Here is a 72,089-nt window from a genome sequence, read left to right as displayed (position 1 = left end):
TCCACCCTTGTCACACCCAGTGCAAATCTTAACATCTTTAACTCTGCCATGTCCAGTTCTGACTCCTGTCTTTTTGTCAATGTCAATGTCTTCAACCCATATAACATAGCTGGTCTCACTACCTTCTTGTAGACCTTCCCTTTCACTCTTACTGGTACTCGTCTGTCACAAATCACTCCTGACACTCTTCTACACCCACTCCATCCTGCCTGTACTCTCCTCTTCACCTCTCTTCCACACTCACCATTACTCTGAACTGTTGATCCCAAGTATTTAATCTCATCCACCTTCGCCACCTCTACTCCCTGCATCCTCACCATTCCTCTGTCCTCCCTCATTCACACACATATATTCTGTCTTAGTCCTGCTGACCTTCATTCCTCTTCTCTCTAGAGCATATCTCCACCTCTCCAGGGTCACCTCCACCTGTTCTCTACTCTCACTACAGATCACAATGTCATCTGCAAACATCATAGTCCACAGGGACTCCTGTCTGATCTTGTCTGTCAACCTGTCCATCACCATTGCAAATGAGAAAGGGCTCAGAGCTGATCCTTGCTATAATCCCACCTCCAGCTTAAACACATCCATCACTCCCACTGCAGAGCTCACCGCTGTCACACTACCTGTGTACATATCCTGTACCACTCTTACATACTTCTCTGACACTCCCGACTTCCTCATATAATACCACAGCTCCTCTCTAATCACCTTGTCATATGCTTTCTCTAAGTCCACAAAGATGCAACGCAACTCCTTCTGACCTTCTCTGTACTTCTCCATCAACACTCTCAGAGCAAACATCGCATCTGTAGTGCTCTTTCCTGGCATGAAACCATACTGCTGATCACTAATCATCACCTCCCTTCTTAACCTAGCTTCCACTACTCTTTCCCATAACTTCATGCTGTGACTGATCAAGTTAATCCTTCTGTAGTTACTACAGCTCTGCACATCACCCTTATTCTTAAAAATCGATACCATAACACTTTTTCTCCATTTCTCAGGCATCCTCTCACTTTCCAAGATTTCATTAAACAATCTAGTTAAAAATTCCATTGCCATTTCACCTAAATACCTCCATGCTTCCACAGACGTCATCTGGACCAACAGCCTTTCCATTCTTCATCCTCTTCATAGCTATCCTTACTTCCTCCTTGCTAATCCACTGCACTTCATGATTCACTATCCGCACATCATCCAACCTTCTCTCCCTCTCATTCTCTTCATTCATCAACCCCTCAAAGTACTCTTTCCATCTGCTCAACACACTCTCCTCACTTGTGAGTATGTTTTCCTCATTATCCTTTATCACCTTTACCTGCTGCACATCTTTACTAGCTCGGTCCCTCTGTCTAGCCAATTGGTACAGGTCCTTTTCTCCCTCCTTAGTGTTCAACCTTTCATACAACTCTTCATATGCCTTATCCTTAGCCTTCGCCACATCTCTCTTTACCATGCACCTCATCTCCTTATACTCCTGTCTACTTTCTTCAGCTCTCTGACAATCCCACTTCTTCTTTGCCAACCTCTTTCTCTGTATACTCTTCTATACTTCCTCATTTCACCACCAGGTCTCCTTGTCCTCCTTCCTCTGTCCAGATGTCACACCAAGCACCTTTCTAGCCATCTCCCTTACTAGCTCTGCTGTAGTTACCCAGCTATTTGGTAACTCTTCACTGCCACCCAGTGCCTGTCTTAACTCTTCCCTGAACTTCACCTCACAATTACCCTTTTTCAATTTCCACCATTTGATCTTTGGTGCTGAACTCACACTCTTCCTCCTCTTCTTGATCACCAATGTCATCCTACAAACCACCATCCTATGCTGCCTAACTACACTTTCCCCTGCCACCACTTTACAGTCTCCAATCTCCTTCTGACTGGCCCTTCTACTTAAGATATAATCCACCTGTGTGCATCTTCCTCCACTATGTCACCCTACTCCTCCCTCTTGTTAAAATACATATTCACCACAGCCATGTCCATCCTTTTCGCAAAATCCACTACCATCTGACCTTCTGCATTCCTTTGCTTAACACCATACCTACCCATTACTTCCTCATCCCCTCTGTTCCCTTCACCAACATGCCCATTGAAATCTGCTCCAATCACCACTCTCTCACCCTTGGGTACAGTCATCACCACTTCATCCAACTCACTCCAAAATTTTTCTTTCTCATCCATCGCACACTCAACTTGTGGAGCATATGCACTAACAACATTCATCATTACATCATCAGTTTCCAGCTTCATAAACATCACTCTATCCGGCACTCTTTTCACCTCCAAAACACTCTTAGCAAACTGTTCCTTCAGAATAACCCCTATGCCATTTCTCCTCCCATCCACACCATGATAAAACAATTTGAACCCGCCTCCGATACACTTAGCCTTGCTCCCCTTCCATCTGGTCTCTTGCATACACAATATACCAGCCTTCCTTCTGTCCATCATATCAGCTAGCTATAATAATAATAATATACTTTTGAACTAGCCCCAGTTTTGCAGAATGTCCCTGACTTACCTCATGTACTTGGTCTTTAATTCAATAATTTTGAGTTTTTTTTTTTTTTCTGGGAAAATGTTGTGAATTGCAAACACTAAATGATAGCAAACATTTTTTTGATTTTCTCCCTAAAACTTTAGTACCTGTAAGGTGTGTGAATGTTTGAAGCAATACATCAGCTAAATTGCTTCACTTTACATGTGCTAGAAATGCTTTATTCATTTCTCTTCCCATAGCTGTTATTGAGGCTTTTCTTCAATAAAGTTTCTTCACTTATCTCTGAATGCTAATGGTAAATTCACTTCTTTAATTTTCCTCTTTTTCATACCCAGAATCGACCGGTCTTATGTCACTGAATGGACAGATAGGGATCTTATATCATGAAAAAAGTGCCTAAATTTTATATGATGAGGTGCAGGAAATACTACCAAATACTCATAAGATATTATCTGTATCATCTCAATATGTTGTTCTAGCCAGATAAAATGCTATCATTTGCAATGAGAACCCATGTTGCTTATTGTAAACTGCAATGCCACTAAGATCTAATATTCATATTATAAAATATTCATTTTATTGCAGAGGTGCAGTCACTACCCACATGAAGATGAATCTGAAAACATACCACTTTTTACAGTTGTTTTATTTACTTACTTTAACCGGGGAGTACATTTACAGCACATTCTGATTTAATATTGGTTTAACTTGGGAAATTCAGTTTATCTTGATTTGCATTTGAATTGATTAATACAAGAAAGCAAACTTTATTATTATTTGTTGTTATTGCATTAATTCTTAGACTACCTTGGTTGTAAATTGCTGGCCTGCTACCTTATTGTCTGTGAATTGGTTGAGGGTAGGGTGGTAGGTCTCTAAACCTGAGGACTCAAGAACCTCAGAAACCTAGAATTCCTTTTCATTCTCAAGACAGGGCCAGCTGCAAACTAAGTGTGGACCATGGCTAAAGTTGAGAATGGTCCCTCTAATAAGCCAAGGTCAAAATCCACATACAGAGGGGGTCATCAAGCTACCAGAAGTTCTGAGGGTACAGATGTTCTGTGAATGATTTAATTCCTTATTTTTGAAATAAAATTACTTGTTAACTGATTTTGTTATGCAGCTACCCAAAACAATTATGTGTGTGATCCCCAAAACTGCATATGTGCATACAGATATAATCTGTGATACTGTTTTTTCTCAAGTGCAAACATATATTGATATTGACAGATCAGAACATATGGAAACACACACACACACACACACACACACACACACACACACACACACACACACACACACACACACACACACACACACACACACATATAATTTCTCATACAAAATTGACAAATGCCAGTTCACCTTTGGCATGCATTTGAGGTGTTAGAAAAATCCAGAGCACCTGGAAGGGACCCACATAGAGTAGGGGTGGGCATGTAGAATATACAGAAGAGACCTCAGCCAAGAACTCAACCACAGTACCAAAGGCTATGAGATTATCAGTTGCTTTTATCCACATCCTGCCCAGACCTCCAAAGATAACTTCTTGCTGCACAAAATGTTGATGTTTGGCTGTGATATCAAATGAAAGAAATTATGACCAGCTTGTTCGTAGATAAACTACAATAACTCTCACACATACGTACAAAGAAATCCCATGTACCTAGCAATTATAGTGAAGTTTTTTGACTGTGTACAACTCAGCTGTCTGATTGTAATAAAATAAAATAATAACCATGGCACTGCATTCTAATTCTGTTTCATACAAACACACAGTAGCTCCTACTAGGTATTATACATATTGCTTCACACAAATGTCCATGAGTCATGCAAAGTCAGACTAATGACTCCATATTTTGTTGAAACAACAGGTGGGTAAGTCATTTTTTTCCATAGGCAGCCCTGTATGGAACAATTACAGCCAGAGTGTTTACTCTGCACCCATCAAATGTCTGATTATAATAAAATAGCCACAGACATCCAATAGTCACATTAAATTATGCCAGCTTTCTTCACAGAAATGCACACTAGCCCTAAAAAGCCAGATTAATGACTGTTTAATGTGATTGAATGACATCATGCTCATTTATTTCCTTGACAGATAGCAGCCAGGCCCAGCAAGGATAGCCTTATTATTGACAGTGTATACTGCAAATCTATGATTGCGATAAAAAATAATATCCACACTAATGCAGTGCAACTTTGTTGCACACAAGCAGAGGATAGCCCTGCTAACCCTAGCACTATTTAACGGTGTCTCCAGTAATGTGTTTTAACCTTGTTTCATAAACATGCAATATTCCTTGCAATCACAACATAACCTAGAAGCACATGTGTAGGATTAGCCAATTATAATTTTCTCTTTTATTGCCTCATCAAGTTACCTGCTCTATTTTTTGCAGAATCACAACCAAATCTTATTCTAGCACTTAAGTCCAGAACTATGACAACAGGGTAAACTAATTAGATCTTGGGGATCATTGGACTGGAGTTTCTTAAGTTACTGCAAGCTCAGGCAGCTGGAAAAAAAAGGCTATTTCTGTAATTATTTTTCCATCATATCTAGTTGCTTGATTTATGCTTCAGTACGAAGTGTGATCTTTGTCCTCTAATGCATTTTTTCTAGTAAATAAGGCTCCCAAGAGGGTTGATGCCATGAACAGTTGCACAATTTGCACTCTTTAAAATGCCAGCTCTGAATGGAGACTTTTTGTTTGTTGATCCCTTATACAAATTATATTAAGTAAACATCGACCATGCTTTTTTCCTGTGTGATTCATGGTTATTAGATGCTCAGTCCAAATTATTAAGTTTCAAGTAAAAGTGCTGAAGCAAGTTGGACAATTTGGTTAATAATACAGTAAAGGTGTAAGAATTAACACTAAAACTAAGCTTAGCAAATAAGGTATAAACCTGATAAATATCTGATCAGGTCTGTGAGAAGATAAAGGAGTTGAAATGAAACAGAGGTGAAGAAGTTCCATTTCAAGGGGTGTAGTTGTGCAGCTGGATGTAAAACAAGTAGGATGATAAGGAAGCTAAATACAGAAGTGAATGAATGCAGGGGGCTGCTATGGGAAATGGGGTAGAGGCCTACATAGATGAAAGAAGGCAAAAAGGGCCAAGGCAGTCAGTGAAAGTAAAGTATGGAATGGGAGTCAGACACTGGACAGAGTAACACACATAAAAGAAGGCAGGAATCAGAACCACAAATCAAATGAGGAATCAGGAAAAAAACAGAACTAATAAACAAAAAAAAAAATATTCCCAGGTGATGCAGACTGCTCAGGAGCCACAGACCAATAATGAAGGCAGGAATCAGGCCTGGTTGAAATAGACAGGAGACTGATGAAAAGGGCTGACAGGAAACAGGACTGGGGCATCAGATATGGGACTGTGGGGACTGAAAACAGGGAGTAAGGATGGGAGTAGTAAGAAAAGGAGGCAAGAAAATAGTATCTACTTGGTAGCAGAGCATAGCAAAGAAAGAACCAACATAATGATATAGAGACATAAGAGATGATGGGAGAGAAAGAGATAAGGAGAAGATTTAGCGGAAATCAATGTAGATAGAATTGGGCATGGACAACATGAGGGAACTCATATGAAGAGTTAAGAGTAATGATAAGGGGGGACTTATTCACCACAATTAGTGAAGCAACTGGGAAGGACAATAGGAAAAGCTTGGTTACTGCACTTACATTAGGAAGAGACTGAGACATGGGAAGGAAGTGATGCAGTATATAGAAGCCAAAGTTGGTAAATATATGAGCAATTAGAGGATTGAAAACTACATTAAAAATAGATTAAGAACATTGTCAAATATAAGAGATACCAATTTAGAAAATCAAGCTTTGGGATATACATTTGATAGAAGATGGCTGGAGTTAAAAACATTGGGCACTGAAGGGGAGGATGGGGCAAAGATGATGGCAGTAATCATCAGTAACTTCTCAAAGGAGCACTTGGGGTAAAAGCAAGCAGAGCTGGGAAACTAGCAAAGACATGCTGGGATAAAAGATTAAAAATTGTTTTCTCAAACTTGTCACCTGTGTTAGCAGCCAGCAAACCAAATAAAGAGATGATTAGGAGCTATAATGACTTGCCATAACCATGGAAAAGGAAAATGGACTTTGTGCTCATAAGATGTTGGTGGGTGACAAGGCAGAAAGGATCAATTCTATGTCAAAGTCAGTTTTCATTTCGTAAGTAGGAAGCACGAGGTAGAGTATATAGATAACATAAAACATAAGAGAAGACTATCAAGGCTGACTAGTAGCATGGCTGCTTACCAATAATGCACAATGCAAATTCGGGGAAGTAAGCTCTAGCAGTGCCATTAATGATGCAGACAGAGGCAGTTGCTTGTGTCACATATACATGGGTCAGTAAACAGAAGGTATAAGGCACTGAGTTGCCAGGATGCCGTAGTATAGCAGTATAAAATTATGTTCTCGATATGTAATTTTAGAGTGGAGAGGAGAGGAGAGGAGAGGAACATCACCCTATGATGGAAGTAGAGCAGAAATGAGAGCCAGAACAAAATGGAAGCACAACTGTTGTTATGTTATGACAGATGAAGAAGGGTGACGTTTGATGGAGTTATACAATCCATTGCTTCCTGGGTGAATTAAGGGAGTATATTGAGAGCCTGGCAGAAGGAATAAATGTGATAGGTAAGACAGTAAGGTTGTAAGCAGAGAAAATGTGAAACTGCAAGTGTCGGACTGCTAGATCCCAAGCTAGACAGTGGAGAAGGAGCACAAGGCAGTTGATGAATGAGGACTTCAACTATTTGATGTAGGGCTGTACTAGAAAATATAGAAAAAAAATGGAGCAGGGTTTTAACCAAGAAGAATCAGCTCAAGATAGGCCACCATCTAACAGTGATCATGCCATTGTATGCTTTGTATTGAGGGGAAAGACAAGAGACAAGACACAAAGTTTGGTGACAACTTTCATGGTCCTGGCTTATGCTTCTCTGACGGACAGGATCAGTCATTATTTAAAAGACTGGAGGCAAAGCAAGAAGGTGTATAAACTATGGGAGCTGGTAAAGGGTAGAGCATTCAGGGCTATAAACAAGGGTATGAGGAAGAGGCAAAAGAGATGTGCAGGTCAATGTGGATACTTATAGATGTGAAACGACTGATTATGAAAAAAAGATCAAGAAGTGGAACGGAAGTATTGTAAGATAAGAGGCAAGAGGGTACAAGAAGGGAAGCAAGTATGGGGCAAAAGAGATGGGGAAATTAAAGGTCAGGATGTCAGTAGAGGAATTCAATAAAGTAACTTATCTAAACTTAACTCCTCAGACTTACACCCACCACCTTAGTTAAGGATAACTTACCAGGCAACTATCTCAAAATTGCTGCTGAAGTTATAGCCTATCCTGTCTTTAGTCTTATAAGTAGATTTATCCAAGAATTTTATGTTTCCTCCCTCTGGAAGAAGTCTTAAATCCTGCTCTTCACAAAGGAGGCAATATTAATGAATCAATGAATTATCCAACTATACGCCCATAGCCATACTTCTCCTATGTCTAAAATCCTGGAGAAATGCAACCTCATTCGACTACTTAAACATTGACAAACATCTATTCTGTCCAGCCCAGCATGATTTCAGACCAAACAACAGCATTAATACTGCATTACCCAACTTTATGAACACTTTCAGTCAAAAAGGCAGCATCATCAACATTGTATCTGCACTATTCTTAGTTACGGTCCAATATGCTAATGTTTCTACTCCTATATTCTCAACTCAGAGTACTGCTTACCTTCAACAACTCATTTAAGGCTCCTTCACCTCCATTAAAACTTGTCTGGCCAAATCTAGCCTTATTCTGAACCCAAAGAAAACAAAATGACTGTTTTTCACCCCAAGTCCAATACTGATTGTAAAACAAGCTTAAAAAAAATCCCTCCTCCAAAAATACAATACAATACAATATTTGAAGTAGACTAACTAGTAGGTGTCACTAGTGATGATAACTTGAAGTTTGACTTATGCATTCAACAAGATATCAAACACACACACACACACACACACACCAAAAGTTCAGTCTGCTAAAAAGAGTTAAACACTACATCAGTGAAAGCATCTCCTTCTATTTCTTCCCAACTCATGCATGACTCACCAATTTTCATCATCCTCCAGACTGTTCACAAGAGCAAACTTAAGCAGTGTTACAGTAAAATAGCCAATTTTCATCCATTAATTCTTACTCTTTCTCATCACTGTATTCTCTATTCTCCTTAAGGACTTCAACTTTCTAGAGCAGCCCTACAACATCACTTTCTCTTAGCTACAAATAGCTCACAGTGCAGTGCATCACACTGAAAAGTGCCTGGCCTAGACCCTTTGCTTCACAGGCACACCCCCAACAGACAACTCTGCTCTAGTGATAAACATCTCATCATTCAAAAGTCCAGCAACATAGCTGGAAATATCCTGTATTCTATCCATGTCTCCAAGGTTGGAAACTCTACCTCAATATTTATTAGATTCACTGAAAACATGCACATCTTCAAAACTAAACTAAAACAATTTCTTCTGAACTCTTGGGCATTTCACTGTTATACTCCAGGATATGATTATTAACTAGCACTTGCACTTAAAATTCTGTTAACCACCTCATTGCTGAAATTGTAGCACTGTACTACAATGTACTATCCCTAATATTTATCAAGTGTACTCAAACCTTTTTGGATTACAATGTCTTCCTATTATGTAAAAATGTGTAGTGGATTATATAAATCATTATGCACACATAATGTATTAGTATTTTCATAAAATGTGAAATTGTGATAGTTTAATGTGTTGTTCTTTACCTTCATGTATATTTAACATTTCTTCCCAGAGCTCCACTGAAAAAGGGCCTTGTTAACCAACTGGACTTTCCTAGTAAACAAAACAAAACAAAACAAAACAAAATAAAATAAAAATAAATAAATAAATAAATAAATGTGTTAAAGACAGATGGCAGAAGGATTCAAAAAAGAAAGTTACTTCTAAAACTATATTGTGGAAGGGAGAAAGGGAAAGATATCCCTGGCCAGGATGAGGAACAATGGCAGATAGACTCCTGAAAACAAGGATCAGGTAGAGTTGTTGAATAAATGCTTCATTTCAGTCATCAGGAAAAAAAAGGGGAGGTAAGATGCCATGCTGGGACTGAAATAGAGTAGTATCGGCAGAGCAACTTATAGACACCAGAATATGAAGAGAATATATGAAAAAGGACAGGCTGTATAAGGGAGGATAAAGTACAGATAATCATATTGGCTGCCTCCAACAATCGCAGGAAATCTGTATAGTGTGCCAGGGGACTGCCTGACATTAAAGGTCTGTAACATATGACAGGTCAGAGCAGGAGCATCTAAAGTCTGGAAAATGGCAAGAACAATGTCCATATATAGGAAAGGAAGTAACAAATCTTGGGATTGTTGTAAGGATAAAGGCAAAAAAAAAAGCGATGGCAAACTTCATTGTCCTGGCTTATGCTGTTGAAGATGAACAGAAATATAGGTAAACAAGCATATCATTAATGACAGAGACCTTTGTGGAAAAATTCTGATGAATAGGTTTGTTGCTTTTGTAGAATTTTACAGTTGCTTGGACAACAACTGACACAAACTCAGGATTTTGACCACTTTTTTGACCAAGATGGAAAAGAGTTTGACAAAGGACTACCAGTAGATTACGTTCAAAAGGACTTTTTTTCCCAAACACATGGCTGTCAAGAAAGCTGCAAAGCCTAGGTTTAGTATCCAGACAAGATTGTTATGCAGAAAGAATGTAGTACGTATACAGTTGTGAAGAGAGTCAGATGAAAAGGCGAAACCAAAGCTTTCATAGCATTACATCTGTCCCACTCAAGTACTCTTCATTTCAGACATATCTAAGGAAAGACAGAACAAGATCAAACTGTTTGTGATATAGACAAAGAGTGGTATAGCCATGGAGGATGCAGGGAAGATTGTAAGGAAGGGCATAGCAATATTCCCCCAGAGGGTCGAAATATTGCAATCAAGGCTCATTTCAGATACAAAACAGTACACTTTGGTCAAAGCAATCCTGAAGTATCATCTGGTGCAAACACAATAATGACAGAGGAGCAGGAGAAGGGCCTGGGAGTATTTATCAGAGCTGGACAGGACCTCCGGGAACAGAATGAAAGGGATGTCGTTTCTGCAAAGTGATTACAAATGTATATACTTAAAAGGCTGGATTCTTGAAAGAAACAATGATCATGTTCTCTTAGACCCAAATCAAAATATGCATTGTGTACTGGTACATACATACATACATACATACATACATACATACATGCAAATATTTCAAGCACAGGCATTAATGCACTTCTAGTCTGCCGATATAGCAGAACAGTTGTTCCCATAAGTGTGCAGGTTTTTTTTAAAAATATGAAAACTAGTGCTTGCGTTAATGTAATTTGGTAGTCTATTCCATGAGCTGCTCTCTCACAGAACCAATCAGTACACTTTTTATTGACATAGAATTTTTACACAGGTTGTCTAATGATTCTCTTTTAATTTTTCATAACCCGAAACATTCCCAGAGGTAGTTGTTTCTAAATGCCCTATATACCTGAATAAGATCTCCTCATGGATATTTATAAGGGATACTGTACAAGTTTATATATTTTAGTCATTCATAATAATTAAATGTTCACATCCATGGATGCCCTTGGTATATTTCCGTTGTACTCTTTCCAGTTTACTCATGCTTGTTTTCTTATAAGGTTTCCATATTATTATTTCATACTCAAGTTTGGGTCTAATGTAATTAACAAACAATGACTCTGATTTGCTAGACTTTATAAACCTTTTTAAACAACCTATAGTTCTATAACTATCATTAACCAGTTGGTTGGTACGATTAGAAAAACTCAAAGTTTGATCTACCCATACACCCAGGTCCTTAAGTGAATCTACAGTTTCAATGACAGTGTGCTGCATTAAATCTTCAAAAAAATAATAAAACCAGGTGACACAACTAAGTGCTTTTGGCTTATATCATATAACAAGATTTCATCAGAGTTTTGTTATACGATATAAGATGAAAGCACTTACTTCTGTTACCTGGTTTTATTATTTTTTCGATCTAATAAAGTGTTTTAGTTCTGCGTCTGCTCTTTTTTGTTTGCAAGTTTCGAGTTTGTGGTTTGTCATTGTATTAAATGTTCACCTTTCAATTTATGTCCCCCAAATCTTATATGCTTAGTTTTTGATGTATTTATTAGCATATTATTCTTCTGTGCCCAAGCGTTCTTTTGCAGACATGCCCTATCTGTAGCACATGTAATCAGTTTAGCCAATTTCAGGTTATCTGCTCACAGACCGTAGAACACCTCAGATGTAAAAGATAGGTCTGAAAGATACAATCTAACCAAGTAGGGGCCTAGATCAGGACAGTGTGGGACAAATTTCAAATATTCATCTTATAAACTTAGAAAATTGCTAGAATGAAAAGTTTTGTGTTACTATGTACTTTCTGAAGAATATGAAGTCTGAAATTCAAATGCCTTTCAATTTTATTTATTTAACATTTGTTAACCAGGAAAGTCTGACTTGGAACAAAAGCCAATTTTCAGCAGAGGCCCATGGAGAAATACTGCAGTTACATGTCTTTGTAACATGGGAGGACACCAGAGCAAACCCTCACACACACACAGGGAAAACATGCAGACTCCACACAGAAGGCACCCCAGCCAAGAATGAAACCAGAGAACCTCTAGCTGTGAGGCAGCAATGCTACTACTGCACCACTGCACCATTGACTATCTAAGCAATTAAAAATTCAGAAACACAGATTTTATGATGAACAGAACAGAACAAAATATGAGGCAAAAATTTGCAAAAGTTTCACAGATGGTGGTGGGTATGGAATTCAGGGTCTTATTACCTGAACCCAGGGTACAGGGTTCAAGCCTGAAGTATTCTCTAACCAGCAGGTATCCTGAGTTCTCTATAGCCACCAGTATAAATCAACTGGGGCAACTTACACACACAGCTTCATCCTCGTCTGTGTTTGTGCCAGAATGCACACTTTTGGTTTCCTGTTTGGGAATGTTCCAGGACTGCTGACCTTGCAGTCCAATCACCTTCCAGTCTATGTGGTTATGGGGAATCAGCAGTCTGCTGTTTTCTTCCTGAATCTGGACTGGTAAGGCAGCAGTCTGGATTCACTTTCTATGTGAGGTTAGGAGGAGTTATTGGATTGTACCATTGTGGTTCACAACTGGGGGTGCTGCAGTCCTGCAGTCCGATATCACGAGCCGCCACTGCCTGGATGTCACTAGAACAACTTATCAACCCCTTTGTGGAGCCAAATTGTTTTGCAAGTGATTTTATAAGTATATCTAAAATCTGTTGTGTTTGAGAATAAATTTTAAAATCTACACAGTTTATCAGTTTGTATGTCTTTACTCCTTCCACATCTTATGTATCTTTAAAATGGTTTCCTGTCAAGCTCAATTTATAGAAATTTTCTTCATTTTGTTTCCTGATCTTGTCTCTTACTATGTTTAATTTGTTTGCCCAGCTTGCTTATTTCAGTTTTCAAAGTTGTAATTTAACCTCTTTTCTATTCCTTATATTTTTTGTCTTTCACCTTAATCGGGTATCTTGTTCTTATGAAAAGATATCCCCCTGATGTTGCATGCCTAGATGCTTATGTTAAACATTTCTTTTTATTTTCTGCACAAAACAACTAATATTTCAAAACTTTTCATTTTCCTTCTGCAGTTCCTCCACTAAACACATAATTCCAATCAGTTTTACATAGTGAGTATGCCTTGATTTAGATTTCCGTTTGACAGAATTATCTTGCAAGAAATTAACCTTAATAACTCCCATGATCACTGCATATCAACAGTGGTAAAACTTGACACAAAGTAATAGTAATTTCTTTAGCAGCACATGCCATGTCTAGTATGTTCCATTCCCTGGTAGTTTTTTTTTGTAATAGTCTTAAGCAATTGTTCTTGAACATGATGTTGTTGAATAAATAGTATTCCAATCTGTTTCTGGTAAGTTTAAGTCCCCAGACACACTACTATTCTTCCCTCCTGTGTTTCATGTAAGAAATGTATGAATTCCCCTAGGTCATCAGCACTTTACTTTGGTGGTCTATACAATCCAACAATTGTAATATGTTCCAATGTTACTTTAGGTGTGGCCACGGTGTTGCAGTGGTTAGTGTTGCCACCTCACAGCAAGAGGTTCTCTGGTTTGATCCTCGGCTGGGGTGCCTTCTGTGTGGAGTCTGCATGTCCTCGCTGTGGTCGCATTGGTTCCCTCCAGGTGCTCCAGTTTCCTCCCACATCCCAAAGACATGCTGTAGGTGGATTGGACACACTAAACTGGTCCTAGTTGTGAGTATGTGTGTGCCTTCTGTGGAAGGTTGGGTGCCAGTCTGGTAACTCGACACTGTAAAATTCCACTGCCAATCATGAGTGGACAGGTGATCCACTGTGGCGACCCCTAACGGGAGAAGCCGAAAGAAGAAGAAGATCATGAGTCCAAAGTAACACCACCAAAAAAGGTGTGTGGTATAAAGGAGAAGTGGTTTTAGCACAGAGGAAATGGACATTGTCTAACTACAGACCATAAGGTAGGTGGGCAATCATGTGAGTATACAAGGCTGTGTCATGAAAATGTGAAGGTATCAGTCTGAACGATAAGGACCTAATGGGGAGGTGTTAAAGTAGCAGATTGTAAGGCCTTCTAATCTCCCTCTCACAATCTTGTGAAAGTGTTTCTTTGTAAAAAGAGCTGTGGAGCTGTGAATGAACTGCCAGCATGGGGAGTGCAGAGGGAGTATATTGGGACATTCAGATGGGTAAGTAACAGGGAGAGGGAGGAATGACTGAATATACTCCAAGTTTTCATTTTATGTAAAGGGCAAACTGGATAGGCTAATAGTCTGCTTTCCTTATAAAGAAATGTAATGCTACTAAAAGCATGACTAAACCCATATGCATTATAGGGACAAACTGCAAGCACAACCTAAATGAGTGCTGAGTGTATGTTTCACTGGCTAAATGTGTTAGGCATATTGAAATAGTATTGCATTATCTCAGCATGATAATGGCGGTTAAGCCCTTTTTCTTAAAGTTTTGTCTCTTACTTATTTTTATGGTTTGTCTTCCAAAACACAGACTTTGACATAAACCTGATACCAGATTGTTCTTTTCTCATGGGAGGTATTTAGCTTTCTATTTATGAACAAAGAAGATACCAGATGCAGCCTGCATACAACTCACTCACCCTGAAGATTTGTGTTTAGGTTATGCTTCTATTTGTCCTATGCTCATTATTAAACCAATCCACTGTGATTCTCTGTGGTCATGAGGAGAGTTGTTTGTGCACTCATCCCAGTGAATATCACAATGTCATTGGTAAGAAGTAGTCATAGTCATGGTGACAGTGTCATAAATTGCTTACCCAATGTCTCCAGCAGGTTCATAAGGCTCTTTCACAGCAAGTATCTTCTCTCTCACAGATCCACTGACATTCTTAACCTCAGATCCTTCCTTTTTATTTTGCTTTATTTATTTGATAACATGACCAATCTTTTAGACAAAAATGCACCTTTGCAAGGGTGATTCTCAAGTTTCAAATATTTATGTAACTGACTCAGAATCAAACAATAGACAGATGGGCACTGAGGTAGGCAAACCCAGAATTGCTTATTAGAAACTCATAGCCTTGATATTCTGCAACAAATGGACAGAAAAGAATGGCATGTTCTATCTTAGGAAAAACATATTTCTCTAATAGCCTGTGAGGTATTGGACTTTTTTTTGAGATTTAACATGTATGATGTCTAGGTTCATGTGTCATAATTAGGCTTATTTGTACTGTTATCAGATAGCTATATTATGTGTTTAAAGTATTAACTCCTGCAAACCTGCAGTTTCCCTAATGCCTCAAATTTGCTTCTCAGTGGATTAGAAATGTGGTATTTTAAGTTTTTACTAAGATCATAAAAAGTTACTTTAATGGCAGAATGCTTGACCCATGCAACATGATCATTCCAAATCTGTAAGACAGACTACAGCCATCATCTGGTCTGCCTCTACGCTACATGCATTACATAGCCATAGGAGGCTGTGGCTACATGGATGTATATCATCAGTTAAGTACAATAATTCATGTTACTCCACAGAAACCCCTTTCATTTTGCTCATTGAGTTTTTAAAGATATTTTCAGATGATGCTAGAAATACCTAGAAAGTATCACTTTCCCTGAAATCAACAACAGCCATTCCTAAGTCAATGTTCTAAAGTGTCTCATTCTGGCTATGATGTCTTTGATTCATATAGTGAACCAGCTTACTGTCCTGACATCCCAGTTTGTATAATGCCAGTCCCAAATCCATAGTCCTTAACCCTGCACGTTGTCCACCACAAGCTGCTTTAATTTATTTATTTATTTATAAGATTGTTGGTTATGTGTGAAAAACATGTTATAGTTTAAAATGTACAAAAAGACAACTTAGCAGTGAAATGAAAACTCCTTTACTGGATGAGAAACAAGGTTTCAGCTTTGCAGTTTGACCATGATGTAGGCAGGCAGAGTTGCAATGTTAAAGTGAAAATAGTTTCCATGTCAAGCTCACCTGATTTTTGGAGCTTTCTTTTTATTATGTATATTGATTACTGTAGCTGATGGAATATGCAGACTACACTGTTTATCACTTCAAGTAAAACATTTAAAATCAAAGTCTCTTCTGAAGTTATTTTTTTGTATAAAGGTTACTTGGGGAAACTGGGAGCCCAGAACATGAGGCTTCCCATCCATGTGAAGCATAGTTCTTCCCTAACCCAATTCAAGTGTGACTTGGACAATTGGATGGAGAAGGACCTTTATCCCTGGTTTGGCATCTATGTCTCTAATGGACATAAGCAGCCTGTAAGTGGTTCATCTCCCAGTCCCCTGCTTGCAAATGTCTCATCTCCCAAGCCCCTGGTTAGGCTTAAAATGGCACTTGTCTGTGAACCTACAAAGCTATACTGGTTAAACATGATTCAAGTGGAGGCATATGGTTGTGTAATGAACACTTGGTTTGGGTGAAATTTGAAGTAAAAAGTAACAAAGAAATCTGGTTTAAAATCGTGCTGTATTTCTAGATGGGCTATTACATTTTTTAGCACACTGGAATGTGGCAACTTCACTGGAATGATATGTGGAATCCATTTCCGAAGCTCAAGATGAGTACAATGTACTGCAAAATGAAGCATCCATCCTTGTTTTTTTAAAGGTCTTTTATTTGCAAATAAATAACACCTAGCATTAGTTTTGTTTTATATGCCATTTAATTTGCTTCATATCTGTGTTGCTGTGTGCATGGCATATAGAGCATCATGAAGTATGTTCACGTTTATAAAAATCAGCTAATTATTTTATGCTGCACAGAGCAGGAGTAAGGACATTTTGATGATTTGTTTTGCAGATTTCTTTTTGGATGTACCACAAAGTGAAGGTTGCATGTTAAATGCTCTCTGATAGGATTAATGTGGAGAATTGCCGTATGTGACATTTTTAACTGAACTATATTTCTGCTATTAATTGGCTGTTCTAGTCATCTAGTGTGTCATTATTATTATTATTGCTGTGATTAATATTAGTAGCAGTGGTAACAGAAGTATTTTACAAATGGAATGCAACAGGATGCGAAATACTAATTAATGCAAAAAAGTAACAATGATACTGATAATAATAAAACTTACTATTGTAGTGCTGGTTTGGTTCTTAAGTGCAGTAGCATGGTGTTCCAGTGTCTGAAATAAACAAGTATGTAACATCGGTAATAGGACTTCAGAGAACACAATGAGCAGGCATGACCAGTATTAGAACTGATGTCAAGGGATAGTCTGGGCTAACATCTGTCATTGGAATGAGAGGCTAGATATGCAGTCATGTTGGTATGTCACAGCCTATTCCCTTTATCCTGTGGTGAGTATGTGCAGATTAAAAAAACTGTGTGAATCCCAGCGGATGACTGGGCTGGCGAATCATGAAGGGCTTAGTCAGGTGGGCCACCCTGGATTAATGATGTTGTGGTTTCAGCCTGTGCCACCATAAGGGCCTGTGATGTTCATGTGGGTAAACGTTCACATAGTAGCAATGTGTACTGCCTTTCTATTTGCTGCAGTATCATTGGACTGTGTGGAATGCATGATGCCATCATTGTCAACTAGACGAATCATGTTAACATCTGAAATGTGCTGTTCTCATTCTTCTACCCATAGAAATTGTGAAATCATGAACACACAAAACCTTTGGAAGAATTCAGATATATGTCTGTAACACCCCCACACCATGAATAGTGGCAGACAACTCTGTATATGTTTAGCATATGGATAGATACATACCTCGAAATATGATTTATTGTATATCATATGGATGCATACATACCTTGAAATATGGCTTGTTACAGTTAAATCCCAGAAATATGTATAAGGGCTGATGTACAGCATGTCCGTAACAAATCAGTCTCTTCACACACACTGCACTGTACCATACAGATGTAGATCAGGTAGTACTAGTCTGGTGCATCCCTTACTGTGAGTCACATGATCAGTGATAGACCAGTTCTCATAGCCAGGCCACCCTGAGTATGAAAGTTTCTTCTCTCTCCTCAGACAGGAACATGAGGACCTCCTCCATCTCACTGGTCCACTCCTTGTGATGGGAATGTCTTTAGGAATGTCACATGCCTTGTCCTTTGCACTGAGTATCATATAAGTTACCCTTCACTGCACTTCTTACATAGACCTATTATGGTCATCCACAGCATTCACATCTTACATCATTCCCTGCCAGACATGGCTAAGGTACATGTTGCCCATGGCATCTTTGTCTAGGACGTACATGTCATTCATGTAGAGGACCTGCAGTAACATATTGCTGTCTTGGTTTATGAAGTTTTCCAGCCTTGTCTCTCTTTGGCCACATCAAGTCCTCTTCACCTGTGGATTGCACATCATCATCTGAGTGTATCATGTAGTCTATGGAAGTCATCTACCTATGGTCAGTGGCTTGCTTCTCTGCAACCCCACAAGTACATTTTGTTGTTACGACCATAGGCTTTCTATATCTCATTCTCCATCTGCATGTTGGTCTCATGTAGTGGTATTCATTTCCTGTTAAATCAATCCCCTTGCAATGTATAATCATACCTACAATTTTGTGCAGGTGTCTTCATGTCATTTGTGTCCTGTCCTTCCCTGTGTGCCCAGTTCCATCACGTTATGTCATTGTCTTGTGTTCCCCTTCACACTTACCACAGGTGATGAGTACACTGATGTGGCATCCTCACATGTTCACTACTCTGTGCTGTATACCTGGTGATCCTTATAATGGATGTTACGTGGTTTCAGATGGTGTAGAGCTCTGTAGTGAAGACCCTGATCTCATTTGTCTTCTTTATTATAACAATATTAGCACAATGTTGCAGCTGTTACACACACTGCACTGCACTGCTTTTCAGTTACATCATGGGTAAGATACAAGGTGTTAGTATAACATTTACTAACTCCTTCAAAATATGGACTCTACCTGTTTTTTTAGAAACAATAAATATTTCCCTACCAGTGAGTACAGTCTCTGCACTGTTGAGGAGTTGTTGATAATTCCAAGATTGGGAGTTCTGCTGTAAAGTTTTTTTCTTAACCGACATCGCAAATGTGACATTCACTATCTTGTCATCTCCATGCAGTAACAAGGTCTTCTAAGATGCTCTAAAAGGCTTTTGTTATTCTATAAGCCCAACTTATACGCTAATTTTGATGAATGAACTGGAAATGCTTGTTAGTACACAGGTATATGTTCAGCCTCTGAAAATGAACAAACTAATTATGTTGCACTTTTGTGTCAGCAAAAAAAATGAATCCCAAGCACTTGCTGTGGAAGTAGTATCCTCTGCCTTTTGATCTTTATGCACTAAGGTGAGTATGCCACCTGTTAAACCACTGACATTGTCTGATCTGTGAGGTGATTGTAAGACATGCCATACATTGCAACTATTGAAATATAAAAGTTGATGTATTTTATTTTTAAACAAAAAGAAAAAAACCTTTTGAAACTTTAATCCACATTTTTATATGACTTCATAATATATATTTACTGATTTGCTATTACATATTTGTTGACTAAGCCAGGTCTTTATCGGATTCAGCTCAGAGAAATATTTGATTAAATGGCGTAGTGAGGGTAACACAAATGGAGGCTGAAGGAATCAAAACCGACATCACACTAAGGGCCTCGATAATGTGAATAAATTTGAGTTTCTAGTGTTTGTTTCACTGAGAGTAAAGCATCCTTAATTTGTGCTATAATCACAATTTCTGCTTTGTTTTATTTATTGTAATACAAACTTCATAATATATTTAATTTTGGGTGTGTGTTTCTGCTTATCTGGGGTGTATGCTTCTCCTCTTTCGTACTGCTTATATTGATTTACTGGACTTTTTTGTTTTTAAAGCATTTCTATAAATATAGCTGATTACCTCTACTAAATGACATTTCAAGACAATGCTTGTTAAGTGATTTTTTTTTGTATGGCTCAGTGATAACTTGTTCCCGGAAGGCTTATTTTTTTGTCTTTCATGTGTTTTAGACAGCTCTGTTAGTCTTCTAGTTTGTCCAATGATGTTTGGAGCTCTAGTTTGCAAATTTGCTAAATATATATAAATGTATAATGATTTGCATTTGTTTTTGAAGTTGTTTAGTAAACTGCCTTCTTAGATGTTAGAAGAATGTCTTATTCCAAATTTTGGGCAGTCATATTATAATGTACCTTTTTTTCTTCTTGGTAATAGTTTGCTTAGTAACATATTACTTTCTCAAGCATTTACATCAAATCTTGATTACATCAGGTAAGAGCAAATATCCACAAAAGCAAACAACAAAAGCTAAAGAAAAAAAAATAAAAAAATAAAGAAAAATCCTTCAAAATGAAACAAAACCAAATGGTCATTTAACCGAAGTAAAAAACATTGAATCAAATACTGTTCTACTAAAGTGTTTTTTGCAGGTGTCGAGCCTCTCCGTAACCCTCCTGTGAGGGTGCAAGCCACCATACTCCTCAGACTTAAATATATTAACTTCACAATCACAGCAACTCAAAAGAAAGATAAAATATCCTATTAAATGGGAATCACTGCTATCCTGTGAGGTTGAGTTGCTTCTCAACTTCTTTGCACAAAAAATCAGGGCAAAGACATAAATAATGTGGACAGAAAAGCAGGGTTAACTTTTAAATATTACTTTAGCTCACTAAAATAGGTTAGTGGAACAACAAGTTACAGAATAACATGCAGGAAACTCCAATCTCTGGCAATATTTACTTACTTTTAAACTCAGCGATTACCCACAAGGTCAAACATTTTACAAGGTATGTCAGCAAAAATTTAAGACACAATCAAGAACAATCTGCAAATGTCATGTAAGCCTGCAGCTATAATACTACAAAACTACTGAAAACAAAAATCCACTTCAGTGTCATTGCTGATCGCACTTGCCAGCATTTACTTCAGCCTCCCTTTGTGCAGTACTGTTTAACCTTATGAGTATTTGCACAAATGGACTAAGCCTATATCTTATATGTTCTAGTATACAAAATGTTCATATAAGAATTGTCCATGCAATGCTTTTATAGCAAAACAGACTTTTCCCTTTTGGAGTCTATTTGCAGCCAAATATTGATAATTATTCTATTTTCTGTACATAGAGCTTGGTTCCTAACCACTGGATGTTCTTAATTAGTAATACCTGGACCATATCTGAGCTAATTATAGGTTTACTTTTGAAGCTGCAGAAGGCAGCATTATATTCAATGAAAAGCAGAGTAGTGAGAAATACAGGGAAACAGATCTCACTGTTTTGATTAGGCTTGTTATCATCTAAGCAATTCCTTAAGGTCATCTGGGGTCACTCTGACCAATATCTGACCAGGGTGAATTTATCTGAAATTATTTTAATAGTTGACCATACACTTTACAGTCAAAATCTGCATTCTTTTTTCAAATGTGACTATGCTGCATTTATTTGTATTCAAAGATAAGACACACTTGTTATGTTAGGTATGTGTTTTACTTAATGCATTTATAAACTGTGTTAATATACTGATATGTTTACTATTGTCTGGATATTAAGTAATATAAAATTCCTTTCATACCTTGAAGACAGAAATAATATTTAGAAAAGCAGGCAACACAGCACATACATGCTCTTTTAGAAGATCATCTAAGCAAAAAACAAAATGATATTAGGATTGATAGAAAACGATAAGGAGCTGTTGAACATATTTAACTGTGCAGGTGCTGCCCTTATACAGTAGATAAGATCCTAAAAGTATACTGTAAAATAACTTGAATAACTATTTAAGGAAGGTTGTGTCTTTAGGGAAGAAGCAATATAGTTCATGGTAAATGAGAAAAGCAGTACTGAAAGAATTGCATGTCAGATGTCATAGTTTTGGGAAATGAAAAAAAAAGTGGCACAAAAGTTTATGCTTTGGCCAAAGTTAGAAGATAAATTTAAGTTCTTTGTATAAAGACTATATACAATTTCCTTTGGAATAGAAGATATCTAGATATATATTATTGTCTTTGTGGGAAATTTACAGGATAATGTTGAAAAAGGCTGCATATTGATTTTCAAGGTCCATTAATGGATAATATATTGGGTGGCCTTCGTTGTCTGGTGGTTAGCATTGCCACCTCGCAGCAAGAGGTTCTCCAGTTCTATTCTTGGCTGGGGTGCCTTCTGTGTGGAGTCTGCATGTCCTCCCTGTGATCATGTGTGTTTCTTCCAGGTGTTCTGATTTCCTCCCACATCCCAAATGCATGCTGTAGTTGGATTGGATACTCTAAATTGGCCCTAGGTGTGAGTGTGTGTGTGTGTGTGTGTGTGTGTGTGTGTGTGTGTGTGTGTGTGTGTGTGTGTGTGTGTGTGTCTTCTATGGAAGGTTGGATGCTGGGCTGGCAACTCCACTGCCATTCGTTCTGCAGACCATTGTTCTGCTGTGGCAACCCCTAACTGGGAACAGCTGAAGAAGAAGATTAATGGATAATATATTCATGACTGTTACCTTGTGGACCTTATTGCAATTAGGAACTAGGAGGTCACCAAATTTGAAAAGATAGACTGATGGTTTAAGTAGTTGCTTAGTTGACTTCTAAATACAGTGAGGTTAGTCAGACAATGGTATGGTAACTGGATGAGATATTTAGTCATAATATTATACATATTAAGACCACAGTGGTGGTGCTGCAGTAGCATTGTCACCTCGCAGTACGACGTTGTCCTGTTCGATTCTCAGCTAGAGCGTCTTCTGTGTGGAGACATGTGTGAATGGGCATACCTTCGTTGAAGGTTGTGTGTCAGAGCTGGCAACTCGGCACGTAAAAATCTACTGCCAATCATTAGCGGACCGGAGTTTCGCTGTGGTGATCCCTAACCGGGAAAAGCCGAAAGATACAACAACATTATATATGTTTTGAAATATTAGAAAATATTTGTCCCGGTCCTCTTCAATAAACACATCACACCAGACATTTGACGACCTTTATTAAATTTCCATAACATGGCTTTGTTTAACAAATTCATTAATTACAACTATCCATAATATAATTGATTCTAAACACAACATAACATTCTTGTAATGTTAATCAGGGCAGTATACCTACTCACCCTGGCCCAGTAAGCAGCGTCCATACCTCTACTCCCTTACTTTCCTTATGAAGCACCATCCTTGCAATGTTAATAAGGGTAGCATACCTACTCACCCTGCCCAACCAGCAGGGTCCATACCTCTGCTCGCTTACTTTACTTATGAACCAGCGTCCCATCTCGCTTCATACACCATCCATTTAATTACCTTCCACCAAATAGCATCCTTACCTCAGCTTGCTTATCTATTTTTTTTTTTTTTACAAATGTTATAAATCATATCCCCTTGGACAAGCATGATAGGTGCTACCGACAAAAATGAAAGCCGATCTTGTCTAGCTTGTAATCACCCCTGAGCCAGTAGTCTAATAATGTTCTATGATGCTGAGATTGTTGTGACTCCACCCCACCTACCTGAACCCCATCCACCATGACGTGCCTTAATGAGCACTACATAAAATAAATTACCTGTAACGTCATCAACCCACTACAGGAACCCAAACTCTTACCTATGGCCAAATGGCTGTTGCTCCCTCTACTATTGAAGGTAAATGCCCACAAGCAGGGACAACTTTCCAACATTGATCTAACGTATTGAGACAGTTAATAAAACAGATTGTACCACCAATTAAACTTGAAATCAAAACTCAAATGCCTATCCTTCTCTGGCTAGCAATGTAAATTCTCTACCAAAACTCAACTTTGAAATCCACTTACTTCAGCCAGTAACTGTTGCCCACTTGCGCTCACCAGTGTAACATCCTCACTCACCACTGGTTTCATCATCCGCGAACTCACTGTGTAATGCCACAACTGGTACTCCTAACACCACCATCTACAAAGAAAAGGACAAAAGTAAATCCTCTAGAATGTAAAGAGAAGGTTCCACCTTATACCCACCTATTCAAAATTATAGCAGCAGTGTTCTGAAAACCCCCATCTGCAAGAAAGAAAAAGGGGGGGCATATAAATCATAAAATACATAACGCACAATCAAAGACAGCCTATCCAGCATGATGTGTTTCTGCATAAACAATTTCACATGTGGAATCTAATTATAAAATTAGCATTGAAACTGCATTACATCGCATCAAAGTCAGTCAAGAGTACTCATTATTTAAGGTAATTATTACTACTTTGTTCTCAGTTTTCCTTTAATGCTGCTATCATTTTTAATGGTAATGAAGACAATAGTTACTTCTATACTTTGTTCTCAGTTCTTTTTCTCACAGTGTAATACTGCTGTTCTGCCATAATTGATGATCCAGTAGGAGAAACCTCTATGTTTACACGGAATAAGGTATTTTCTTTGTGCATGTGTTATGAACATCAGGTATTTAATTATGCACATTTGAGCATTACTCTCCTTTCTTTAGTGTTAGCTTTGATATGGTCTGTAACATGTAGGCACTATGTAGAACTGATTTCTATCTTGACAAATACAATAAAATTATTAAAGTTTATGAGAATTAACTGTTTGCCACTCATGTAACAGAACAGAAGTTTTGATATGTTTACAAATAGACATTTACACACACACTCTGGGGGTTAGATAATGCAGAAGTTAGCAATTACACCAGATAGATTTGAAGCATAGTTCAGATAATTTTCTAAGCATTGGTTCAGATGTTGGGTGCGTTCCAAAACAGTATGAAGAACTTCACTGTGTATTGCTCAAATATATTTCATACAATTATAGTTAGTATTTTGCCTTTTAGGAAAGCTTCACATCTCTGCTCATAAACATCAAAAAGAGTTGTTTCCTTATAGCAAAATGTCTTTGCTTTTCAGTTAATCTGGGAAGATCTACAGATGCTCAAGAGAAATGTTAGAAGGGTTGTGATAAACCTCCATGAAATCACCAGGAGCAGATTGATTATCTGTTTGTGCAATGTTGAGTTTAAGGAATTACAACTATCAGGTATTAATGAACTTAATCCTGTAGTTGTGTGTTTAATTTCCTCAGATTCCACTTGTAAATATACATGGGATGTACTCTAGAGCTTAAATTATCTCTACATAAAACAAATTACTAACACAGTACCACTGACTCATTTCAGATTACATCATTATTCTCTGTTTCACAGGCTAACAGAAACGCAGAGTTTAACAGCCCTTTTGATCTTGCAGCTGGTCAGAATCCCAGAGCAATAAAAGACATTATACATGTAAATTCTAGCCATTACCTCTGGTCTCAAAACAATAGGAAGAATTCTTTCATTTAGACATCTCAGCTCCGAGTTATGAGATCAATCAATTATACATTGCTTGACTTATCAGCTTTCCTCCAGCAGAGTGCAATGTGGTTACATTTTTAAATTATGTGGTTACATTTTTAAAGTTCAGCATTTACCATAATTTTCTCACATTTAAGAGAGCAAGATTGCCCTTACATTAATACATATTCATAGATTAGTACTAACCTAACTGCCCTTGCGAGCCATTTTAAGCTTAGCCAATTATCCCTTGTGAGACTCAAACCCTGCACCTTGTGTTTGTAAGGCAAGCACCTTAACCATTAGGCCACCCTCCCAACCCATATTTACAAATTACAGAATTATCTAAAAAATCCTATCTAGCTAGGCTGGCAGCCTTCACAATTACTATAGCTGATACTAGAAGAAACAGCATTCTGCCAAGCCTAGTATTTTTTATATGTACTAATGTGATCTTCAACTATGTTTACAGAAACCTTTCCATGAAGTTAACAAATCTTTCAGCAGGGGTACATTAATGTATAAAAAGCAAATATAATAAGAATAACTGTAATAATGTAAGAGAATGTGCGTGAAAACACCTGAAAAAGGGAACATTTAAAAATAACAAAGATATTCAATGCTGGACAACTTGTGGAGAATCACTACTGAAATTATTATGAGTGAAGAATATGCCAGAGAATTGATAGAAACATTGAGAATGGGCAATGAAGAGCCATGATTACCATTTATGCTGATTCTTCTCTGTTCATAACAAACACAAACAGGAAGCATACAAAGCTGATTTAAATGATAAGATAAGTGCAATAGTTTAAGTGTACTTCCCTGGATGCCAAACAGAGGGCAAATGCTTTGTTTCCAATCTTCCAAGAGTCCAAAGTTTCATCTGGATGAATTTAAAAACCCAGCTTAGCTTACTGAGTGCCACAGTTGTTTATAGTGTTTGGATTCCAAGAGTAATTGTGTAGTCTGCAGCATACAGGGCTATGTATAAACATGTCTGTTGTACTCATTTAGTTGTTCTTTCTCTTGTAGTAGCATTAACATAACCTGCACTTATCGTATTGAGCTGGGTTACAATGTTGTAGGCCATTATGGTCCTGAGGCTAGCTCAAAAGTACCCCATATCATGTGTATTAGTATGTTGCTGTTTATTGCCTGGGCATCCCATGATGCACTCCATGAATCAGCATAAACATGTTGTGCAGCATTTGCTTGCAACCAGTAGTAGCTTTATTACTGGTCATGTATAACCAAACGTTAATGGCATTCACTAAGACTGAAGTCTGAAACATCATCCAAAACCTCTACATTTAGAGATTACACAAATACTAATCTACTAAAACTGAGTGATCACCTGGCAAAATTCAAAATCCCCTGCTACCTTTATGACCTCACTGTTGATGTAAAGTCTTTCACTTCCAAATTCTATGTACAAGTAAACAGCTGCATTGATGCATCTGTGCCTCTCAGAAGTAAATATTATGACAAATTAAAAAATAAACCCCCTGTGGTGGAACCTAAATATAAACAGGTATTACAATACAAGAAAAAAGGCTAACTGCATGCAAAAATAAATCTAACATGCAAAATGCCAAAAAGATGGTTGCTAAACTAAACAAGGAATTCCGGTCATTGACTAAATCAACCAAAGACAGATATGAGGTAAAAATAGCCACCCCGGTAAAATATATCCACAAATCCTTCTTTATGTGACAAATCTCAGAAAAAAAATGTCCAGCACTGTGCAGAGTTAATAGTAAATGATATCAGGCACTTGGACGTCCACAACATAGCCAGTATACTATTGAACAGACTTAGGTCAAACTTCATTCCCTTCTCACATCCATTATTCTCAAATCACACACTCACACTTATACCTCTCCCTCAAATTTCTCAAGAACAAGCTCTCAAGGTTCTATCTAAGGACAAGACCACTACACTTATGGGACCAGATAACATACTAGGCTGTCTACTGGTCAGCTTCAAACATGACTTGTCTGATTCCCTACAAATGCTATTCAATAGATTTATGCTGGATGAATGGAGGACAGCAGCAGTCATTCCCTTCACAAAGGTGGTGCTTCAACAGACCCAGGTAATTATAGACTTATAAGCCTTGCCAGTCTCATCTGTAAGACTATGGAAAGGATCATTGTGGAATTAATGCATAAAGACATAGGTATCCTAGAGACTCTTGACCCAATCCACTTTGGATTCATCAAGGGTAGTATGTAAATCACTTGCTACTCAAATTAGCTTACCAGTTACAATCTGTAAAAATGAAGAAGTATATAAACTGGCAGGCAAACACGGAAACAGTCTATTCCAACGATTCCAAAAATTCTGAACTAAAGCAGCAGCAGACAAAAAATTCTTCAAAACGTAGCTTTTATTCACATAAAACAAACGAACTGGATAAGCGCTTTCACATACACTATGTATGCTTCTTCAGAAGAAGCATACATAGTGTATGTGAAAGTGCTTATCCGCTTTAGTTCGGAATTTTTGGAATCGTTGGAATAGACTGTTTCTGTGTTTGCCTACCAGTTTATATACTTCTTCATCAAGGGTAGATCCTACCTACTTAACCAAATCTACTTCTATGAAAATGTTACTAAAGCAATGAAGTTGGGCAAAACAGTGCACACTGCATATCTCAACCTCACAGAAGCATTTGATACCATCCCACACTCAGCTATCATGGATAAACTCTCCCAGCTAAATGACAGTCCCTGTGTAACTCATTGTATAACAAACTGGCTCACATATAGAACCCAAGACTTTAGGGTGGGTGGCACAACCTTCACCAAATATCTGCTATTAGCAGTGTACCCAAGGGTTCAGTCGTTGAGCCACTCCTATTTGGAAAGCTAACATTAAAGTTTTGTGACTGACCATGTTTGCAGACAACAGTAAACTTGGTGCCATCATAAACACCCCAGAGTTCACTAGGAAAACCCAAGAGGTCCTATCTCAAACAAATACCTGGTGTCAAAATGATGGACTAAAACTAAATGCCAAGAAGTGCATAATTCTATACTTTGGAAAGCATGACTCCTCTTGCAAATATTACATTGACAACACACTCCTGAAAATTGATTTCATAGTTATGGATCTGGGAACCCATATTGTCAATGAACTGTACTTTCATCACCAGGTATATACTGTTGTAAAGAAGTCCTTTTTATTGCACAGCTTATATCTAAAAGTATTATTTCCATATCCAGGGATGTAATCATTCTATTGTAATCTTCACTCGTTAAGCCAATCAAAGAGTATAATCCCTATTTTGGTATGTACACCATAAGCTGTTTGAAAGACATTTTTTCCCTTCCACAAGATTGAATATGGTTGAAAAACTGATTGTTTTAAAATTAAATGCAAGGACCTGAAGGAAACTAAACTTGGCATTGCTTTTTAAGAACAAAGGTGCACTTCATTTTGGTGCAGTTTCATTATAATGTAAATGTACCTTCAACACCTCACCCCACCCCCTTTGCACCCAGCTGGCAGGCTGATTAAACCTGCCAAAGATGGAGGTATCCTCATAAATGACCAAAGAAATACATGAAACCAGTCCTCTACAAATAAACACCAGAAAAAGCCAAGGCTTCTGATGGTCAGCAAAGGTATAAAAGATAACACCGTCTTTAGCGTACACATATTTTATTCCATGCTTTCATCTTAACTGACTTCTTCAGAATACAAGTAAAACACCATTCTAATTCTTCTTGCATACAAACATCATCATTAACCAATTAAGAAACCAATTAAATCTTTTAAACATTTAAAAAGACATTTAAAAAATGCACAACACATTAAAAGACACTAAACCAATATGTTGAAACTATATATGCGAGATAAGACCATTTCTGTTCAAGTTTTTGTCAATTTTAGTTTTGTATATTTTAAAAAGTACTTAATGTTAATAGTTTCATTCAGTCTGGGCCTTTTATCGGCTTCTAGTTTCAGCTGCCACAACATTTCCTCTGTTCTAAATAGTTTTTTTGAAATCCCCACCCCTTAAATCTACATCTACTACCTCCAATATGGAAAATAATTTTTTTTATACTTTTCACACTCTACACAATGTTTAAATAAAGCGCTGTTTTTATCCTTGGTCTTTACACTATAAATGTGTTCCATAAGGGTACGAGTGGTCATCCCTACATAAAAAGTTTCACACCCACTGCACAAACTGATGTACACTACCCCTTTTGTTTTACAAGTTAAATATCATGGAACCTTAAAGGTATGTTGGGTATAATTTAGCATAATATATGGACCTTCAGAAATGTATCTACAGAAATTACATTGACCACATTTGTACATTCCAACCCTTTTAGTAGACTACAAAATACCTGGGGTGTGTCTAGTATGGTCCTTCTGTAACAATTTCTTTATATTATAGTTATTTTTATAAACAAAATTGGGTTTAACCCTTAACACTTTGATCAAATCAACATTGCTCTCTAAAATTTTCCAATTATTTTGCATTATGTTCCTAATAATGGGACAGTCTACTGTCATATACAAAGTGCAGATTGCTTCATGTTTCGCATGATTTTCAGGAGTATTAAGCCTATTGCTTATAAAGGGCACTCTAAGAATGGGGGGATATAAAAGATATCTTTTCTTTAAAATATCTTGACTTAACACTTGGAGGTGCTCCCTATCATGTCCTCTTCTCAAAAACATATTAGTAATCAAGCTAAACTCATCTAACAATTCAGAGTCTTTAGTAGTCATACGACTGTCTCGTATATATTGCCCCTTTGGTATGTTTTTCTTTACAAAAAATGGGTGGTTACTCATATTACGTAAATACCAATTTGAAAAGGTTTCTTTTCTATATATTCTATCAAACAACTTTGTCCCTTCTTCCCATTTTAAGGAAAAATCAAGAAAATTAACAGTATGTACAAACTCTCCTTGAGAAAATCTCAAGAACTTGGGCTTAGCATTAATATCAAACATGAAATGCTCGACATCCCTTTTAGACCCTCAAAAATAGAAAAACAAGTCAACAACAAATTGGTGCAATAATGTATTTTATATTTTTGTCTCAATTCAATTAGAGTGGTTGTTTCCCAAAATGCCATTACGATATTGTCATAAGCTGGTGCTGCTGGGGACTCCATTGGCACCCCTTTTTGTTGTTTGTAAAAAACTCCACTGAACAAAAAAAAATTGTTGACTAACCCAATTTCTATCAAACTACACAGAAAATTCACTTTTGGTTGCCCTAAGGAAGTGTTATCAAATAAGAAATGTCTCATGGCCTCCACCCTTTCTAAATGGTGTATGCTGGTAAATAATGATACTACATCAACTGTAAAAAATCAAGTGTCTACTATTGTCAAAATTAAACCCCAAAAGGAACTGTCTCAGTTTGTCTAATAAGTCCCAAGAATCCTTCAAATACAAAGGCAAATGCTGTAATAGGGGGTTTAGTATCGAATCTATTACCAAAGCTATATCCTCTGTTACCAAATGAGGGGAGGACATGATTGGTCTAAATGGAAGATTCGTTAAGTTCTTATGAACTTTTGGGATACTGAATAGTACCCCAGTTTTAGTTTTTTCTATTAAACAAAAGTTGTACATTTTAAAATCCGTTTCTCGATTCATTAAAGCATCGTAAAAAAAAAGAATGTATATACTGATAACTTCCCAAGATGTCTTTAACATTCACTTGAACATATTCATCAGTGTTATTTAGAAAACATCCCATTTTTTAAACTGTTCAGTACTCATGATGACTATATTGCCACCCTTACCACTTTGCATGAACCTTAAATTGTTTTTACTTCTTACCTCATTCAATGCCTTTCGTTCTACATTAGATAAGTTGTCATACCATTTTCTGTTTTTATTGTTCAGGTGCCCATTTAAATCCTGTAGACGCACTTCAAACACATTGATAGTTTGATGTAGGTTAGGGGTAAAACAAGAAGACTTAACATAGCTAGTGATATCCTAAAATGTTTAAACAGATATTTTAAATTCAACTTGCATGTATACTGCTTAAAATCTACCACAGTTTTGCTATATTCTGCTCTTCTAGTTGGTACAAAATTAAAATCGTATTTTAATAACTGTATTTGCTCATTAGATAAAATGTCTGACAGGTTAATAATATTAAAATTCTCCATATTGTCTCTTACTGTTCGTCGGTTGAGGAGTCAGAAATTGTCTGCCCCCTCGTCCTCAGAGGCCTCGGTCTCACTAACTTGCTCTCTTTCTTTGATAAAAAAGAACTTTTGGTCTTGCTCTGTTCTCATTTGCCACCAAATTAATAGATTTCACCACAGTTCCAATGTTTACTGATGTTTCCCCTTCTGTAACTTCTTCACTTTCTACTTCAGAAGAAACCCACTCATTTCCTTCTGTTCTAAAAAACTTGGTCATAATAACAGAAGGTTTTGATTGGCTGTTAGCCTTAGAGTTCTGTATGTAGGGCTGAACCCTGTTTAAGGTAGCCTGCCCGTTGTTCCGGACATTATTGTTGTTAAAAAAAATGGCAAATTTTTTTTTTTCTTCTGATGATTGGGATCAAAAGATTCATAAGATGTGCTGTTCTCGTAAGCAGTAACATCCCTTAGCAACTTGTGCTTCTGAACAATTACTTCATTTTCATGGTGTTCACCCTCTTTCAGAACCTGTTCATAAGTTCCATCTTGCTTAAAGCCCTTAGCTAAAGCGCTCACTTTCTCATCTGACTTTAATATATTATCCTTCAAAGCTGTCAGTCTTTTATTGTTATTGTCTATTAACAATTTTAACAATTGCAAGCCAGCGTTGTTGAAAAAATTAGTCAGCTCACCAAAAAAAGGGTCTGTGGAAGTAAATCCGTTAGGACATTTAAAAAATCTTAGACCCTTGGGTACTATCACTATACATTGTCTATACACTTTTCAAAGATCAAGGGACCTGTATTTTTTTAACATATTGCAAAGTTTTTCACATCTATTACAATAGTTCTCAATCTTCAATTTAGTGGTTTTATAGTCCGCTCTAATAAACGGATCTTACCTTAAAATATAGAAAACTAAAACTGAGAAAACTTGAACAGAAATGGTCTTATCTAGCATGTATAGTTTCAATGTATTGGTTTATTGTCTTTTAATGTGTTGTGAATTTTTTAAATGTCTTTTTAAATGTTTAAAAGATTTAATTGGTTTCTTAACTGGTTAATGATGCTGTTTGTATATAAGAAGAATTAGAATGGTGTTTTACTTGTATTCTGAAGAAGTCAGTTAAGACGAAAGCATGGAATAAAACTTGTGTACGCTAAAGAAGGTGTTATCTTTTTTACCTTTATTGACCATCGGGAGCCTTTGCTTTTTCTAGTATGCTGTAAGTGACTACACTGAATATGTGGGTAAAATGTTATCAGTTTTAGGAGATGAGAATACCTATATGACTGTGCCCAAAAATAAATTAATGTGTGGTCTGGTAGACATATGGCTCTATGATCTTTTATAAAAAAAAAATAATTCCACCTTCCTTTTACCACTACATGGCAAACCTATTATTTCTGCTATATTTGGAATTCCCAAAGTTCTTAGAAACTTGGAAATTCCTCCTCTTCACATCATAATATTAGCTTGTGACTCCACTACAGAGCCATTATCCACTTTGGTTGACAAAAATCTTTTATTCATTTTAGATGCCTACAATTTAACTTTAAAGGACTCTTGGCACATTTTGCTTTTATAAAAAGAAGTCTGTCTACTGCTGACTTTTTGTTAGTGACAACAAACATTAAGGATCCATTTTCCACAATACCCCATGAAACTGATGTGTTTTGTTTTAAAGAAGCTTTATTAGTTTATAAGGCATCTCAATAAAACTCTAGTCCTGGACATCCACCTTATTATGAAAATTTTAAATTTAGTAAGCTTCTAATTCCCATTCCACATGAATCCCTCTCATCTACCTGATAATACTATCTTACCTTGCCTCAGGTATTCCTAATCCTTAACTTATTCTCCCTGGTGGTCTGATCATGCAAAATCCCATTGTAACTTCTTATGTTATTATACCCTATAGCACTCTCTCACCACTCTAAATTCCATTTCCATGCCTTCTCCATTTGACTTTCAACTCATCCCCAATACAAAATCATGAAGTTCTTCTTAACAGTCCAAATTATACCCTGACCACCCAATCCAAAAAGGCAGACACTCAACTTTCTTAGTATACCCTTCCATTCCTGAAAATCCCCTCCCACTCTCTAACAACATGTTCCCAGCACCTCATAGTCTGTTTCCAACTCCAAAACATAGTTCCCACATCTAGACTGCCACACCTACATTTCTCCTTTCCTGAGTCATGAATATTCTAATTTTTTGAGGGGTCTAAACTACTTGTGTGGTAACTGGATGTGTTGATCCCAAACTCCACTCAGGTCTTTAGCAGTCTGACTCATCCAAAGGGCTCTTGTTCAGTTCTTTGCACTGAAAGACACTTTCTTAATACTTTCAAATATAGATATTTGTCCATCTCCATTCCAAATTTATGACCTAAGATGATTCTGTAAAGGTTACTACTAGAGGTCATCCCCTCAACAAGGGCATAGCCCTAGTAAGCTTGCAACATTTGTAATCCCTGTCCCTATAACCAGGTAGGACAAAGCATGAATCTTTCAGCTAATCTTTGAAAACTTGTACTAATTGACAAAACTGAAACCATGCCCTCTCCAGCAGCCTGTATCTGACTTAGAGGCAAGGCCAATCCACAGATCTTTGCCTATCTCCTTCCTCCTTACATAATACATTTCTATCCTACTAATGTCTTTAATTTTCCATTGTCTCCAGTCAACCAGCTTCCATGATTTCCTTATATTGTGGTTACTCCGCAGGCCTGGTCCCAAGACTTCAGATAATAAGTCCTTGATCCCTTTCAACATCTGAAAAAACGTACTCATTATTTTCTCTTCCTTGGTAGTTGCCAGCAATTGGATACTGTTCCTGCCATTGTTTCTGGGCCCCTTAAACCAAGTATTGGCTACTACTGATGCTAGGTTATACACCTCAAAGCCTGGCATCCCCCAATCCCCAAATAATCTAAGTTAGCACAACCATGTGAAATTCTACTGCTTCTTTCTGTCCACAAAAATTTGTCACATATACTTTATAGCTTGATAACCACTGCCTTTCTTTCCCTATGAGTGGAATATGTCTGCTTACATGAAGTAATCTGGGAGGGTCATCATCCGTATCAGATGTACTCTGCTTACCATTGGAGCACCATAGTGGACCACATCTCCAATAAACACTGGAACTGATGATAGACATTAGAATTAAACCTCATTATGACATATTCTGTTACTTTCATAGACAAACCTTAATATTTAGCTTTGATTTTTATAACAGCTCAGTGCTCTCCAATCACCATGTAAGGAATACTCAATCTTACCTGAAAAGGTTTACAACAATTATACTCCAGACTAGACAATATGTTACATTTCTCAGAAATCTCTATAACCCCAAGAATAATAAGGTCTAAACGTTTTGTCACCAACATACATCATCAGCAGCAAACATGAAAAAAGTTTACACTGACATGGGATTCCCCACATAAGCTGATATATACATTGTGCTGACATTTCTATAGCCAAAATGAGCAGTGTAGAGAATAGGCAGTAACCTTGCCTGGTGCCTCACCTAATTTATTCTCTTGTGATAGTATTCTGCTAATTAACAGATTCACTTTTACACCTGAATGTAAAGCAGAAACAATTCAAAAATCTATTCCTTACCCCCACGTTCTTAAAAATCTGAAAGAGGAAAGCCCATTCCAACAAATCAAAAAATTTGCTAATATCGAAAAATAGCATTGTCCTAGCCTTCCTTATCTGCATTCGATAAGAACTCTCATACAGTCCACAGTTGCTCTGTATGTACACCCCTTCACATAGCCCCCTTGTTTGCTTTGAAACAGTTGAGGTAAATACTTTTTGCATCAACATTAATAAGAGATATAGGTCTATAGTTTTCAAGGTACCAAGTATCCTGCTATTCTTTTGGAGACAATACCACCAAAGCTCTAGAGAAAGAGACCATTTTGAGTCCCTTGATCTGTCCCTTTATGAAAAACTTTAGCTAAATATCCTTTCAACATCTCTTGCAGGGAACCCACTAGACTCCAGAGATTTTCCCCACCTTTATACTGTTAATTACTTCTTTATTTCTAAAACAGAAATGTCCTTATCCTGGGCTTTGCTTTCAACAATCATCAGTTTGGGGCCTTTCCAATGAAACAATGTCATAAACAATGTCTACTATCTATTAGTATTAGTTTCTAGAAGTAAATAAATCATTAAAACAACTTACAAAACACATCCGTAATGAATGTCATATCAAATGTGACTTAACCATCATTGCCTTGCACTGAGATAACCAACTTCTCTCGTTCAATGAATTTAAAAATGTTATGAATATAGTGTGCCATACGGAAATAAACACAATTAGGTCAAGAACAACTAGAAAAACATCTTATTATATTGTATGGGATAATTTACAAAATTTGTTAAAAAAATCCTAATTTCAATAGCATAGTATTTTAGTTTAATTAATTGATCTGATTGTAGTGGATGTCTTTGTAAATACTTTAGTTGTTTTGTTGAATGTTATAATCATATCTATTTTTAATTACTTGTATAAAATTGTTATGATATTTCTCTTGTATGTTAAAACAATAAACCTGTTTTGAAAAAAAAAGATAACCAACTTCTCATTCTGATTATATGTTATCCATACAGCCAAACATTTACCTGCCTTCTCTCCTCTGGTCCACCAAAAATCCTGAATAATAAAATTTTCTACCACTGTTGGTAATTTTTTACTCTTTGATGGGTAGTACAACCATCGGATCAATGGCAGAGCTATGGGGGCAGCTTGCACCCTCATTTATGCTAACTTGGTAGCAAGACATGGAAAAGACGTTACATGCTCAATTCATCTTACGAACAGTATTGTGAATAATACTTTAGATTTTAGAAGATATTTTTGTGATGAAGAATGGTAGTGAATAAATCTTGCAGAATGTTTAATATTTTTGAATGAAACTAGTACTTTTTTAATGTTTCATGTGACTTTTCAATGGACAAAATGCATTTTTAAATGCTCATATTATCAAGGATTTAAAGGCTCTTGAGTTTTTTTTTTATTTAATGTGTATAGGAAATCACCTTTTTAATTGCATATTTGTATTAGAAAAGACACAAGGTCATTAAATGGAAATATAGAATGGTCTGTGGACAGTTTGGTCAATTATCTAGATTAGTTTTGAAGGATGACACATGAAAATAATATGATCCAGCTATGTGGCATGTTTTACGACAGATGTAACCCCTGAGCCCACTTTGAGAATGTTAACTAGGAGAAAAATATTGGAAGAACAGATAAATGCCATCCACTTTTGTGTGATGGCAGTACTCAAGCGTTTGTCGATATGAAGGTTGTCAAAGATTTTAACAAAGGACTGGTACTAGAATGGCACCGGAATACAATGTTGATGCAAGATCCATTAAAAGCATTACTTCCAGGCATTAGAGCATGTTGACTGAATGGACAAAATACTCGATAATATCCCTAACTTTGTTTTAAGAATTCAAGAAATTAAAAATATATATTTTGAACCAGCATAGCTAAAGGTTAGTGATATATCTCCAGGGCGTCCCAATGTAATTTGATGTTATATGTGTCACCAATGCCTCTATATTAAAACAGAGTGCAAAGGGGTGGCGTTGGAAAATGTATAATCTTGGCTAAAAGGTGGTAAAGCAAACTATGTTACTAAAGCAGTGGTCCATTTACCCTGTTGCATATCCTGCAATGCATCATATGTCTGCAAAGCTGAAATGTCCTTTAGAGAAACCATATGTGAACAAGCATATAGCATTCACAAGGTAGATGCAAATATAACTTAATTAAACATTCACACATTTGTACAAATGTTAGAAAGATAGATTTTAAGAAGACTCTGTAGATGGAATGATTACTGTGAGATGGGTTTGGATTATAAAGAATGGTGTTAGTAGATAAAGGTCAGCTTAGGTAATTTGGGTTAAATGAATATACTAGTATCAACAATGTATTAAATATGAGATCAGAGCATTTATGAATTATACTATTACATGTATATATATGAGCACCCCCGGGATTCATGAACCTTGCGCCAGGCGCCAGCATAGCGTCGGCGTTATAACGCCAAATATGGCTGCTTAGCGATTCAGGTATGAATGAATTCCACGTGCACTACCGGCGTGCGCCGGACCGTCCCGCCGGCGTAGGTATGCAAAACACACTGTGTGCGGTATTGCACCATGCAAATGAGGGCAAATAGCGATCCACGGTGGCGCAGGCGTAGCGTAAGAACAGCAATGTAAACCAAAAAAGCGGTTTACATTTACCCAAACATACCGGAGGAGTAACGGAAGGCTGTCAAAGTCAGGTATCATATAGGTGCAATATGCCAATGTGGAAAGGCACCGAGAATGTCCAAAGAAAATATGCACAAAATGTAAAAATGACATAAATGGCACGTATGTAGAAAGAACAGCAGACCCGGGATATGTGCACAGAAGTTGTAAAGCAATGAAATAATATGACAATGTCCTAAAAGAGCAGTAGAACACAAATCAGCTGCACAGCCACCACACACCATAGTATGTATGTAAAGCTGCAACCCCAGCGCAATGGTTGTCAAGGAGTGGTGGTGGTGTCCGCGCCGTAACCAGGTATTAGTAGTCAACTCCATGCAAATGAGGCAGATAATAGTGTATCGCAAAACGGCGCCGCGTAAGGATGGAGCAAACGGCGGAGCGGTACTACACCGAGGAGTGGCCTACACGAGATACATGTCAACCACAGAGGGTGTGCCACTGTAGGAGGAAGGATATTGGAGGACAGCAAATCTGGGCTGTACAATGCACATCACAGCATCAGGACTGGCGTGTTAGGAAATAGATGCGCTGAGAGTACAGAATGCGCGTACAAATGCATGTGCACGAGGATGACTACGTTCCCTAAACCAGTCATGTGACGGCCTCACCGGCAACAACCAGGGATATAGGAAGGTAATGCGGAGAATACGAGGAAATGCGGAAGCAGTGTAAATGGATCCGTAACGAGCAATTAACACCAATCAATGCAGGAAGGGCAAACGCCGCCAGCTGATAACTCTGCATGCAGACTCCTGCAGAACGGGAAAGGGGAGGCATATGAGTGCAAAGATAGTAGGGGATGTAGTAGAAATGCAAAGAGCAAAGAGCAAAGAACCGAAATAGCACAGCCAAGTACAGAGGTAGCATAACTGCGGCTGCAGATAAAATGCATCATATGCCATGTGCCTGCAGGATGCTGTAATGTAAGATGCCAGGCGAAGGCAATGCAGGCAACTGTAATGTAACACTACAGGCAGTACCGTTGCAGCTGCAAGCGTAAAACCACGGAAATAATCCATGGATACGGCCGCACAGACACACCCAATGACATCACCGGGTATACAGCACAACAGTATTAAATGTGAATGCACACAACACACAGCGATTTCCCAAACGCCGCACCGTAGGGTGTAAACAGACGGGGAACTTTTAATATGTATATGCTGGGTGCCGCCGCGGCCGTGATGCATAGGTATGTGGCAGAGACAGACGGAGTTGCGGAGGGTGGTGCCGACAACGACCGTAGGCCTCACAGGAGAAGGAGAGTGTTCAGACCAAGGGTGACCTACCAGGGGCTGCGAGACCTGGAGATAGTAGAGCGCTACAGGGTGGACAGGGACACGTTACAGCAAATAGTGGAGCTGTGCCGGCCGCACCTGAGAACAAGAGACAATAGAGGGGAGCCCATCCCAGTGGACACAAAGGTATGCGTGAGCTTGCGAATACTGGCTACGGGTACCTTTCAAAGGCCAACCGGGGACATAATGGGCATCTCACAGGCATCAGCATCCAGGGTACTACACCAGTTCCTGGATGCCATGTTACCACATGCCCATGAGCACATAAATTACCCCACATCTCAGGAGGAGTTGGCTAGCAATATGCGCCGCTTCCACCGTGTGGCACAATACCCGGAGGTCCTGGGTGCGATAGACTGTACACACATAGAAATTAAGTCACCACCCGGGGAGCAGGGTAGACGCTACATAAACCACAAGGGATACCCCTCCATCAATTGCCAGGTCATGTGCAATGCGCAGGGCATTATTATGGATGTGTGTGCTGGCAGCCCTGGAAGCTACCACGACTCCCATATCTGGCATGCCTCACAGCTGTATCAGGTATTCGCCAGGGGGGACATCACACAAGGTCACCTTGTGGGGGATGCCGGCTACGCACTGGAGCCGTGGTTGATGACACCCATCAGGAATGCACACACACACATGCAAGAACGCCATAATGAGGCACACGCACAAACTAGAATAATCATAGAGCGTGTGTTCGGGATGTTGAAATCACGGTTCCGGTGCTTGGATACATCCGGTGGAGCCTTGCAGTACTCTCCAGGCACAAGTGCCCACATATTCATAGTATGTTGTATGCTACACAATATGATTCTGCGGAAACAGCTGCTGCAGGGACATAATGCCGGAGGGCCACCAAGCCTGCCACAACTGCCAGGGCAAGCACAGGCACAGGGCGTTCATCGCCATGGACACACTGAGCCAGCCCCAGTAGGTAGACAGAGGCGTACCCAATATGCCTACGCCCTGGCAAAGAGGGAACGCATAGCACATACGTTGACAGTGTAGGCCCCATGGACTGACACCTCCTGACCTGCACACACAGTAAAATGGACGCCACACAAACGTGTCCGCCCGTAATGTGTACCGTATGTGCGGACGTATGTGTGACTCCAACAAAGGCACCGCCCAAACACCGCACACCCAATAGCCAGCAGAGCATGGAACGCCAACACCTCAACGCACGCCGGTTCTACAGCACATGGCGTAGCTGTATGCTGCCACTATCGCCACAAGTCGACCACATATGTACTCATGTGCATACACAGATACGGAAATACACATCAGTACACATGTAGAAATATATGTACGCATACACAGATATAAAGTACAACAGGGTAATATGGAACCCAGGGATGCAAGTTCACAGATAAGTAAGATGCGAAATCACCACATAGTAAACATAGTGACCGACAACCCGATCATCCTGGAGGGTGGGCAGGGCAGGTAACGCCAGCCATGGAAATGTTAACCTGCATCAATACATATCCGATGTTGGGATGGTCACCAGTCCACGGTACAGTAACGGGATATGTGTAGGGTTACCACCTGTCCCACGTTGTGAGGGACAGTCCCCTTTGGGCAGTTGTGTCCTGCAAAACATTGACAAAATGGCAAATGTCCTGAGATTGTAGGACAAAACTATTTCCCATAATTTCTATATTAGTCGCATAAAACAAGTGATTTTGTAGAAGAAACATCTAAATATGATAATAAACAGAATAAGCAACTGTAATGCTACAGGTTTGTATCCTGTCAAAAAAGTGAATTGCTGTCCTTTGTACTGGCCGTGGGTATGTGTTTGCATGCAAAATCTGACGTTTCCACAGACAATGTCCCACTTTGTGTATTTGAAAAGGTGGCAACCCTAGATATGTGCGTGTCATATCCATAGGATATGAGTGGGGAGATACACGCCGCCACCGGCGATGCGGCCAACGTAGGTATTGTGTACAACCGTTGGTGCGAAAGCGGAAAGCATACCAGTGAAGTGTACGACATTATGAGGAACGTACCTCATTTGGGGTGTAAAACAGTTCATGTTCCTCGCAGTTCCTCCAAGTTCCACATTGAAAATGTCTGTCAAACATCCATTGTTAGGAATGTATATAAATGACATCCTGGTAAATAGAATGTACTCATAGTAATTCATTAAAGGTTCTTCACTGTAAGTAAATCAGCATATTATCATCAACCTATGACCTACTTAGCTGAAGTTGTCACTATGCCATTACTATGTGTTCCACATTATGCCCATTTGTTTCACATTACTACTGTGTGTGTTCCTCACTCTGGAAATAGAAGGTTGACAGCCATGGCGGCAATATGTGTATGTGTGAGGTGAGGTTGTCGTGTGTTCCGCTGTGTGTGTGTAATGTGTGTGCCAGTGTAAAATATGTATGTAGATGACATGTCACAGGCGGAGTGTAATAACAGGCATAGGCATACAGTACAGGAACCATAGGCGTATGTACAGCAGTACCCACAAAGTAGTACTGACATCTCCTCAGTGGCTATGCACGTGGCGACGTAAAACGATGCAAAGCGGAAATGTCCCAAAGTGTACCACAGGGCCATAGCCATCAGGAGATGCAAAGGACGCATGTACAAACCATGACCGTATGTATGGCGGCCATAAGGTAGACTCCACACGGTCCATCGGCAACGTTACACAGCATCAGGCATGTACGGCGAAAATACGAATGTGCTATCCCGGCACCGATCGTGAACACTTACGGTCCCGTAAATACCGCGGTGTGTTCCACGACCGTGAAGTAAGCAAGCGGCACATGAATAGGAGGCTACCGGTAGCATACACGCCGCCCCAAGTATAGGACCACATTCACCGTAACTATCAGCGACAAAATGCCAATGGATAGTAGGCACGGACGAACATCCGCAGATATATAACCCATGTGAAGGAGGAATACGTGCAGGAAGCACACATGCAGGCGACACCGACAGCACACGACATCAACAAAACAAACATTCCCGGAACAACAGACAGGTAACCTGCAGCTCCCCAAGCAGGGATGGAGCACACACACAAGCATATCTGGTATGTATAAATGCAAGACTCACACCCCGTACCCGTCACCCACATCCGCAGATATACCCCATTGCACATATCAAAGGGATAACAGCTAAAACCGTAGCAAACACATACAGGCAGTCAATGACAGCGGCATACCCACAACAAGCTCGTGGGAAACACTAGCAGCGGCTGATGCATCCTTGCATCCGCTGTGTACAGGAAAATAACAGCTATGTTACACATCTGAATGCACAACGCCATCGACAGACGCCGCCAGGACACGGAGACCCACATGTCGAACACAATACCATACCCAACACACACAATCCACAGCTAACACCACAGCTTAAAATGTACCCGACACCACACATAGCGGATGCAGTCACACAAACATGATACAATACATACCATCCTCACGAAGGTATTGCACACAACCAACGCCACACGAGGAAAGAACCATGGCCTAGTGCCGATGCCAGAATCTTAACGAAAGGAGGGGAATCACCGTGATATGCATAAGTACACACCGAGGAACAGCTATTGGCCTGATTAACCCACATGCCTCAGGTGACGGCGTAATATAAGGAAGACTCCTGGATATTCAAACCGCATGTTCATACCGAACAAACGCGGAATACAGAAGGAGAAAAAGGAAATAGAGACGAACGAGAACCAAAGGCCGGAAGGTATGTCGAACACACGACATGTACTGGTGTAACGCGACGATACGTATGACTTAATCTGTACAGTATGTGAAAGGTGTGTGTAGGTAAAGATACCTGTCCATCAGGCAGAGAGAGCGTTGGTTGGATATGTAATGCTAAACGCGCAGCATACCAACGACTGTGGACAACGTGTGCACAGCAGTGGGACAACATGTACACACCCGGGATAACCCCAGGTTCGGCTTGCCACCTTTTCAAATGGCCAAAGTGGGAAATCTTCGGGACACACATCAGATGTTACAGGTGGACACATACCCATGGTCAGTACAAAGGTTAGAACTGTACTCTTTTGCATAAAGAAAAGTGGTAGTCTTGTAGCAGTTAAGTTGCTTATTGTGTGTCTTGTAACATTTAGGAATGTACATACATAAATAACTATGTTATGCAACTCATACATAAAAATGGGATATAGTGATGTCCTACAATCTCAGGACATTTGCCATTTGTAATATATTTTGTCACGACACAACTGCCCAAAGAGGGACTGTCCTTTGCAAAGTGGCACAGGTGGTAACCCTACCCCAGGTCTGCCATAGGGGTTGCAAACACCGAACAATGCCACCACCCACGCTGATGCTGGCAGTGGATATCCAACAATGAAGTGCCACAGCAGGGGATAGGACATGTATGTATAGTGTCACAGCACACATGTGCATGGGCATATACCGTCGATGTCATACGGAATGTGCGACGACGCGCACGTATCCCACGCAGTAGGGCGACTATGTCAATTATGTAATGCAAAGCTGTCATGATGGATATGTTCACAAATCATAGACAGTATCACAGGCATAGCATGCATGATGGAGGGATGGCCTAATGTTATGTACATACACAAGATATGTATGGCCTGCACATATGGGACAATGTAGTAGCAGAATAGGTACCGAAATGGAGGGAACAGCAAGTAACCATGTCCAAACGTTCCATAGCAGGTGCAATGTGTGCCACAATGATGTCCAGCAGGGCTGTGTGTAAACACATGTGCAATGTACACAGTACCCCCCATGGTAGTGTCCACTGAATGGCAGAAGTGGATGTCAACTGTCATGTCTATACACGCCCGCTGTGGTGGTACCATGGGTCTGTGTCACCCTACCAGCAAGCAGGCTCACATGACTAGTGACACAGTGTGCCCCTGTGGGATGTGCAGACCTATGTCCCACACGGTGTGTCCAGTCTGTGGATGTCACACAGACGCGGGCGGGCGAGCAATGTGGCATGTGTGCACACATGCAGGACTGCTCCTCCCACCCTGCCCACTGCAAACGCCCATATAGGAGTACTACATGCATCAGTACTGGAGAACATGGCCCATGGCAGAGTAGATTACAACCCTGTGTTAGTGGCATGCAGGTGAGTACAGATGTGTTACATGACTGTCATTTGCATATGTAAACTGTCTGAGCCGGGTAGAGAGCACAGCATGACTATACTGAGACATGTAACGTTGTATCCATTGTGTAAGGTACACCACACATGTGTTATTTTAACACGGCCTGCGTGTACATGTGTGTATGGCACAGGTACAAGGGCACCCAAGGTATCAGCTAGACATACGGTCCAGAAATGCATGGTCCTGCACATGTGTACCCACGCCATGGTGTAATATGGCAACCACAGCACCATGTGGGCCATGTGTGTGTACATCAACCATGTACAAAGTGATATGCCTGTATAGGGACAGTATCCATGTGATACACACCGCATGACTGTCAGTATGCAAAGGGGATGTGTATACACTATGTGTGATGTAAGTGATGCAATGATATCTACATGATATATCTGCCACACTGACACCTGTATGGGTGTCAGCAACATGAGTAGGATGAGCTAGAATGCTGCCAGGTATGTAGAAGTGGTATATGTAGGCATGTATAGTACTGTGTGACAGCAGGTAGTGTACGTATGCAAATACTGAGCATGAGGGGCCATGTCTGAGGACTGTGCAATGTCACACGTCCCTGACATGTTGTAGTTAGCATGATATGCCTGCACCACTGTGTGAACTGTACAGAAGGCACATGGCGTAACATCCCGATACATAGGGTACGATGTGATGCTGGATGTGTACACTGGCAATAGCATAAAGTGGAATGGTGCTGAAGGGCAAAGAGCGGATCATGTCTGATGTGATACCCTCTGTACCATCCCAACCACCCATGCAATAATATGACAGGTGGCCAGCATGGGATGTGGTGTGCTGTGGCACACAGAAGCCCAACAAGGGTGCCAGGAAAGGCATGCAGGTAGTCAATGAGTGTGTGAAGCATGTATGTCAAGATGTGGCCCAGTGCCATACTGAATGGCCCAGTCATGGGTGTAGAGATGCAGCCCCATACGTGCAATGCAGTACCATCCATGTGTAGTGTGATAGATGTGGTAGTGTGGTGGTCAGGGTGCACAACGTACATGAATGGGCTAGCAGTCACTGACGTGTGCTGCAGAGACATGTAACAGCCAGGTTGGCGGGATACAACAACTACGGGCGTTTGAGGTGACATCGGACTGTGTTCCCGACATAACATGTGCATGGCAGTACTATGTATGTGTCCACAGGGTTAATACAATGTCCAGCCAAGGATTGGAACCCTGTAGTGAGTGAGTGTGTATTGTTGGTAGGTACCCCATTGGCAGGCACGATGACAGCAACATCTGTGTCGCCAATGCCTGCATGACCGTGGGTATGCTGCATTGAATGTGGATGTACTCAAACAGCAGAGACATAACACCACACTGCGTGAGGCCCCACACTGCAATCTCTGGAAGTCATGTAGGTAGTAGCTGTGGAGTATGTCATGCACCATCAGGACACACCATGACTGTCAAGTGACACACAAGACACAGGTGAACATAACTACAGGCAACAGCCTGCACATGTGCCCATACAGCACGTGTGCATGGAACAGGAATACCACTGTGGCGTCTGTGAAAAGGCCAGTACCACCATGTCTCAGTGTGGAATAGCATGGTCCCTATCAGTGTGTAAATGTAGCAAAAATGCACTGTGATCAGTGTTGGCATAGGCACGTAGACCGTCCATCGTGACGGGTGCCATGCCATCAACTACCACTGTCAGTGGATGTCAGTAATACCGCTGTAGTGTGTATGTACCATGCATGCTGCTATGGTTGTGTGTTTAGGGTGTGGCTAGCAGGGATGGTAAGCATGGATGTTCAGCAAACAGAGAGGGGAGGTGTGTAGGCCTAGCACACAGACACATGGAGGTGTGGTGCATGCTGAGGGTAGTGTAGGTATGGTATGTGTCATGTAATGTGTCACCCAGCTATGTGTACTGCATGGCCAAGCATGCGTGGGTACATGGGAGTCCATACTAGGGAAGGGCGTGTTGCTGGCAATACATAGCAGTAGCAACTGTCCTAGGTGCAATGTACAGTATGCCAACCTGACCGGCATGTAACCTGTGGTGTACAGTGTATTCACTGTCGCGTGTCACAATGTGCGAGCACCTAACATGGGTATCTGAACATGGACTACCTATGATGCAATGTGTCATGGGAATATACAGTATGTGTGTAAATCACGGTGGTGGGAACCACCCACCCGTGGTGTTGCAGTCCAGGCATGTGCCTGGGAGGTGTGATCTGTGTGCAAGCTGGAATGGCAGGTGCCATGTAGGGCATGGAGGCAGGTCCCAGGCACTGCAGATAAATGACATGTGTGCTGTACTGTGTGTGCAGTGCTAGTGTACAGCACAGTGGAGGGTGTAAGCATTGTCACACATCACTGCATGCTGTGCCTACCTGTGACAGCCCTGCCGGAGACAGACATGTGACACCACTGCACAGGCAGCATAGCATGTGAAGATGTACATGTGGGCTGCACACCTTAGGCAGATGTCCACATGTCATGTGTGCCACGGTAGTGTGTTTGAACACAACTATCAGACTGGACAAACAGCACATGCCTGCATAACAACAGTATGACCATAGTCAACAGTCCCAGTGACAGAGTAGGCCAATGTAGACTATCCCTGCATGCAGACCAGTGGCTACTGGACACCTGGCTAGACACACACCTGGCGGGTTAATTCACCATTGAGCCATCACATGTCCAAGTCCATGTGGGCGTAATGTCATCACAGGGTGGTCACAATAGCAGGTCGCAAGGCAGACATGGTGTACCAGGTGATGTGTCGTGTGCATATGTCAACTAGCACAGCCGTTCACATGTCTGCAACATACTGGTGCACGATGTATACTGTTACATGATGAATGGAACTGCACTGTCACCCACTACAGGGCCATCTGACACAGGTGTGTTGTAACTGGTGTAACCCATGTTTGCACAGGATACACACTGCTGTTGTAGGCAGCCATGCTGGTGGCCACCACTGATATATGCAGTGGTCATACAGACATACCGTACACAGTGTTCATGCAGGAATGTCCATTGTTGTGGACGATGCGCTGCCATGTGAATGTAGGTGTTTGTTGTGAATGTCACACATCCAGAAGACACCATCTGGTGCAGTCATGGTTGTCAACACCGTACACACAGCCACAGCAGTCAGAACCCAGTCCTGACAATGTGTCTCAGTCACCCTCGCATTGTGTGACATATGTGCACATGGCGGAACACCACCCACTGACATCTAAGCAGGCTACATGATGGCTGGAATGTATTGCCAGGTACAATGCTGGTAAATGGAAGTACCTGGAATCAGACACAGTACGCTATGTCAGCCATGTAAACCATGCACAACAATGACCGCCCAACAGACACAAACAATGCATTGACACATGGAACATGTGCACATGACAACCCCAATGAGGTATGTTGCACATATTGATGTACAATTGTCATCTATGGCCATAGCATGGATGCAGACACACATACTCCAGGCAGTACCATGTGATGTGTAGGGGCATTGCTCTAGTACATGTCACAGTAGATGTCCACACACATGTCCTGCATAGCTGTCATGTAGGGGTAGCTGTGGTATGTGACAACTGGACATGCCCATACAAATTACCATGTCCCACAGGAGATGTGTTAGGTGTACCACATGTGACATGCTGACAACAAGCTGCGATGTGTATGGCTGCCGGTGTACCTGTGTGACATTGTCTGTGATGGGTGCAAAGGCACATAGTATCATATTGCATGCACACAAGCCCCACATAGGTGCATAGCCTGAACATACAGTACAAGGAGTGTGTGGGATGATAGCAACCCACAGGTGGAGATGGGTACGGACGGCAGCCCACAACCACATGTGTGTGTACGGTGTTCACGTCCACGACACATGAGCATCTGAGAGGCTAGCATCACAGCTGTACAGGGTCGCATGCATATATGTTCAGCAACATCCCTGTATGTCCCACCACTGGCCCGTGGACCAATGGACACCAACCAAATGTGCAGATATGAGATGTGCACAGCACATCACAGATGCCTACAGAGAACAGGCCTACCATGTACACATGTGCACAGTAGGTCTGCGCCACCTGCAGTCAAACACGTTAGGTGCCAAACCACACCAATAGTCCAGGCAATGACACAGATGGACGGGCATGCCTGTGTGTATGTATGTTCGTGAATGCCTCCGCATAGCAATATAGCTGTGTCACCGCTAGAACAACAATATGAATGGGTTGTATGTGTGAGGGGTGCATCATATGTGTATGGTCAGATCGACGATACCATCAGTGGGCCTGCTATGTGAACATCCCTGTCCCCATACATGGATACCTCTGCTGAGCCCAACACCACATTCACAGAGGGAGGGATGGTGGTGTAGTGCAGCAGCAGACATGTGGGTGGCAGCGGCACTGGATGTACACATATGTGTTACCCACATCAGTTCAGGCAGCCATCCATGTGCATGGGATAGTGGTGTGTGTCCACATACAGCACTGTGTCGATCAATATCCCAGCACATAGCACCTGCCAGGGCTACAGTGTATGCATGGATGTGTGATACCTGCATGCAACAGACACACCCTCAACAAGCAGTGTACAGCATACCCGCCGAGGACAGTGCCCACACCATGGTGATAAACATGTTGAATGTCCATATTCACACAGCTATGACATATGCAATGGACAGCCACCCTACCAATACCGCCAACCCCCAGGTGGATCACACCCAGTGCCATGTATGTGGCATACCCTGCCATATCATGCAGAGCTGACCAGCAAGGCTGCATGAGCTATCACAGTCCCACATGGTGCAATGGACAAAAGGCACTCTCACTATCAACCATACACAGCAGTAATGTGGCGATGCACCCTGTCATGTTACAGGTGCTGTGTGATGCTCTGCACAATGTGTGTTTGTACATGCTATGCATGGCCTTTCCTGCTAATGTGTCATGGTTACACATTGCTCCATGTCTATCACATATGCAACACAGGTGAGCTGTGGTAAGTTGTCCAGCACCCGCACAGTGCTGTGTGGAAGTACATGGCACAACACATGCATGTGCAGGTGTCCATGTGTATGTACAGTGCCGCTGCTGACGCTCACAATGGACACAGACGTGATGTGTACTGACATATACACAGCGCCCAGGTGAACAGTACCACAGACGCCACATGGGGACCTATGCCAACTGATATGGACATAGGTGCACCTAGGTACACATGTCCATGGAAGGATAACATCTACATGGTGCGTATACAGTGTGATGGGGTGGCACACAGATATGATGTGACACCCAGTGCTCAATGGTGTGAAGCCAGAACATCGGCTGTGTCACTGCCACGATGCCCTTCACAGATCACTGTGCAGATGTCGCATACGTCATAGCAATGTATTTCCAACAGTATGCCAGCACAGCAGTGTGAATGTGACCTGCCACCATCATTATGTCTTCCAGATAATGCCACGCTCCGCCTTCCACCATTCAGCCGACAGGAGGAGGAGGTGATCATTCCATACCTCCATGGCAACCACGCCGCCTCTATTTAGCCATGTGCCACAGCAGGCACAGGAACGGCAGGAGATGTGGGAGGAGATGCAGGAGGGTGAACAGCGTGGGCGAACAACCGCAGCTATCAACAACCGCAGGCACTGCACAGACCTGATCCGCATGCAAGACAGCCGCCGCTGCAATCGCCAGGCAACAACGTGGGACAGGTGGTGGGCCACCAACCCAGCCCCCACTCACAGCCACGGAGGAGCTCCTGGCCAGTCTGGGGACACCCACGGAAGAACACGCAGAAACACTTAAGGCCCATTGTGGAGGTGGGTGTCTCCAGATATGAGCCTGGAGCCGCATGGTAAGTCAGTGTTGCATGTTTGTATGATAGGCGACGCGGGTGTGGGTGTCATAGTACAACACATGATATAGCAATACATGCCAGGTATATGGCCACACAAGATGCAAACCATAGTATGCTATGTTGTGTTAGCAGACATGTGCATAGCACATGCTACCACACACATGCATGATGTGAGATGCACAGTGCTGACTGTGGAGATAGTAATGGCTAATGTGTATACCTTTGTGCAATGCCTTTACAGGTACGCCTGGCGGTCGCAAGGACAAGGGTCTGTTGCAGGTAAGTCTGTTGCTAGTCAAAGGCATGTTCTGCTGTATTGATATTCCCATGTGTCTAGGCATGACATGCTCACCTGTGTGTGCCCCAGTCACGTATACAGCTCGCACCACCCGACACACAACACCCATGTACAGTAGATACACCCGCTAGCGAGAGTGCTATGACACCACACAACCTATTGGTGTGTTACGTGCAGTCAGCTATGCATACAATGGTGTAGGTGTTACACAATGGCTGCATGTGTAGTATGCATTGGTATGCCAGTGCAGTATGCACACAGTACCACATAGTGAGCTGTGATCTGGCCAGAGCACAGGTGTTACCAATGTGACCCATGCCCCTGCATCGGTGCACATCGCCAGACATGGCACATGCCATGTCCCATGCACGTGGATGTCTGGCTGCAGCATTGTCACACCATGACATGACCTATGCACAACATAGCAGACATCCACACTGTCAGCATATCCGCACAGAATGTGACACCTCACACTAGTATGGTTGTATGTCACATGGGCCACCACAGGGCCGCGGTGCACGATGTCTACCACACACAATAGTCAATGACTCAGACAGACAAGGCCATGGTTGATACCTACAGGCATGTTGCCACACAGCACATCCACAGTGGGGACTCACCGCTGCACCCTCTACACACATAGTGGGTTCATCACTGTAGTGGACCCCTGACATCCAATGTAGTACACCAGTGACATGGAACGCCTCCACAGCTACTACAGGTGCCTCCAATGTCCACCATATACGTGCTGCTCAGCATCTGAACTGACTTACACACATGCCAATGTTATGCATCCAGGTCACGATCGCATCGCACAGACACATAGCTGTGTCCTGCTAGTGTGTAGTGTCACAGAGGCCGCACTTCACAGTGTACAGCTATTGACTCAGCTCACAGCAAACGCATTCCTGCACAGACATCACTGTTACCCATACATTGTATCTGTAGACTGTACACATAACACTGCACCGCGACAGCCATTGTGATGTGGTGCATGCGTGGGTCACCATCGCCACATGTCCACAAGATACCGCACATGTTTGCGTGTACATTACATACCGTCGGCAGCCATGTGTACCTCAACTCGCCCGCGCCACACGGTGTATCACGCTGATGCATGCAAACTACCATGAATGTGTGTACTGCATGCCTACTAAATGACACCTGCCTGTTGTACTGTCCCCACCAGGGCAGTGTACATACTGCCACTATGAATGTCTGGTCTGCATTCACTGGTCTGTGTTGTGTGAATGCTGCATGCCACCTGCATTATCACATGCATGCTGTCTGTGTGTGTGTGTGTGTGTGTGTGTGTGTGTGTGTGTGTGTGTGTGTGTGTGTGTGTGGGTGTGTGTGTGTCTGTATTATAACCGATGGTATGTCTTTGTATTGACAGGTGCTGTAGGTGAGTTCCCTCCCGCGGTCAATCTGATGCTAGTGTCCCCACAGATACTAGTGGTGATGACCATGTGCATGAGGCACAGGCAGGGTCGTCACAGGCAGACACTGTGCCAGTGGAGAACATCACACATACGCCCCTTTCATCCCCGCGACACGGTTCAGATGCCGACACATACCCCAACACCGCTGACCATAGATGACGGTCAGTCAGCGCCTGTTGTCCCCGAGCAGGAATGTGTGGTGGCTGCAGAAGGTGTGGGTACACACGATGTTGCCAGTGTAAGGACTGGTGCAGTGCCACGCAGGCATGTGGCAGGTGCTGCTCGTAGGGGAGCACCGCTAGACATACACCTGCCGCACAGGTGCAGCAGCTGGTATAACCAGACGCATGTTCCAGACTGTAATGGCGGCGCAGGCACGCGTTTAACGGCAGAACCAGGAAGGGCAGAGGCTGCAGAGGTCCGCAATCCGCACTCTGAATGACAACATCCAGGCATTGGCAATGCACAACAGCATCTTGCCGATGTTCTGGATAGGAGATTGGGTGACATGGCTGGTATCCTCGACCGAGGCATGGCCATCCTTGAGCGCGCAGTCCGTGCAGGAACACCAGTTAGGGGTGAGGCATAGGGCACGGGCGTGCCAGCAACACCACCTGCTGCAGGTCAGCGCAGTGCGCCACCTCCCATGCCCACCCAGACAGTGCTGGTAGCAGCAGCAGTGCAGCTGCTACTACACCATCCACACCAGGACAGAGCAGGCCACGCGGACGCGGCCCTGGACGGCCCCGCTGGGCACGCTTCCAGCGGACATGTGACATCGGAGAGTGGACAGTCCGCATCTCCACCCGGTCGTGCGGCATGCACCCCAGGCAGGCGCTGGTCAGGTCGCCGCCGCAGACACAGTGAGCCGTAACACCTGCACTGTACAGTCAGGGGCTGCCAAGCATACCCCGTAGGCATCACAGATGACTGAACTGTGTACACACACACCCACACACAGCAGACACAACTGTAGGGCTCCACCACACCCACATGCAATCTACATAGTCATGCCCACTCAATGCACTGGCCCTTACACACACACATGATGTCATCCATTGGTACAGCCCATGCCTGTGGCACACATATCACCCTGTGCATATGATGAAGTCTCTGCCAGATAACTGTGAGCTACACCATCACTGCACGGTTAAGCTAACATATTCTGATGCACAGGGTGGACACGATAGTGAGAGGTGTATGTGATACCTGTGTCCGCATACACGTGATGTGTATGTTGTGGTGTGTGTGTATGGCTGGTGACAGGTATGTATGTGATGTGGGTTGTGCACGGACATCATGCAGCAGACATACCATGCAGGACAGGTGCAGCATTCATTGATATGTGTACACAGTATGTGTGGTGGTTACATGTGTAGCACCATGTCGGTGCAGTTAACCCGTATGATACTGATGGTGTACTTGCACGCGCCTACTGGGAGCACTGTAATTAGTTCCCCACGTAGTCGTGGGGTACCCACAGGCATGTCTGGCAACATCAGCATAGCACAGTTACCCGTGATCCGCATGGACCCCTACATAGGTACATAGGCACATGAACGTAACAGGATATGTGCCCTACGACATGTGTGGACCTAGCATGACTGTGTGTGGCGCCTAACACCCTCAGGATGGGGATGCCATATCCATCAGTCCCCAGTCCCTGGTCTAGCAGTGACACACAGAGGTTGGCTGGCGATAACTATCATCACACATCCACATGTCATTAGCAGTCCTGGACAAAGGCAGTCAGGGCCTTTCCTTCACATGGCCTGGCACCTCCCCGTGTTGTAGGGGTGTCTGGCCGTTAACCCTGTTCCCCAGCACGCCCCACTCATCTTTGTGTTGAGGTGTCTGACAGTCGCTTCTGTGCCCGTGTTTGCATGGAGCCTGGGAGGTGGAATGTGCCCATGTCACCCAGGTCAGACATGGCCGCGGTATGTCAGGCACAGATCACCACGGAGCAGCTGTGCTGTGAAGATCCACAGCCGGTGTCCCCTTGGCCGCAGCTTGTGACACATGTCCTAGCACCGCCATCCCCGCCTTGTGGAACGCTTATGTCCTTCCGAGTGCTGCAGGCACCAGGTTAGCTACAGGCCACATGTGCCATTGTATGCAGTCATTGCTCTGGTGTGTGATGTGTACAGGGGTACAATGAACACCCCTGATGTGGTTGACATTCCATCCAGACCAGGAGGCCACAATGGAATGTCTTCACACCCACATTGCCATTGTGTGTGTTGACAGAGGTTGCCGACAGGTGTGGTAGCCATTTCCTGAACACGCCCACCATCTTTAATGGCGCATCACCTACATGTGACATTGGGACTAACATGTCCTTCACACTGGGTAGGGCTGCACCTTCTCTGGCATTTAGTAGCAGGCCATGGCTCTGGCACCAGTCATCCTTGTCTATGACGCCTAGGTGGATGTCCGTGTAACATGGGGTGTTGGGTAAGTTGCCCGGTGCGTAGTCATGTGCATACCTTGTCTGGTACAATCCCCTATGATTGCATGCACATTGAAGGTCGGATGCCATATGGCAGGGGGCACAGGAGTGAGCCCTGTGGGCCTCCACTGGGTCCAGATATGAGTGTGACAAGGCACCTTGAGCACCAACCCTGTGTGGTGTGACCTCCAACCTGTCTGAGAAGCATCGGGTGACATATGTCCCCACATGTATGCTGGCGAGCCTTTCTATGGGTCCCATGTGTAGTGTGCTCTGAACGCTCCCACCAGGTCATGGTACTGTGTGCAAACCCACGTATCCCCATCAATGGCCTTGGTGACCACTCCAGACTGGACGAAAGCAGGTTCGGGAGGCAGGATCTGCCCTTGACTATGTAGTTGTGGGTATGTTCCGCATTGGCTGTACACCGCTATCTGTAACCATGGCCACCTGTATGGACCTCCACACAGCTTTGCAGACAACACTTGTCAAGCGATAGAGTGTGGCTGTTGACAGTCCATAGGAGCACTACCCTGGCATAGTGGGACCACAGATGCCATATGGCATCCATTGGGGACATAGCCCATAGTAAGGCTAACATGACACAGTGGACGCATGTGTGGGCCGAGGGCCTCAATGAGGATGGATAGCACACAGCCAGGGACACCATCGGTGCCCATTGCTGACGTGTCAACCGCCATAGAGATATGGGATCACCCAGGCCATATGACATGTTTGGGAGGATACACTCTGGTGGGATGGATATGTTCCTGTTGGGGGATGTATGCATGGAACATGTCCTGTGGTTTGCAGACAATGTCTGTGGGTGCAGTGACTGTTGTACCATTCTGGACCATTTCCAGGCAAGTCTGTGTGCCCCCAACCATGTCCTTACCACAGTTAGGGAAGGCCCTGTGGTTGTCTCATGTGCCCTCTGCAGTACCACTCCCACAAGCGGACCTGGATGATGGTATGTGGCGCCCTATGGTAACGCCGGTATGAATGGGTGATGGTTTCCTGGTACTGTCATTGCTCTGCCATGTAGTAGCTCCAACTGTTGATGTACAGGTAGTCAGTGGCTGCAGTCCACCACACCATGTGCCTACCTGTGGTGGACAAGGGCCTGATGTCATCATGTTTGCCTGTTGCAGACATGCATGTGGGTGGTCGGGAAGGCATTCGCTAGGGCGGTTGCAGGTCTGGCCTCTGTTCAACACTGGCATGGAGGACTTGTAGGGTACCACACCGGTCGTATGATGTGTGTGGTTTTCTGTGGAGAGGTCATCACTGAGGTCCCCCATGCTGGTGTTGGTTACAGTGAGTGGATGACCAGTGGATCCACTATACGGTCTTGCATCACCATTGAGGGCTGTACATCCTGTGTGGGGCATATCCTCACCATGTGTGATGGGCAGAACTGTCAGACATCCCCCACTAGTATGTATGGTGCATGGCTGTTTAACAGTGGGCAGGTGTGTGAACACCTGGGACTGCTGGCGGACTGTGTTGTGCCATGGGTAATGTTCCCAGGCTATGTATGGGTGGTTCATGTCACCCAATACGGTGCTGTTGTGAGAGCATGCCCACTCACCAGTGTCCTCAGGACATCTGTGAAGGTATCCTGTGTTTGGGAGGGTTGTCTGTAGCATGCAACAAACTGTAGGCCAGTCCTACACATGGTTAATTGCACCTAGATATTCCGCGCAGCAACGGCCACGCCTGTGGCATGGCCGGGTTGCTGTTGTGTGGCCGGACACACAGGACGGTCCGCATTCCGCCACCCATGCCGTCGCACCATGTGTATGCATGTCTGATCTGTGCCGACTCTAAGTGTCTGAGCATGCCCAGTAGGCAGCTGTGTAGATAGACACACAGCACAGTGCACACCGCTCGCCTGCAGTTATACCCGGTGCATGCCTGTATCCCCTACGCAACGGCCACGCCTGTGGCATGGCCAGGTTCCTGTTGTGTGGCTGGACACACACGACGGTCCACATTCCGCCACCCATGCTGTCGCAACATGTGTATGCATGTCTGCCCTGTGCCGAAGTCTAAGTGTCTGAGCATGCCCAGTATGCAGTGATGTACTGATCAGTAGTTACTTGTTATTCCCGACTGCAGCACTAACGCAGTTAGTGTACGGCGACCTTGGGATGGTAACAGACCGCGGACTGCGCGACTCTGTCCGAACTCCCGATCGGGCGATTGCCTCTGCAAATCATACCACTCACGAGGGGTATGCTCTCCTGACAGCGCCTGCTCAGTAAACTCGGTAGCTGCTCTGTAAATGCTTCATACTGTAGTGTGTTCATGTAGATAGGCGAGGTTCGCCCCCGTCCCTTCCGTGTGTGTGTGTGTGTGTGTGTGTGTGTGTGTCTCTGTGTGTGTGTGTTTCCAGCTGCCTCTGCGACTGATTATGCTTTTAGACGCTCCGCAACACATGCCTCGGCTATTTCCAACTATTGTCTTATGGGTGACGCCAGCAGCATACAAGTATGCCTGTGACAGCTTCTGTTTAGTAAACTCGTAGCTGCTCTGTAAATGCTTCATACAGTAGTGTGTTCATGTAGATAGTCGAGGTTCGCCCCCGCCCCTTCCGTGTGTGTGTGTGTGTGTGTCTCTGTGTGTGTGTTTCCAGCTGCCTCTGCGACTGATTATGATTTTAGACGCCCGCAACACATGCCTTGGCTATTGCCAACTATTGTCTTATGGGTGACGCCAGCAGCCTACAAGTATGCCTGTGACAGCGCCTGTTTAGTAAACTCGGTAGCTGCTCTGTAAATGCTTCATACAGTAGTGTGTTCATGTAGATAGTCGAGGTTCGCCCCCGCCCCTTCCGTGTGTGTGTGTGTGTGTGTGTGTGTGTTTCCAGCTGCCTCTGCGACTGATTATGATTTTAGACGCCCGCAACACATGCCTTGGCTATTGCCAACTATTGTCTTGCGGGTGACGCCAGCAGCCTACAAGTATGCCTGTGACAGCTTCTGTTTAGTAAACTCGTAGCTGCTCTGTAAATGCTTCATACAGTAGTGTGTTCATGTAGATAGTCGAGGTTCGCCCCCGCCCCTTCCGTGTGTGTGTGTGTCTCTGTGTGTGTGTTTCCAGCTGCCTCTGCGACTGATTATGCTTTTAGACGCCCGCAACACATGCCTTGGCTATTGCCAACTATTGTCTTATGGTGACGCCAGCAGCCTACAAGTATGCCTGTGACAGCGCCTGTTTAGTAAACTCGTAGCTGCTCTGTAAATGCTTCATACAGTAGTGTGTTCATGTAGATAGGCGAGGTTCGCCCCCGCCCCTTCCGTGTGTGTGTGTCTCTGTGTGTGTGTGTTTCCAGCTGCCTCTGCGACTGATTATGCTTTTAGACGCCCGCAACACATGCCTTGGCTATTGCCAACTATTGTCTTGCGGTGACGCCAGCAGCCTACAAGTATGCCTGTGACAGCGCCTGTTTAGTAAACTCGGTAGCTGCTCTGTAAATGCTTCATACAGTAGTGTGTTCATGTAGATAGGCGAGGTTCGCCCCCGCCCCTTCCGTGTGTGTGTGTCTCTGTGTGTGTGTGTTTCCAGCTGCCTCTGCGACTGATTATGCTTTTAGACGCCCGCAACACATGCCTTGGCTATTTCCAAATATTGTCTTGGGTGGCGCCAGCAGCCTACATGTATGCCTCTGACAGCGCCACGCCAGTTAACTCGGTAGCGTTGTGTAAATGCTTCATACTGTACTGAGTTCATGTAAATAGGCGAGGTTCATCTCCGCCCCTTCCGTGTGTGTGTGTGTTTCCGCTGCTTTCAAAATACAACTGAATGAGCAAATTGTTACAGTGTTCACAATCAACAATGTGATATTTAAAATCATGTTAAGACTCACATTGTTGATTGTTAACATTCTTAGACATAGCATTTTTCCTGCACACGCTAGGAAACAACGGAAACGCTGCATGTTTTAATGAACTGTTTAAATGTTACTAAGACTTGTGTTGTGTCGAACCACGGGACTATTCTTGCTGCAGGTTGCTGGTTTGTTTGTGTTTCATAGTACAATATCATGTAATAAGTGTGTTCATAGTATGCTTTCTGTGATGTTGACATGTGTGTGTTTCGCTAGCAGAACGCCTCTGCTTTCTATGCTGTGGCTACATCTCCATTGCTCGCATAGAAAGTGACAAATGGAAGTGTAAGGGTGGATATTTAAAGCCTGGATACTTCCATGTTATGTGTAAGTCTCACGGGGCCAACGGGTGATAGCGCATACATGTCTATGAAGTACCTTTGGATACCATATGCACCTGTCGTGGACTAAATGTTTATGTTGACTGTTCCATCTACCTATGTGTGACATGGTTTGTGGCCATAGGGTGCCAGCAAGTCTTCCCTGTTCATTGGGTGTTTGCCATGGTGTATTGACATCAATCCTATTAATTCACCAAAGGATGTCTTTCTTTGGTGTCAACGCCATAGTTTGACCATCCTATGTCATTCCCAGCAGACGTGGAGATTGTGCCATTGGTATCTTTACACAGGTGACCCATCTGTTCCACTGTATGGAAGCGCAGGATCCCCATAGATGTGCTGGCACATTGAGTGTTGTGTACGCCGGTATCTGCCCAGCGGTCTTGCTTTGAATGGGGAGTGTGTACTGTAGACCGTATCTGTATTCCCTGGGTTATGCCTTTGCAACAGCTGTGGATTCCCCAGGTTTGCAGCTATGGGTGCCATCTTGGCCGTGACGCTTGTCCATCCATGGAACTGCCTACTGACACTAGTATCGGGCTGTCAACATTTCACAGCTGCATTCTCCATTTCCGTGGATGATCGGTATTAGTATTGCGGAGTAACGATATGTTATGGCCACGCCCCGCACACGGGCGGACGACGTAATCATCTGCCAATCCACACCGACACCCATATTTGCATACCCACGATCCCATGTCTGGAACCCTCGACAGTACCCCTTGCACACCCTTCATGTGTGCGGAAATGGGATGTGAACGACGGTATGGACGCAGCAGCCTGGGGAGTCCTATTCATATGTCCTGCATTTCATGGACGGCTGTCATCACCCTTGAAGACGCTTTGTGGTGCATATATCTACCTGTGCCGTAGTCACGGCTGTCACCTCTTCCGTTCACACTATGTTGCCTACACTTACCTAAGGAGTATTTTTGGGTCCTGCAATGGACAGCGATGTGCATATGTAAAGTTTAGAACATGTTGGACTGTGTCCATTCGCCAGTGGGTTTGACTGCCGCCAGATGTTCCCCATTCCCGGATGTCTGTCCGCCTACCCATATTATGTAGTGCTACGTAACCCGTGTCCTTCCACAATTTACCCATAGGGTGTTACTGTAGTCCTGCAGGTTGGCAACTGCTTTAGATAATCCTCACAGGTACCATTGTGAACTATCCGCCACTGTATTGTCAGTATAACACAGCCGGTACATGTAGAACCTATTTATTAATGACAGTATGTCGCTTATGTGTGTGAACGCCATATTTTAGCGATAGTATGACCTTCCTAGTTGACGTTGTTGGTGTGCCATTAATATGTGTTCCACAGGTCGCAGGTATGTTCCGCAGAGTGGAAGCGGTGATCCCCACATACTTGATAGCACCTTCGCTGCTGTGTACGCTGGGATTCGCACGGCAGGATGGATGTCTACAGGGTGTATCTACTGTTGTTTCCATCTTAATGTCTTGTGTCATGCCCTACTACGGCTGTGTGATTCCACCAGGTTTGCTATTATGGGTGCCATCTTGTCCGTGACGCTTGTCCATCCTTGGGAAATGCCTACTGACACTGATGTAGGGCTGAGCACATTTCACACATGCCTTTAGCATTACCCTATGGATGCTTTGCATCCTTACTGGGGACTAAGGCACGTCCTGTACCCGCAGCCCTCCCACGGGCGGACAACGGATTATCTGCCAAACAACACCGAGCCCCATTTTGCATACCCAGGATACCATGGCTGCAACCCCCACGGCACGCATGACACATGCTTCATGTGTGCGGAACTGGGATATGGACGCACATGTATGGACCACGCAGTCTGGGGACCTCTGTTCATATGTCCTGCATGTCATGGGCAGGTATCATCAACCTTAAACACGCTTGGTGGTGCATATGTTCAGCTGTGCCGTAGTCACGGTTAGTACTCTGATTGGCTGATCTCAGTGGATAAAGGAGCAGACGCCGTAATTTTTGGAGTCCTACAATGGACACCGATGTGCATTTGTAAAGTGTAGAACGGGTTTGACTGTCCCCATCTGGCCAGTGGTATTGACTGCTGCTGTATGTTGGGCAATGGTGGATGTCTGCTTGACAACCCATGATTTGTGTTGCATGGCCTATCTATATCCACGCGCCAGTATGCGGAAATACAGCAAACCTTAAGGCCCTGCCCATCTTCCTAAACGACATCATGGAACATATATCGGGCAAAACAGACACTGTCTAATACGATAGACTCCACAGTGAAAGGATACGGAGCTCTCTCACCTACTAACACGCGGCATCGCCGAGTACGGAATGCATGACATAGCCGCCTTATACACTTCCTTCAGAGTCGGTTTAAAGCTAAATAATCAATAAACCTGCTCATAGTTAGGTGGACAGTGCTCCAAGTCTTGATTATAACGTGACATATACATATCAGTGTTGCATGCCTTACTTCATGGAAACAATAATACGGCAACAATGTGTCAATATATATACAATATTGGTAAATACAATCGGTATCCGGACACATAGTTGATAATTGCTGAGAGTGCACCTTAGAATGTAGTGTGTTGATCAGGTTATTGTATATCAATGTGTATAATAGTAGCATTACGATAACAAAGCATGGAATCAATAAGTACTATTTAAGCATATATTTGACAATTATGAATGTAAACGTGGAGGAGACATCCGTAACCTTCCCTGGTTCCACTGGATCACACACGCACACGCACACCGCATGTCCGGATTGTGGGTTACGCGACGCCGCATTACGCATATCCGTAGTCCGCTTATATATGTTTACAGTGTCTGTGTGGTTACGTGTTTTATGCTACTTGTGACTATTCCGTAACATATGTCTGATCCGTTGACGGACGGTGCAGAAAGCACTTACAGCTTTATATATGTAACAGTCTTTGCAGCATGGACGCTTTACGCATATCGCACATGTATATGTTCTATAGTCTTCCTCTTTTCCTCTCTTTCCTAACCCCTGCCTCTTCCCTTTATTCATCTTACATTCCCTTTACTACTGTATCCTTCTGAGCTTCAACTGTTATCCATATGGCAAATGCCTTATTGCATAACCTTTATGTACTAGATAAAATGCTTTGAAATTGACCAAACATTATGTATGATATTAAACTGTTTGAGTTCCTTAATGTATGTTGATTTTATTAACAAAATTGATTTATATTTCTAATTTTATTGTATGTCTTTATTAATAATATGTCTGTCTGTCATTATTATGTTATGTGTGGGCTTTTCTCCCCGGCCTCTAATGCAAATGGACATATATCCAGCTAGACTAGCACCGACTTAAAATGTAAAATAAAATAAAATAAAACTAAAATAAATAAAAATAGTCGTAATTCGAACGTGACTGCATTCACGTTTGACGGTTACTGTGACCAGTGCACGTTAGCTGTTCGTTGTCATTAATATGCATACCCATGGTACCTATGTACATTTACATATCCCCCCCCCGCACACACGCACCCCACAGGCATCCATTCTCCTGCTGGGAAAGGTGCGGTACTGCATGTTGAACATTCCGAATTCCCTCGCCATGGCCCAGGATGCATATGTCGCCACCGCAGGGCTGTTCAGATGACAGCTGCTTATATCCCATACGCATACAGGCCTTCGATTGTCAGGGTGTTGCTGTGGTGCTTTGGGTTTGGTCTTGGCCGCCCACTGTACGGGACTGCCCTGACCCTGTACGTATGTTAGATGAGTCACATGGGCACGTTTTGTCCGTGTCCATGGTACCATGTCACGCCCCCCCCCCCCAAATTATTCAGAATCGCAGCGCCGATTGGCCGGTGTACCCGTTGTAGATGTCGTTATACTAATTGCACACGGTCTGCTCGAAATAACCAATTTCCATTACTAACCCTCCGTATGTATGGCCTGTGTCGCAATATTACAAGGGTTTAACATTGCGTGACGACTTTCACTGAGCCACAGACATGTCCGCTGTTTTGTTTGCACCGGTTCCGCTGTGCTACACACATTTAACATGGCGTAACAGGTTGAACAGCTCAGACACGAGGACATCGGGTTGTCCGTCGCTGTCTATTATTGAATGTCTCTGTGGAGTTTGTTTCACAAAGCGAGACAATGTCGGCATTGTTAACGGGCATCACGCTGCAGTACGCCCGCACCGCTGGTGACGTGATGTCTGCCTTTGGCCGCTTAACAGGCATTATGCTGTGCCATTATGTCTGGGGATATATGGTTTCCTTACATAGATGATGTGCCATACTAGGAATGACCCTAGCAAGGACCCGCGGCTGGGTGTGGGTACTGCTGTATTACCCACGGCAAGAGTGGCCTTACGGTAAGTGGTGACCTAGGCAGCAGTTGCCACCGATACATCACCCGCTACCCCCATCCTGGTCTACCTACACCAAATAGAGTCTGGAAAGGTGCCCCGAGTAGAGCAACACCCTAGGCGGCTACCTACTTGGCCTATGCCTAAGGCCGCTATGTGTGTGGTCCCTTGGGCATCGGACTCGAACGTACACGCCTGCCGTGGGTATGTCCAGCATTACCCACATCCAGCCCCAAGGCAGTCAACACAGCATCCATGGCTCCACATGGTGTCCCAGCTGTGTACTCCAGGAACTCTAACTCACACTTAGGACAGCTGTTTAATCTTAGCCTCACCTCAGGATACGCATCTGAGTAGTAGCACAGGGCGACTGTAGTCACACTCCACATAGATGGTGCCTCCACTGACCCTGGTTATTACCATACCATTAGTTTGACAAGCCTTATCTGCAAAGCCATGGAGATGGATCATAATGGGACACATAGATAAAGACATAGGGGACCCACATACTTTGGATACAACCCAGTTTAGCTTGGTCAGAGTCAGATCATGCCCTTTACACGTGTTTCACTTTGTAGACTCAGTCACCAAGGCCATTGCTGAGGGTAAAGCAGTCCATACAGCCTACCTCAAGCCGGCAGAGGCCTTCGACACAATACCCCCCTCGGGTATAATTGATAAACCCGTCATCTTGAATGTAAATCCATACATCGCCATATGGGTTGCAAACGGGCTAAGTCACAGAACACACATGGCCATAGTTGCTGGTGCCATGTCATACTCACAGCCAGTCACAGGTGGTGTCCCATGGGGCTCAGTCCTGGGTCCACTATTTCCAGCATCTACGCTTCCAATGTACACGCATACACAGGGGGTTATGGTGACAATGTTTGCAGATGACTGCAAACCGGTGCCAAAGTCAGACACACATCTGACACAGATATCCTTCAGGAGTGCCTCACAGATGTGGATAAGTGGTACCAGAGACATGTCCTACAGCTAAATGCCAGGAAATGCATAGGCATACCCTTCGCGAAGAACAAGGTTACCCCGAGCTACCATATAGGTGGCAATCCACTGAGCACAGAGGGGGTTACCAGTGATTTGGGGACATGTGTTGTTGTTCACCGCTCGGTAGACACACATGTTGCTAACATAGTTAGGTAGACCTTCCACATTGCCCACATCATCATGAAGGGATTCACATCGAGATCAGGGAGGTCATTGTCCCCTTGTACTCATCGCCAATAGACCTATGATTGGGTACAATGCCCCGTTCAGAATGTATCTGACCCAACACCTGCAGCAGCTGGAAAGGCACCAACAGTTCTTCGACAAACAGATGCAGGGTCTCAGGTATATGTGCTATACTGACCGACTGAAAGAATTCCAGCTGTATACAGTTGCATACCACTTGCCCAGAGGTGACCCGTGCCTGGCATACACGGCTATGTCGAACCCAGATCTGATGACTATGCTTCACGAAATAAGTTAGATCCTCAGAACCACAAGGGCAGCTGACGACACCTTGACACTGTCATTAATCGAACGTGTTGTTGGGACGGATTCATCACCCAGACACTCACTATGCTGTGGAACAACATCCCAGTACATGTGAGGGCAAGCACCTCGCTGGCCTTGTGTTAGTATTTACACATGGATGACTGAGTTGATTTATTTAAGTAACCTTCTAACTGAATATTTACATTAGCACATTGTGAATGTTTACATTTCGCTGGTCTATTTTACAGTAGTCATAATCATACGGTTTATGTGTATATATTATGGTTCATTTATATTACTAGGTGTCTGCAGTTCTGTTAATATATTGGCACAATCCGTAGGACATATATATGTATCTTACACAGTCAGACATTTGGAAAACATTTTATGTTGGTTCATGTTTCATATATGTACATATATTTATATTTTCCGATGAAGACTGTACCTTCAAGCAATGTCTGATGTCCTCACTGTGTGGGATCTGCAACGCAAGTGAGGTTTGTTCGCTTGTCTGCCTTTAAGGCATGTAATTAGTACCTAGCACATGTAATGTACTGACCAATTAATGCTTGTAAATGTAGTAGGTTGGACTGCATTGTATGTAGTCTGAATAAGTCTGCTTATGAAGCAGACGGCGGGCTCCAATAGACTATGGTGACTGCCTTTAATTCTTGGTGTGCTCTGGTTGGTCACTGACGGTCCCTACAGTACCTCGACTTTGCTTTAGACTTCATCAGCCGGTTGTCTGTGTTTGTTGTATGGGGAATGTCAACTGTAGTCCCTATGTGTATGACTTATGTAATGCCTTACTACGCCACTGTAATTCCACCGGTTTGCAGTTATGGGTGCCATCTTAGTCATACGCTTGTCCATCCATGTGAATTGCCTACTATACACTGGTATAGGGCTGTACACATTTCACACCTGCATTTTGCATTCCCCGCAGTATGGTGTGCATTAATAGCGGAGAGTGACGATGTGTTACGACACGCCCCTCCCACGGGCGGACAAAGGATTGCCTGCTAAACAACACCGAGGCCAGATTCTACATACCCAGACTCCCTTGACTGCAACAGTGCACAGTACCCATTACACATCCTTCATGTGTGCTGGACTGTGATGTGGACGCAGCTGAATGGACCCGATACCCTGTGTATTTCTGTGCATGTGTGCTGCAGTTCATGGACAGCTATCATCAACATTGAACACGCTATGCGCATATGTGTACCTGTGACGTGGTGACGACAATGAGGTCACATGAGTAATGCAGGAAGCTAGCAGGCATTCTCTGAACAGAATTTTGGGTCCTACAATGGACACCATGTGCATATGTCAAGTTAAATGTTGCTGGACTGTGTCCACCTGCCCAGTGCTTTTCACTGCTGGTGTATGTTCCCAATCGCTGATGTCTGTTTGACTACCCATTCCACATGGTGCTACATAACCAGCTGATTTAGTACTGTGAACAAATTACATACATCCAAAGATGCTGGTTAGCAACTGCTTCATATACACCTCAGACATCCCAATGGGACATATCCGCCACTATATTACCAATATAACACCACCGAACATGTTGCTTACCTATGCATTCATTTAACCATGTTGTCTTCATAGGTGGGAATGCCATAGTTTACATATCCTACTTGACGTTGTGTGTGTGCCATTAGTATGTGTTCCACAGGTTGCACATCTGTTCCGCTTGTACGGTAGCGGTGCTCCTCAGTCTGTTGCTGGCAGATTGAGTGCTGTGTACGCCGGTGTTGGCACGACAGTCCTGCTTTGTATGTGGAATGTCAACTGTAGTCCCTATGTGTATTTCCTGTGTTATGCCTTCCCGCAGCTATGTCATTTACCCGGTTTGCTGTTGTGGGTGCCATCCTGGCCATACGGGTGTCCATCCATGACAATTGCCTACTGGACACTAGTATAGGGCTGTACACATTCCACACCTACATTTAGCATTCTCCGGAGTATGGTTTGCATTATTAGCGGAGAGTAAGGCAGGTGATACGACACATCCTCCCACGGGCGGGAGAAAGGATTGCCTGCGAAACAACACGGAGCACAGAGTCTACATACCCAGAATCCCTTGACTGCAACAACTGACAGTACCCATTACACATCCGGCATGTGTGCGGGACTGTGATGTGGACGCAGTTCTATGGACCCGTACCCTGGGTATTCCTGTGCATCTGTGCTGCATGACATGGACAGCTATCAGCAACATTAAACACGCTATGTGCATATGTGTACCTGTGACTACAATGAGTTCCGTTAGTTGATTAAATAAGGCAGAAGAGCTGTCTTTAGACAAATTTTTGGGTCCTACAATGGACACCACTGTGCATTTGTAAAGTGTAGAGCTTGTCGGACTGTGTCCTTGTGAGCACTGGGTTTCACTGATACTGTGTGTTCAGGAATCGCTGGATGTCTGTTTGACCACCCATTCCACATGGTGCTACATAACCAGGTGATTTAGTACTGTGGACAAATGACATACATCCAATGATGCTGGTTAGCAAATGCTCCATATAAACCGCAGACGCCCCAATGGGACATATCCGTCACTGTATTTCCAATATAACACCACCGGAACATGTTGATTACCTATGCATTCATTTAACCATGTTGTCTTCATAGGTGGGAATGCCATAGTTTACATATCCTACTTGGCGATGTGTGTGTGCCATTAGTATGTGTTCCACAGGTCGCACATCTGTTCCGCTGTAGGGTAGACATTGCTCCTCAGTCTGTTGCTGGCAGATTGAGTGCTGTGTACGCCGGTGTTGGCACGACGGTCCTGCTTTGTATGTGGAATGTCAACTGTAGTCCCTATGTGTATTTCCTGTGTTATGCCTTACCGCGGCTATGTCATGTACCCGGTTTGCAGTTGTAGGTGCCATCCTGGCCATACGGGTGTCCATCCATGACAATTGCCTACTGGACACTAGTATAGGGCTGTACACATTCCACACCTACATTTAGCATTCTCCGGAGTATGGTTTGCATTATTAGCGGAGAGTAAGGCAGGTGCTACGACACATCCTCCCACGGGCGGAGAAAGGATTGCCTGCGAAACAACACCGAGCACAGCGCCTACATACCCAGAATCCCTTGACTGCAACAATTGACAGTACCCATTACACATCCGTCAAGTGTGCGGAACTGTGATCTGGACGCAGTTCTATGGACCCGTACCCTGGGTATTTCTGTGCATCTGTCCTGCATGACATGGACAGCTATCAGCAACATTAAACACGCTAGTGGTGCATATGTGAACCTGTGCCGACAATGTTTTCAGGTACGCATTGGAATAAGAAATTATTCGATTCTTTCCACAATCTTTGGGTCCTACAATGGACACCACTGTGCATATGTAAAGTGTAGAGCTTGTCGGACTGTGTCCTTGTGAGCAGTGGGTTTCACTGATGCTGTGTGTTCAGCAATCGTATGTGTGCTTGACTACCCATACTGTGTTGTGCTACAGGAACCATGTCTTCCGACACCAGAAACCAATGCTATACATCCAATGTTGCAGGTTAACAACCACTTTCATACCATACCCAGAGGTCACGATTGGGAGGTATTGCCACTTTATTATCGGAACAACACCCCCAGACTGTGTACATCATGGGAACTTTAGGCCAGTCTTACCGCCATTTCCAATTGTAATTGGCAGACACATGTCAATACATGTATGATAACACATATTGTCATGCAGAAGTTGATCTATGTTATTTGGACATTGGCTTCTGCTTTTGGCATCCGCTGGTGCGAGTGTTGCCAGTTGCCATACACATTGCTTGCTCACAGGCAGACTACACAATACCGCGCAGTACTGTGGTCTCCTTTAAGGACCCTGAGCCAGTGGTCGATGGTACGGCAGCCACTGCATCAATCACATTTGCCATCTACCAGTACCTACAGGACTGCATGAGCCAGTCATTCACTTACCCAACTGTGGTTCACTGTACCAATGCCAAGCATCCAGTGTGGTGTACCCCAGCCATACACAAAATGTACAACACGAGGAGGTGGCTACTACAAGGTGGAGCAGACACCTTGTGAGGTGTGACACCCTTGGTCATCATATGTGTAGACTTACACACTGTCATGAAATAGTCCAGGGCACATTCCACAGATATACCTACATGGACCTGGCTAACAATCATACCACCTTCAGTTGCTATGCTGGACACCTGGGAGCTCAGTCCCACATATGCTCTGACTGGGTTCACATAGAGGTGGGGTTTACTCAACATACACACATTGCCAACATACAGGCTGACAAGTCCAGTGAGGACATCTCCACACCCTCCCCACACATGAGGTGATGTGTGTACCACAGGTTTGTGGTCACCAAATGTTCTGTGACACACAGGTGGGACATGCTCTCTCCAGGGTAGTGGACATAGCATCGATGAGACCAGCTGGTGACCCCGCTGTGTACTCCACTATCTCGGTTATGAATTGGACACACAGTTAGGACAGCTATTTCTTTGTAGCCTCACCTCAGGTAGGGTACCCAGGTTGTGTCACATGGCAACTGTAGTCCCACGCCAGAAGGCCAATACCTCCACTGAGGCTGGTTATTCCTGTCCCATTACCCTGAGGAGACCTATCTGCAAAGACATGGGGAGGGATCATACTGTGGCTCGTACATGACTGCATAGGGGACATACTTACTTTGCCTCACACACGGTTTGTCTTGTTCAGGGGCTGTTCATGCCTTTAAAGCATGGTTGACATTTTCAGGACAGTCGCCGAGGCCACTGATGGGGTGTTGCAGTCCATACAGCCTACCTCGACCTGGCAAAGCCCTTCATCACATTACCCCTCAGGTATCGCTGATAAACCCATTGGCTGGGATGTGAACACGCACATCACAGAATGTGTTGTAAACTGTCTATGTGACACAACCCACACGGTCATAGTTGCTGGCAGCATATCAGACCTACTGCCTGTCAGAAGTGGTGTCCCATGGGGCCCTTCCATGTGTGCACTCCTGTCATACACCTACATCTTCACGGTACAGGCACACACAGGGGTGCTATGGGCAACAGTGTTTGTAGATGACTGCAACACAGGTGCCATAGTGGGACAGACATCTGACACAGATATCCTTCAAAGGCGCCTCCCAGATATGCATATCTGCTGTCAGGGACATGTCCCACAGCTAAATGCAACGTCATGCAACATCATACCTGTGGAGAAGTACTAGGTCACCCCTGTCCAGCATATAGGTGGCTGTCCACTCAGCACAGGGGTGATTACCAGGAATCAGGGGACAGTGTTGTTTGGTCACCATTCATTCCACACACACGCTGTTATCGTGGGTTGTGTGGGTCTTCTACATTGCCCACCTGTTGGTGCAGGGATTCACATCTACATCAGGCTAGGTCATTGTTCCCTTGTACCCATTACGTGTTACACCTATGATCTACTACATTGCCCCATTCAGACTGTATCTGACCATACACCTACAGCAGCTGTGAAGCCCACATAGGTTGATCGTTGTACAGATGCAGGATGACACCATTTTGTGTAATGCTGCCCCACATGTAGGACCCCTGCCACATCACGCCACATACCTGCTGTTTGTTGTTGGCCTGTGCCTGACATACAAGGCCATGTCAACCCATATGTCATGTGTATGCTTCACCTACTGTATCCGCATCCCTCAGAATCACTAGGGCAGGTGACATTTACCTTGTCACGGTCATTCATGGATGTGTTTGGGTGACACATATATCACCCAGACAATCATTATGCTGTGGATCTACATCACAGTACATGTGAGACAGACATCCTTCCTAGCCTTGTTCGCAGCTATGTTGTCCATTGGATGGAGGATTGCAGGTATAGGCCAGGGATTACATCATTATCACTGCTTGACGGAGATACAGCAATATCATGGGTATTTCATCTGAAGCACAGAAGGTTGGCAAAGTCATCCTAACTATGGTGTAGTATTATGGCTGGGCCTGGGACGATGGCCTACCCTGTACCTATGGACGATTGAACCTATATTCATAGTTTGTCACATGTACAATTGTCTATCCACTATAGTCTTTCGCCACTGTATATTTCTGTGGCACATGATTGTCCTCTGTATTACATGCAGGTATGCTGTGTACATTGCACATACGTCACAGTTGATGACAGTGTATCTGTGTCCCTAACACTGTGATACTGAGGACTACCACACATCCTTCACAGCATTCCATGCATATGTCCATTCTATTCTTCTTTGGCCTATGGGGGTGTTAAGGCAAACATTACTCAAGTCCCTGTTTGTGCATGCTTCATGTTGGTGTTTGACCAGGCTCCGTTGCAGTCATGTGTTGGACAGTAGTGTGTCTGTGTGTTTGCCATGTGTTTTATTGCCAGTACATCTGTGGGAGGTGTAGTTGGCACATGTTCCTCTTTGCAGGGACACCCATCCTGGTGTTTGTGTCATGCATCTGCACTTGGCACGTGCCATATGTCCTGTACTATTCCCACAGTCGTATGCCTTCATGCACTACTACTGCATGTTACTGGCTGTGTGTATGTGGTACACATGGACATTGTGATGTTTGTCTTGACCTATTCCAATGCTAGAACGTAAACATCTGTCAATTAAGTCTTTTAAATCAAACTGTAACACTCATTCGTATTTTCAACATGACACTCATTAACACAGGAAGCTGGGATTAATAACATTTTATTACTGTGCAGCAGGAGGCAAAGGAGTATGCAGTCAAAGTTTAGACATTTGTTCAACTCTATACATGTTACATCTGTATGAGCATTCTGTATACTATCATCTTTTGCACACATTAATGATGTTGTCAGTCACAAGGCATTTACATTGCTAGAGTACAGAACATTGTATTCCTACAACAGTGCTCAGGTAATGCTTATTACATGTTTTCCCATGAGGATAGCCCAACCTTGCAGGGCACATATTCAGTTAGACTGTACTTTGGTAAGTTCTGCTCTGCCACGGTTCCAACACTGTTCATATTCAGTCCTCACCCGTGTCATACTAGGTTCCTGTGTCTCTCTGCTGAGCAGCTGTACTCTGTGTTACAGCTCACAAGCCTATCCTCCTCAGTAGAAGGATGACAGATATACCTGTACATACATGTATTATTCTGTAACCGAGCAGATGACTAATGCTGACTGACATACACCTGCTGCACTGGTTACTGCTAGGTGTAGGGTTCAATCACACTGCAGCTACACTACAAGCAATTACATGCATGAGAAGCTGTACTGCTATATTGTCAGGTAGAATAATATGCATTATACACTATTAGCTTCTAAAGTTGCACGCCATATTATGTTTAAATATGCATTTTGCTAACATTCTCACTCCTTTGATTGCTTGTCCTCTATCCAGAGACATATACAGCATTATTTCATTCCCTGGCCTCTTGCTCTGTGGAACGTTTAACTAGGCAGGTAATTTGATGTACATTGCAAGTAGGATTGCATTTTCTATTGACAAATACCACTACAGGTCTTGATCCATAGTCTCGGTACAGGTATGTTGCCAGAGTCCCTGACTAATACTTACATGCACAGTATCCCGCACTAGACACATGCTCCCAATATGAGCAGAACAACACAAATGGCATTCATGA

This window comes from Protopterus annectens, chromosome 11.part0, assembly GCF_019279795.1.
Source record: "Protopterus annectens isolate FY-2018-M chromosome 11.part0, PAN1.0, whole genome shotgun sequence".
Lineage (NCBI taxonomy): Eukaryota > Metazoa > Chordata > Ceratodontiformes > Protopteridae > Protopterus > Protopterus annectens.
The sequence above is the reverse complement of the archived record's forward strand: the minus strand, read 5'-3'. Positions refer to the sequence as shown.